The 72,089-nt window shown below is 34.6% G+C and overlaps 4 protein-coding genes and 1 non-coding gene across 8 annotated transcripts; 3 read left to right on the top strand and 2 right to left on the bottom strand.

Annotated features, from left to right (window-relative positions):
* The first annotated feature begins 20,383 nt into the window (after window positions 1–20,383).
* On the top strand, window positions 20,384–22,964 carry LOC112770329 (GDSL esterase/lipase At1g54790-like). The gene is made up of 5 exons (XM_025814701.2): window positions 20,384–20,668; window positions 21,296–21,496; window positions 21,602–21,771; window positions 21,868–22,138; window positions 22,610–22,964. Exons 1-5 carry the CDS (start codon window positions 20,431–20,433, stop codon window positions 22,855–22,857), a joined length of 1,128 nt encoding a protein of 375 aa, XP_025670486.1. The 5' UTR covers window positions 20,384–20,430; the 3' UTR covers window positions 22,858–22,964.
* A 5,649-nt stretch (window positions 22,965–28,613) lies between these two features.
* LOC112771608 (pentatricopeptide repeat-containing protein At4g21065) lies at window positions 28,614–32,319 on the top strand. Of its 4 annotated transcripts, none has more exons than XM_072223937.1 (4): window positions 28,614–30,658; window positions 31,507–31,632; window positions 31,842–31,912; window positions 32,022–32,319. In XM_072223937.1, exon 1 carries the CDS (start codon window positions 28,779–28,781, stop codon window positions 30,531–30,533), a length of 1,755 nt encoding a protein of 584 aa, XP_072080038.1. In that variant the 5' UTR covers window positions 28,614–28,778; the 3' UTR covers window positions 30,534–30,658; window positions 31,507–31,632; window positions 31,842–31,912; window positions 32,022–32,319. The 4 variants fall into 4 exon arrangements, with proteins under 4 accessions (XP_072080038.1, XP_025672180.1, XP_025672181.1 ...); XM_025816395.3 differs by adding an exon at window positions 30,905–31,038 and having other exon boundaries at window positions 28,614–30,797; window positions 31,842–32,026; XM_025816396.3 differs by having other exon boundaries at window positions 28,614–30,797; window positions 31,842–32,026.
* A 10,642-nt stretch (window positions 32,320–42,961) lies between these two features.
* Window positions 42,962–45,980, bottom strand: LOC112770330 (uncharacterized). Its single transcript, XM_025814702.1, has 5 exons — window positions 45,857–45,980; window positions 44,153–44,268; window positions 43,371–43,813; window positions 43,249–43,270; window positions 42,962–43,144 (listed from the first exon to the last, which is right to left on the bottom strand). Exons 1-5 carry the CDS (start codon window positions 45,978–45,980, stop codon window positions 42,962–42,964), a joined length of 888 nt encoding a protein of 295 aa, XP_025670487.1.
* A 10,285-nt stretch (window positions 45,981–56,265) lies between these two features.
* LOC112774020 (small nucleolar RNA R71) lies at window positions 56,266–56,374 on the bottom strand. Its single transcript, XR_003188534.1, has one exon. It is a non-coding gene; the product is annotated as a small nucleolar RNA R71 (small nucleolar RNA).
* A 7,614-nt stretch (window positions 56,375–63,988) lies between these two features.
* On the top strand, window positions 63,989–67,112 carry LOC112773037 (uncharacterized). The gene is made up of 3 exons (XM_025818078.3): window positions 63,989–64,372; window positions 65,603–66,061; window positions 66,464–67,112. Exons 1-3 carry the CDS (start codon window positions 64,243–64,245, stop codon window positions 67,003–67,005), a joined length of 1,131 nt encoding a protein of 376 aa, XP_025673863.1. The 5' UTR covers window positions 63,989–64,242; the 3' UTR covers window positions 67,006–67,112.
* The last annotated feature ends 4,977 nt before the right edge of the window (window positions 67,113–72,089 follow it).

The following is a 72,089-nucleotide window of genomic DNA, read 5'->3' on the forward strand; positions in this document are numbered from 1 at the left end:
TCCTTTCTAGCCAGGTTGTCCAAATAACCGCAAAGAACCCAATGAACCACCTCTTTCTGTCTACCTTCCTTACCGATAACTTCGTCCAGCTTTCAAAGTGATCCTTTAGTGTACCTGGAAGGCTCCATTGTCGTCCCAAGGCCAGCAGCCAAGCACACCACACCTTCCATGTGGTCTCGCACTCAAGGAACAAATGAAAAACAGTTTCCTCAGCCTTATCGCATAGCACACACCTAGTATCCTGCTGAGTAATAACCCGGAATCTACATAGTCGATCCTTAGTATTCACCCTTCCAACCAAGACAAACCAAGTAAGCAGCTCAACCCTCGGAGGTACAAGTCCTTTCCAAACAGTACGAGTGAAGCTATAGCTAGTGATTTCCTCCGGTAGGACTTCCGCCTGCAAAACCTTCCCAAAGGAAGCCGTTGAGTAAACTCCTGTTTTATCAAATTTCCATACCACGCCATCCTCTTTTTCATTGGTGGGCTTGACCGATTGTAGCAGCTCATGAACCTGGTGGACTAAATCCAACTCCCATTGGAACAGCTCTCTCCTCCACTGAAAGCTCCAAATCCACTCTATCCCATCCCAAAACCCACAATCCCCTATAACAGAACCTTGCAAGGTCGAGACCGAGAAGAGTCTAGGAAACATATCTTTCAACACCCCAGGCGGCAACCAGCTATCCTCCCAGAACCGGATTGTTCTGCCATTACCGAGCTCCATAGACAACCCGCTGATCATCTTTTCTCGCAACTGCGACTCACTAATTTGTAGCTGGCATATATCCCGCCAATGACCCCCTCTTATGGGAACTGGCTGGCCTTGCAGCATCACAGTAGGATTTATGTTGTTGCAGGAGCAAACAACTTGCTTCCATAAAGGACAGTCTTCTTTTGAGAACCTCCACCACCACTTGAACAGCAGAGCTGTATTTCGAATCACCGCATCCCCAACTCCCAAACCACCTGCTTGCTTCGGAGCCATAACTATTTCCCACTTCACAAGCGGTACTCCGTGCCTCCCATCCTCTTTACTCCACAAGAACCGTCGTTGTAGGGAAATCAGCTTTTCCGCCACTGTCTTCGGCATCTTATACAGGCTGAGGTAGTAAATAGGCAAGCTATTAAGAACCGACTTAATTAGGACCAGCTTTCCCGCTTTGTTAAGAGTCTTTGCTTTCCACAAACTGAGCTTATCTTCAACCTTGTCAATCACCGGTTTCCATGTCTTTACCAGCCTCGGATTTGCTCCCAGGGGAATACCCAAATATCTGACTGGCAGTGATGCCTCCTTGCACCCCAACAGCTGACACATCCTACGGACCCACATCCGATCACAATTAACCGGAATAAGGTTGGACTTTTCAAAATTAATGTTCAACCCAGACATCAGTTCAAAGCATCGGAGTAATCGCTGATAATTCCTTATGGTCTCTTCCTTAGGAGGACAGAAAAGAATGGTATCATCCGCAAACTGCAGGTGAGATAACTCGATGTGATCCCTCCCAAGTAGTAGTGGAGATATACGATCATTCCTCACTGCCTTGCCAATCATTCTATGGAGCACATCCACAATTAAAACAAACAGAAAATGGGACAGCGGGTCTCCTTGTCGCAAGCCCCTTTCCATTTTGAAAGGCTTCGTAGGTGACCCATTAACAAGAATCGACATAGATGCAGAGCAGACACACTCCTTTATCCACCCTCGCCATTTCTGACCGAAGCCCATCATCTGCAGTACAATATCCAGAAAGCTCCACTTAACTCTATCATAAGCCTTTTGGAAATCCAGCTTTATTATCGCGGCGCTCTTTTTCCGTGATTTCAGCCAGTGCACCGTTTCGCAAGCAATCAGTGCCCCATCATGTATTTTTCTCCCCTTTACGAATGCACTCTGCGTCTCTCCTACCAATCCCGGCATCACTTTCCGCATCCTCCGAACCAATACTTTAGAAATTACCTTATAAAGACAGCCCACCATACTAATCGGTCGGAGATCCTTAATTTCTCTGGCTCCAGTAAACTTCGGTGCCAGCGTCACCCAAGTTACATTCGCATCGCTAGGAAGCTTAGATGACTGGAAAAAATCGACCACCGCATCAGTGAACTCCTTCCCTAATTCATCCCAACACTTCTTGATGAAGTTCATGTTGTACCCATCACTACCTGGTGCCTTTGTTGACTCACAATCCCAAACAGCCGCCTTTACTTCATCAGGCATTGGCATCACCTCTAGCTCTGTTGCCTCTGCCTCATTGATTCGCTGAACAAGCCCTTCCCGGAATCTAATTACCGGAGAAGTTTCCTGGTGGTACAGCTCCTTGTAAAAGTCTCGAATAGCAACCTTAATTCTTTCTTGGTTCCTGACCATCCTCCCCTTGACCATTAAGGCATCAATCCGATTGGATCTTCGACGCGCAGAGGCTAAATTGTGAAAGTAGCGGGTATTTTTATCCATCTCTTTTGCATGGCGAGACCTTGACATCTGCTTCCAATGCAACTCCTTTCTGATATACCATTTCCTACAGAAGCTCACTAGCGCCTTTTTCCTTGCTTCAATAGTCCCATCAGCCACTCCAGTACTAACTATGTCATCTGCTTTTTTGATTTCATCCTCAAACTGCGTAATCCTTCGGTCTATGTCCCCAAATTTATCTCTATGCCACCTAGTCAGCGGAACTGTCAGAGCCTTTAGCTTGTCCAGAATATTTTCCTCTCCCAAGCTTCTCCACTCCTCCTTTACCATACTCAAGAACCCATCATGCGTAAACCATGAGTCCAAGCTCCGAAAAGGTCTTGGCCCTCCACTATACCGAGTCCCGTCCATAATAATTGGACAATGGTCAGATAACCCTCTCGGCCCCCCTCTCAGCCTTGTTCCCGGAAACTCTTCTAGCCACTCCACACTAACTAGGCTCCTATCAATGCGGCTACATGATTGCCCTCTGAACCAGGTGAACGAGCGATCAGTGACTGCTAGATCCACTAACTCCATATCCTGTATCCAAGCTTTATACTCAGTTGTCGACACCGGCAGCGAGGTAGAGCCCTTCCTTTCTTCCAGATGAGTTATCTCATTAAAATCCCCCATATAACAAAACGGAACTTGACATAACCCAGATAAAAAACTTAGCTCTTCCCACGTGACCAGCTTTTCTGCCCTATCATGCAGACCATAAACTAAGCAAAAAGCACAGGAAAAATTATTTTTCAGTAGCACACCCTCCACACATAACCACCGAGCTCCTTTATAGCAATTGGTCTTCTGGAACATTGTTTCATCCCACAACAAAAGCAGTCCACCTGAAGCACCAATCGACTCAACAAACTCCCATTTAACCGCACCATCACCCCACAGTTGCATGATATCAAACTTAGTCACAAGTTCTTTCTTCGTCTCTATTAAACCTAGCATATGCACTTTAAACTTCTTTCGAAAACTATTTACCATGCTCAGTTTACCAACTCCCGCCAACCCCCTAATATTCCAGGAACTAAATATCATTGTAAAGCATTTATACACACCTTTTTTCGATTTTTTGGACGGCTCCTTCTCGCCTTTTCCTTTTTCTTTGCCAAGTTTTTCTTCTAAGCTATTGCCTCGTTCTGTGCCTGAAGAATCGCCATAATGTCATCTTCTTCATCATACTGCACAGCTCCAGATTCCACTGCAAGCTTCCATGCTTCCCTATTTTCATCCATTTCATCTCTCCACCTTTTCTCAGACGATTCCGTCTCGGCCTCACTTCATCACAACAAGCATTGTGCAAACGCTCAAGATCTCCCCCCTTACCCCCACTCGCTGCCTCTGCTTCTACCTCCATACTCCCCTGAGAGTCACGTATAGCATCGCCCCCTGTAGAACCCTCACAACAATCCATCATATCCCCTGGCTCGTCTGACCCATTCCCCTTCCCTGTCTGTGTCAATAGTCGGTCTCCCGCACCTAGTTCATTCCCTTCCCACCGACTGCACGACAGACCAATTTGACTGCCCTCAACAGCCACTACAGATCCGAGACCCCCGTCAACTTGGTTCGTTGCCAAACCACCCTCCATCGCCGGCGGCATCCCCGTACCAGATCCCCCCGACCTGGCTCCCCGCTCCTCACCCCCCGGTGGCTCTCTTCCTACGCCCTTCCTCGCATGGGAGCTGCCCGAATCACACAATAGCAGCCCCCTCGCTCCTAGACTCGCACCACTGCCCCCAGCACAAGTCGCCGACCGGATCAGGCCCCCCTCGCCGGTAACAGGCATCGTTCCAGCCTCATCCATCGCAGTGGAATTCTGCGCCCAACATCCACCCACACTAGGCGGTGGCATCCCGGAGAGCACAGCCACCACTTCGCGGTTCCCGCCGGCCTCCATTCCCCTCTTTGCAGCCAGCACGTCCGCACCGCCCTGACTCACTATGAGCGCTGCACCGCGCCCTGAGTAATCGCACTTCCCAGCCCTACCCGACAGCAGCTCCCCATCCATGTTGCCTCCAACCCGCCCGCTCCTAGGCCCAAGGAACAGATCCGTTGCTGACCCAGATTGAGGCATAGCAGTTGGGCCTCGGCTGTTCGAGCCCAACACTTCCTCATGTTGCTTGCTTAAGTCCTTATGGGTCATGGATCTTTGGCCCAATTCAATTTGCTCCTTAGCACAATAGCCCAACATCACCTTACTTGTAATCTCACCTACAGCAACCACCTGATCCCTCTCATAGGCCCAGGACTGGGTCCTTTCTAACATGTCTTCTGCCAAATCTGCCCTTTCCCCTCTGAGAGCAAAACCCGATTCTCTTTCCGTTACTGTGTTTGAATTTAAAAAACGGTTATTCCATTCATCAAAAATCTCATGGTCAGTTACAATTCTACCCTCCTCCGATTCTTCCGGCCTATTCAGCAAGGCCACCTCCGCCTCCGTCGTCTCATACCCTCCCAGCTGCATGGACCTTGCATGCCGATCAGCCTTGCTGACAGACTTCTCACCATGCCCTTTCTCATCCTCAGTTGGCAATCCATCCGAATAGCCAAGTGCACCACTGCCCACCTCCTTAACAAATATCTCATACACATTCGACCCCACGGATAATCGGATACATTCCGAAATAGTTTCGAACCGCCCTGTATCAATCAGCATGCGTCCTGCCTGGAAAGACGTGCCCGCATCTATTCCATTATCACATACTATCACCTCACCCCACTGCCCACCAATTGCACGGAACGTATCCTCCGTCTATACGTGTAACGGAACACCATAACACTCAATCCACACTCTTCTCTTGTCATATCTATCATTCTCATTCCAACGGCACACATTATGAAATATCTGCCTCATCCCATCCCCACGCCCTTTCAGTGCCTCCTCCGCGTTCGTTACACTATCAAATATCATCAAAGCCTTGTAATTCCCCAGCTCACAGATTCGAACAACGTGAGGCCATACCTTCCGGGCCAACTCGTTCAACAATCTGAAATCAATTGAATCCGTGGCACTCCCAATCACACTCCTCTGCAGCCATTCCAAGTTATTCGTATCTGCAGAGACTTCCATCCCCTTCGGCTCCAATTTCGGCTGACCCTCCGTATTAGCATGTGTAGACGGAATCACGGTCGGAGAGGGTGGACTCCCAGCTGTATGCTCCCTCGCTTCAAGATTGACCCCCTTCTGCTGTTGTTGTAGCCGTCCCTTAGCCAAAGGCTCGCTCTGTCTTGTAACCTCATCCCTTCTGTATTTAGCCTCCCCAACGAAAATTTCCTTCCCCCTTAACGTCATGCAATTCATCTCTGCAATTGCCTTCAGTGCTCCGCCCTTCGTAGTGTATCGTATGAAGGCAAACAAGTATATCATCCCATTTCTCATCTTCCTTGCGAGATAGATGTCGTTGATCCTCCCCGTCCATGAAAAAAGGTCAAATAGTTCTCGCTTTGAGATATCACCTGGTAAGTTTTCCACAAAGATGCTGAACGAATCCCGTTCCAGACGAACGTACTCCTCTCGATTCCACACCCTTGGATCCCTTGCTTGACCGGAATTTAGCCGATACCGTCCCTGTCCAGTGTATTCCCACCCCACTCTCACTCTCTCCCGTCCGCTCATAGCTCTCTATTCTTTATTAACCTATCATATAAGAGTTATATTATTGTTACTTTATAATAATTAGTTAATTATTTGTACTCCTAATTTCTTCAAGTTGAATGTGTGTGCTGTGTCTATATATATGGCCAAGTTGATGGAATAAAATTTAGGTAAATATTGTGATGAGTATATACTTAATTAGCATAGGGTAGCTCTATAGGATAATATTGCATGCTAGCTTAATTTTATTTGAGCTAATTATGTTTGGAAATAGTTTGAATCTTTTTGGTATATTCGGGTTTTGTGTGATTAAAAAGTAACTTAGCAAGTTGCAAGAAACTGGATTTTTTTTTTTAATTTGGGGGGAGGACTTGAATTTGATGTTAAAAATAAAAAAGTATGAAAAGAGAAATGGGACTAAACTCACGCAAAGAAGACTTGAAAATAACGTGTCTTATTAGCAAAAGTTATTAGCTTTTAAAATTAATTCCAAATTGTGATCAAATCTCAAAGTTAATTATAGGAGTATTGTGACTCTTGTACAAATGGTATCCTAATTAATCTCCCAATTATATGATAATATTTTTTGTGTGCCTTTTTACAGAATACAATCAATTTTTCTATTCCTATGCTATTTTGTGATTGGACATGTATTTGGTATTTTAAGCATCATTGACTTTTTTTATCAAATTGTATCTATGTCTATATAGTCCCTAAAGATAGTGAGAGTCCAATGGAATTAGATGTTTTCAATTTCAAAGTCCCAGGTGTAGCACTTGCTATGTATAATGTTGATGAGATTTGATTCATTTTATAGTTTCTACAAGCATATACCATTATGTTTTAGTTAAATGTATAAACCCTTGTTTTTATTTTTATTGTTGTGTGTAAACATGCTTGCTTTTGATAATTTTATAGTCTATTTGAGCGTTTGCTGAATCATCAATGTCCCTCGCATTTTCAAAGAGGTGGCCACTTTATTTGAATACCAAGAATACAGTTCTCAAGAAATATAATGGTAGCAGGTGATTATTCTCATATCTCTGGTTTAATTTATAGTGTCAAGTGTCACTGTTGTATGCCAAATTTCTTAGTAATTTAGACTTAGTGACTTACTCTCTATTTTGTTGATGTTTAAACTCATTTACAGTTTGATAGTGTTACAGATTTAAAGATATATTCCAAGAGGTGTATGAACTATGAAGAGAGATGGAAGCAAAAATTTGAAGAACATTCGTATGGTTTGTTTTCATTTTGATTAACCAAATTTCTTTGATTCATTATACATAGATAATTGACACTCTAAGTGGTTTCAGGTATGAGCATAGGCTAATTTTATTGATTTAAGTTTTGTTAATTTTAATTGTTATTGTCAATGATGGCTTCCTGATTTCTCTTTTTATTCATTTATTTATTTTGTTTGTTTTGAATTGTTACTGCAGACAATGGCTTCCTATTCTGCTTTTGATGTAGTGACAACTTATTACTTATATATAATTTATGTTCATTTTTTTATTTTCTCCCTTGCTATTATCATAACCTAACTTGATGTAACATAGTTATAGACTTGTAATATTTTTTGTTATTTAAATTTGTAACATGATTTATTATTTTTTTAAGAGAAATTTGTGTATCAATATTTTAAGTTTAATGAAATATTTTATTTTGTAATAATTAATTTCAGTATATTTATATTATGCATAATAATAATAATAATAATAATAATAATTGTTGGCACAAATAATTGAAATTTTAGAAAAAAAAAATAGGAATTTCGTTGTTTCTAAAAAATTGAGTATAATATAACTAAAAAAAAGTCTTAAGATTTTAGTGGGAATAGTAGTGGCAACTAAAAGTAAATAACATTACAATTTTAGAATTATTTTTAGTGGTCATATAAATTACCGATAAAATGGATTTTGGCGGCAATAATAACGACGGCTAAAAATGAATAACATTGCAATTTTAGAATTACTTTTAGTGGCCATATAAATTGCCAAAAAAATGGCCACTAATAGTTATATACTTTTTGCAGCCATTAAAAAGGTATTTACCGGCAAATGTTATAATTGCCGTTAAAGCCTTTTAGCGGCAAAGTATAAGACGGCTAATGTCTAATTGCCGGTAAATGTATTAGTGGCTATTTTTATTGCCGCTAAAAGCAAAATAAATAGCCGCTAAAAGTAATTTTTCTTGTAGTGATTAGAGCATGTATGTATAGAATTTTTTATTTTAATAAATTAAATAAATGTAATAATTACCAAAATAAATAATTTAAAAAATATTTACCGAAATAAATACCCTCTCTTATTTCGTTTATACTATAAACGATATAATTTTGCATGTATCTCGTTTACCGTGTAAACGAGATAAGATAGGTAGACGCGACACGTGTATATCTCGTTTACAGTGAAACGAGATACATGTATTTTAAAAAAAAATTGAAAATAATAAAAAATATTAATAATATCAATAATCCAAACTTTTAGCATGCAACTAGTACATAAAAAGGTTGGTAGCTAGAAGAGATTAAAATGGATATGTTTGATCAATTAGTACTCAAAAAGAGTACAAAAATATTTTAAATTAAATTATGATCCAATTGGATTGATTTAAATTTGAAAAATAAAAAATTTGTACGTGTTCAAAGAAAGTTCCATGATGAGAATAAATACGGTAATTGTGCTCACTCCTAAAAATTGAAAGATGGAAAGTATGAAGTTGATGCACGATAAATAAAACACAAAAAGATGAGATAACCGTTTGCCAATTGTTAGGAGAGGTTGATGGGGATAGTGCTAGTGGGAGATAACGTGAGAAAATAACCGTTTCAATTATCTTTCCCACTATTCTCATCAACCTCTCCTAACAATTGGCAAACGATTATCTCATCTTTTTGTGTTTTATTTATCCTGCATCAACTTCACGCTTCCCATCTTTTTTATTTTAATCTATTCTACCAACCTTTTTATGTCCTAATTATATGCTAAAAGTTTAGATTATTGATATTATTAATATTTTTTATTAATTTTAATTTTTTAATTATTGCTAATTTTTTTTTTAAAATACATGTATCTTGTTTACAGTGTAAACGAGATATGTGTATATCTTGTTTACACTGTAAACAAAATATACACGTGTCGCGTCCACCTGTCTTATCTCGTTTATAGTGTAAACGAAATAAGAGAAGGATATTTATTTCGGTAAATATTTTTTAAATTATTTATTTTGATAATTATTATATTTATTTAATTTATAAAAATAAAAAACCATGTATGTCTAGCTAGCCATACTTACGATACTTTTATAAAACTAATGTACAATATATGTTAGGTTGGTTTGAATGTATTGTTAGAAAGGATTAATTGATAGGATATGATTTTAAGTATTAGTGAAATTAATTTGTTAAGTAAATGTTAATTTCTTTTTGTTTTTATTGAAATTAATTTGATAAGTAGATGTTTATTAATTTAATTATTAATTATTTAAGTAAATGCCTTTATTTAAATTAATTTATTAACTAGATATTTATTAATTTAGTTATTATTATTTAAGTACATATTTTTATTTAAATTAATTTATTAACTAAATATTTATTAGTTTAGTTATTAATTGTTTGAATAAATTTTTTATTTAAATTAATTTATTAAGTAGTAAATGTTTCTAGTTATTTGTTAAATTAATTTATTTATAAGTTAAATTAATTTGTTATGTAAATGTTTATTGAGAGATTTTTTTGATAGCTTTATAGCTTTATAAATTTCTTATTCAGGTTTTTATTTTTTAACAGAGGCATCGTCTGCTTCTTTCTAGGTGAGTGAGTCACACACTTGCACCACCGGATGTCATTGTCCCCCTACTTGAGGGATCGGAGACTAGCTTTGGCAACACGTTGCTACTCAAGAACTTCGTATTTGATAACTCCCTGATCACGACATTCGTGGAGTGTTGGTGTCTTAAGACCCATACTTTTCACCTGCCATGGGGTGAGTACACTATCACCTTGTAGGATGTTGCATACCACTTCGGACTACACGCATATGGAGAGCTAGTGAGTGGGTGCTTCTGTGATTTTCACACATGGTACAAGACCGAGACCTGGGAGTTGGTGGAGCAGCTACTCAGTACCAGACCTCCTACAGTTCAATAGTAGGGTGCGCAGAGGAAGGAGTATTTCTCCCTCAAACTAACATGACTTCGGGAGCGACACCAGCAGATGTCTGATGTCGCTGATCCAAACACCCTCCAACAATACACGAGGTGTTACATACTGTTGATGATTGGAGGTTACCTGATGACTGACAAGTCAAACAATCAGGTCTATCTCCTGTGGCTACACTACTTGATGACTTTCAGAGATGTCGTACTTTGTCTTGAGGAATCGCGGTGCTTACATGGACGTACCACTCTCCATGCTCTACAGCACATCGAGCCACGATAGACATTGCAGGGTGCACTCCGCTGCTAGTCTCTTGGATATACTAGAGATTTCTCCAGTGGTGTCCACCTGAGCGACAGGTTTATATGTACCCCATGTCTGCGAGGTAACTATTACTTACATTTTTCTTCTTCTTTGTTTATGTAATTCAATATGACGTTCGATAAATTGAAGCATCGTTATTCTTGTAAATGTCCACAGATTGATAATTTTGGCACAATAGAGTATGGACCAGCACAAGCAGAGAGTCCTCCGATGGCATTGGGCGTTGGATTAGTTACAATTAGATGAGGTAAGCGAGATTCTTTTATTCAGTTACAATGACATGAATTACTTAGCTTATCCTATTTTTGTACCTATTATTGATGATTATTTTACACCTTATGTTGTAGTTCTCGTGGACACTGTACGACGACCTTGCACTGCAGGACCTCTGCCCACTATGGCTGAAGGATGAAGCAGAGTGGGCGATATGGATTCTATTGTTCTCCTATTCTGCTTCAACATAGTTGAGTTTCACCATGTTGTCAAGGTGAAACACCAGTTTGATGGTGAGCAGCCAGTGCTAAGGGCCTCAGTCAATGTCGACAGGTTCCTGACCACCACAGAACGGGACGAGGACGTGTGGTGGCCTACCAAGCTTGAGCCGTGGTATGATGATTGGAGGGCTCGGTTTGAGGAGGAGGGAGCATGGACTATTCATGCAGGTATATTGGTACTGGCAGGCTTGCTGTAAGGTCCCACATCGGTTGGGGAGGGGAACGAAGCATACCTTATAAGGGTGTGGATACCTCTCCCTAGCATGACGTATTTTGCTGAGTGAGTGTGGGGGGTTTCGGCTATCATCCCTATCGTCAAAGGCAAAACCGTGAGGCCTTGTGTGCCAAAACGGACAATATCATGCTAACGGGTGGTCTGGGTTGTTACAGATGGTATCAGAGGCGGAGCCCGGATCGATGTACCAGCAAGGGCGCTGGGCTCCCTTAGGGGGGTGGATTGTATGGTCCCACATCGGTTGGGGAGGGGAACAAAGCATGCCTTATAAGGGTGTGGATACCTCTCCCTAGCATGACGCATTTTGACGAGTGAGTGTGGGGGGTTTCGGCTATCATCCCGATCGTCAAAGGCAAAACCGTGAGACCTTGTGTGCCAAAGCGGACAATATCGTGCTAGCGGGTGGTCTAGGCTGTTACACTTGCTACATTAGACACCTGTCAAGGCAGTATGTGCTTGATGATCCTAGGCTGTTGGACTTATCGGGTGACGTCCAGCCTACTGTCAGCCAGTCGAGGGACATCCTCCACCTTTCCCAGGACATGCCTGACTATCGTCGGTGTGCCAGGGAGGTTGGTAGGGCACCCGGAGGCCTACCAGAAGAGAGAGAGAGGGGTGCCAGAGAGCGCGGAGAAGCATGGAGGAGGCTGAGTATCATTGACAAGAGGAGCACGGTGATATGTCAGCCGACCAAGATGACTCACCGCCTTCACACCACCACCACTACCCCTTCTTCCACCTCTACCATCGGATTCACATTCACAGGCAAGTCAGGACGATAGGGATACTGCCTCTCCGGGTATTTTCAGTTTTCCTGCATAGACCACACCTCTTCTCTTGTCGTTCACCCTCATCCATCTCATTATGAAACCTGGTGAAAACAGGCCTACGAGTAGCCTTCCTGTGCATGGCTGGATTAGGATTCAGCCGTGTGATAAATTCACATTTTATGGTATTTATTTACTTTAATTGGATGAATTTTATTAACTTTTCCTACATTTATTCACTAAAACAGCATGGTTTTATGGATTCTTCCTAAATTGTGTCTAAGAGTGAAAACATGCTTTTTAAGTCCTTAATTTGATAATTTTAATTCATTTTAATTCCATTTGACACATTGATATGTTTGATGAAGTGATTCCAGGTTTACAAGGCAAGTATGGATTGAAAGAGTGAGGAGAAAGTATGCGAAAGTGAAGAATTTATGAAAAAATGAAGTTTGGAGTATTTTACAGCCATGCGTACGCACAAGCTTGATGCGTACGCACCATTGCAGTTTTACAACCATGCGTACACATGGTCAGCATGCGTACGCACGAATGTAATCATATGACTCACTTAAGAAAAATGTGGCTGACAATTTCTGGACCTTTTCAAACCCAATTCCAACTCATTTATGAAGTATTTGAGATCAAATTCAAGAAGAAACAAGAGGAGAGCAATTAGGTTTAGAATAGCAACATGTTTTAGGTTATATTCTAGAGAGAGAAGCTCCCTCTTCTCTCTAGAATTAGGGTAGATTTAGCTTAATTACCTCTTAGATTTAGGTTTTAATTAGTTACTTGCTTTAGTTTTCTTTGTAATTTCTTGTTACTATATCCTTACTTTCTTAGTTTTACTTGTTATTTCCTTTATTTTGTTACTTTTGATTTTATAAACTCTTGTTGATTTGGATTTTCATTTAATGCAATTTTATGCTTTCATGTTTATTGATGTTTAATTGAGTTGTTATTATTGTTATCTTGCATTTGGTAGTTGTAGATTTTATGATTATTGTCATTTTACTATGCTTTTATTTTATGCCTTCCAAGTATTTGATAAAATGCTTGGTTTGGTTTTAGAGTAGATTTTAGCACTCTTGACTTGAGATTAAGGACTTAAGTGCCTTGATGTCATTGCTGTCCAGTGTGATTAGTAATTTAGAGTTGTTAGTTGATTTTAGGATCAATTATGTCCACTTGACTTCACCCTCCGATATTAGAGAAAAACTAAGTGGAATTAACCCTTTGTAATTACCATGTTGTGGTCAATGATCTAGATAGGAAGTCTTGACTCTTAATCCTTGCCATAAGTGCCTTTTAGCATTTAATTTCTTTGTTTGATCTTTACTTTCTTGCACTTTTAATTTCTTATTTCATCACTCCAAAACCCCCAAAAATATCTCATAACCAATAATATGCACACTTTTCTACAATTCTTTTGAGAGACGACCCGAGATTTAAATATTCTCGATTTTTATTGGGTTGACTTAAGTGACAAACAAATTAAATTTTGATTGCAAGTTGTCTATTGGTTTGGATCTATATTTCTACGAAATTATTTTGTAAAAATTACGAACCAACGATTTTTCTCCATTAAGTTTTTGGCGCCGTTGTCGGGGATCTCGGTGAAAAGTATATGATTTAGGATCTCGATTTCTCTCCAACGGAATTACTCAATATCTGACTCTTCAGCTCGGACAAAGAACTTACTCACCGAGTGCACAACAGAATGAGATTATCGCACTCAAATATTATCCTAGTGTCACTATTTCTCATATGAAAATTGGGATACACACTTACAACCACATATCTACTACTACTAGACATTTTGGCTTATTTTTTGGAAGAAAAATGGAAGAGAAGAAGAAGTGAAATGTTTGTAGAGAATACAAAAGTTTGCACATCCTTTTATAGCTGCTGAAAATTTGTCGTAACATATCTCGTTTATACTGTAAACCTCATAACTCTTTACGTACATGGTTTACAATATAAACGAAATAAAAATGCACGTATCTTGTTTACAGTATAAACAAAAGATACACGTCTTCTATTTCGTGCCTTATCTCATTTACACTCGTTTATAGTGTAAACGAGATATGTGCATTCTTATTATTGTAAACGAGATAATAGATAAGATGGATTTTCGTAAATATGCTACAAATTGTATATTTTCGCAAATAAAATATTTTTTATTGGGTGAAGTATTTTTTCGTCCCTAAGGTCTTGGGTCAAAATCAAAATCATCCCTGACCTTTTTTTCGTATTAAAATCATCCTCAACGTTACAAAACGTTACAAAATTGTCCTTTTGTCTATAAATGATATTTTTTAGACAATTTTACCCTTAAACAAAAATAAAAACCCCTTCTTACCCTCGCCACTAACTTTCCTGCATCATCATTATCTGCACATCTATCTTCCTCTCCCTCTCCCTTTCCACATGGCCATCACTACTGCCACCATAACCATCACACCTTCTTTTTCTCTAAATCACTATCACCCAACTACAAACTAAATTCAACAACATCAACTAAATTCAGCAAGAAATTCAACAATTTTAGCAAATTCAGCAACAACAACAACAAAATGAATCAACAGCAACAACAACAACAACAACAACATCCACAAATAAATTAACAAAAATTTCAGATTTAACAACAATTCACCAATCATCAACTACAACTTTAGATTTAAAATCAGCAACAGCAGAAATTAAAAAAAAAATTAAAAATAAAGAAATGATGGTTATGGTTATGTTCTTCAAACATAAAAAAAATAAAAAAAGGAAGAACGAATAGAGAAGGAAAAAAGTCATGGTGCGGGAAACTACTATCATCAACCTCTGGCCTCCGCCGCCCTCAGTGTGCCGATTCTATCCTCCTTCTTCCTCCCTTTCTTTTCTTCTTCCTCTTCCTTCCAACTGCCACCCACCGTCGCCCTCCGTGGAAAGCCAGTAGCCATTGCAAGCACCGCCCACCACCTTTGATTTCTGGACAAGGATGTAATTGAACGCCTCCCCATCGAACACCTGTTCTCCTATCATAATGCTTCCCACTCCAATTCCACTTCCCCTCTCACCCATCCCGACGCCATCTCGAATCAGACGGTGATAATCGCTCTGATACAGAACTACCGCAGTGCTTCGTCGTCTCCCCCAAGGAGAATGAACCAAAAACAAAAACCTTTTTCTCAGTCCTTTCTCTCGCTTATCCAAATTTCAGAGGGAAACACAAAAACAAAAATAAAAACTTTTTGCATAATCGTGCTCCAATTCAGACCCAAATTGAGTTTCTTCAGCTGATGAATCCTGTTCCATCAAAGTTACAATCTTTTATGTGTTTTTGAACCATGGAGAGTGAAGGGAAGGAAAAGTTTGGTTTTGATAATTTGGTGAGAAAATTTGGTGGAGAGCAAGAGTCTGGAAAAAGAAAGAGAGAAATAGGCTCGGTGATGACGAAAGGGGTTGGGGGTTAGTGGAGAGGCAGAAGGGTTTTTTTATGAGCAAAATCATCCAAAAAAATTTATTTATGGACAAAAGGATAATTTTATAACGTTTTGTAACGTTGACGATGATTTTAATACGAAAAAAAAATCGAGGACGATTTTGATTTTGACCCAAAATCTTAGGGACGAAAAATCCTTTTTTATTTATTAAAAAAAATCAGTTGTGTATGTGTGGCGGATACAACTCAGCATAATTAATTAAGGTGCTATGCTGCTGCCAGCTGGTTCAAGTAGTTGATGAGTAGTTGTAACTTGGAAGTTAGTTATTTACTGCCAGCTGGTTCAAGTAGTTGATGAGTAGTTGTAACTTGGAAGTTAGTTATTTAATTTGAGTCAAGTTTTATTAATAGCGAGAGTTAGAAGTTACTTGAGTAGGTTAGCTTGAGTTAGTTGTATATAAACTCTGTTTCGTAGCTTAAGTAGTGTTTGTTTTTGAAGACAAGACACAAAGACATGGACACGAGTATACATGTTCATTGTTTAATTATTAAGACACAAAATTAAGAGAGACACGGTTATACATGAATACCCATAAAATACATGTAATTTGTGTCTTTTCAAGAAGGCAAGACACAAATAAAATTATATTTTTATACTATTTTATCCTTACCTCATTTTTCTCGTTTCTTCTCCACGCACTTTCCTCCTCCATGAATAAAGACTCTTTTCTCTCTTCTTCATCTTTCTTATTACTATATATATTGACGGAGTACAAGTTACTGAAAGTAGAGTACATTTATTTTTATAATTCATAATTTTATTTTTACATTCATCTTTACAATTCATAATTTTATTTCTCTTTTTTTTTTCTCTGCTTTCTTTAATCTTCTTGATACAAACTTTAATAATATATATCTATATAAAATTTTATTTTGTTGTTTGAATTTGCTCTAAATTATGAAAATAAAATTATAAATTAATTTTGCTGAAAATACAAATCACGTTGAAGAAAGAAGATAAAAGAATAGAGATGCGGTTAATGAATTTTTTTATATATTAAAGATAAAATAGAATTTTTAAAATAATGTGTACTTTATCTATTATAATTGTCAAACATAATACTTTTTTGACTGTGTCTTTATATATGTGTGTCTGTCTCAATATTTATATCTTTATATTTATGTCTCTTTGTGAGACATGAACCAAACGGAGCCTTAATAATTCCGTGGGACTGTATGTATAGACATATATAGAGTACTGTTTTAGTTGCTGTTTCTTTACTACAAAGGGAAGCTCTCGAAGGTGCTGATGATATAAAATATAAGCACCGAGGGAGTAGATAGAATTTATGAGCAGTTTATATTTGTTGCACAAATTTATGCTATCTATGGTGTGTCATGAATCATGATGATCAACCAGTTGGAGTAAAAATTGAGAGCATCAAGTGCTAAATCGTGATCATTTATTATTATTAAATTAAATTAATGATTATAAATTTTACAAAGCCACATCCACAATAGACACTTCCTTTTTTCTTCCTGTTACTCGATTCCTTTTCTTGTATTGATGAACTATTTGTTGCTCTAACTTGTGATGCGTTTTCTCTTTCAAATTGTTGAGTGAATCTTGCTATGTATTTTTTTTCCTTTCTTAGAATCCCAAATAAGTTACTGAATACTAATTGATGCCTGTAAGTCATTGCTTTCATATATTTGTTTTGCCATTCTTCTCTTCTTATGCAAATAAACAACAATGTAGCACAACATTTCTATTTTTTTAATTTACAATACAATGAGAATGAAGCATGCTGATATCTATGAATTTGAATCCATCCGACTACACATCATCTGAGAAACAAATCTTTGCATCCTGCCATACAAGCATCAAACCAAATTGTTAAACAAATCGAATACCAAACATATATACTATAGAAAATTTAATTTTATGAATTTAATTTTTATATATTAATAATATGAATAATTATATATAGTAGCCATTGAATTATATATGTTTTTTATATATAATCGTTCGTACAATGATTGTAAAAAAAATTACTTAACTTTTACTAACATAATAATATTTATAATTAAATACATGTAAGAAACTCCATTATTCTCAAAACTAAATTCTTAATTCTATCTACACATTAAAATATTAAAGAAAATATAATGTTGTAAAGGAAGTTCATGCAACTAAGCATTATTCATCTAAATCATTGAGGAAACAATTCTCAAGCTTAGGTCCCAAACAACTCACAAGCTGAATCCATTTTAAGAAGGAAACAACTCTCCTATGTCAAAATCCGCCCAATAATCATTGCTACTTCTTTGGCAACTGTTATGAACTCCTCTTGATCTTTGCATCTTGATCCAAACGCAGCCCTTGAAATGATTGTATATGTTGTTGAAACCATTTCTTCTGTGAAGTTGATCATGCTTTGTGATGATCCTTTATTATTCGAGCTAATAATTCTTTATAAAAGTGGAAACTCTTCTACAGTCGACCTTCACATGAAGTTATTTTTGGATGGATGACTGTTACTATTAGTTTTAAAAAAATAGGTTTATTTTATACAAATAATTTAATTAAAAAGCCAATTGATATAGCTATAATGTTAAATTTTTTACTGTATTTTATTTTAAAAATAAATTGACTAATTTAAATTGAGAAATTATAGTTAATTATTTATTATATAATTTTTTTAACCAAAATTATAATTAAAAATTATTAAAAAATAAAATTATCTAGTATATTAGATTAGTTCAATGTTAATAAGATTTTTTATTTTTATTATAAAATATAAAAAAATTTAATTCTAAAAAAAATCATGTTATTGTTTAGGATTTAATTTTTTTTATTGTGTTTTCATAAAATTTACACAAAATTCACTAATCACATCGATTAAACTTATTTATTTACGTAAAGTTTGTTTATGAACTCAACAAACTTGTTTGTTTTAATACGAATTGAATTGTATTAGTATATTTTTATTTTTTAATCAATTTAATTTTATTTAAATAATTAAAATTTTAAATTATAAAATTTGTATAAGTTTATAATTTAAAATTTAAATAGATATAATTTAAATTAATAATTTATAAAATTATATGTATTCATTTTATTGTACTCATATGATTAATTATATTTATTCAATTTAAAAAAAACGGTTCTTAATTTTTAACTAACAAATAAATATATTTATATTATTTTTAAATTAAAATTTTTTAAATAAATGTACTCTTATTATTTTAATTTTTAATTTAAATAAACATATTCGTATTATTTTAAATAAAATTTAAAATTCATATAAGTAGGTTTATTTAAAATTTAAAATTTTAATATTTTAAATAAACATACTCTTGTTATTTTAAAATTTTTTAAATTTAAATAAACGTACTCATATTATTTTAAATAAGTATATTCTTTTAATTTGAAAATAATATGAATGTATTTAAATAAAAAATTAACAACCGTTATTTTTTTTAAATCGAATAAAATATGAGTACATACAATTTTATAAATCATTAATTTAAATTATATCTATTTAAATTTTAAATTACAAACTAATACAAATTTTATAATTTAAAATTCTAATTATTTAAATGAAATTAAATTGATTAAAACATAAAAATATACTAATAAAATTTAAATCGTATTAAAACATAAACAAGTTTGTTGAGTTCATGGACAAGCTTTACGTAAATAAATAAGTTTAGTCAATGTGATAAGTAAATTTTGTGCAAACTTTATGAAAACACAACAAAAAAATTAAATCCTAAAATATAACATGATTTTTTTTAGAATTAAATTTTTTTTATATTTTATAATAGAAAAAAAATTGATTAATATTGAGTTGGTCTAATATATTAGATAATTTTATTTTTTTAATAATTTTTAATTATAATTTTGGTTAAAAAATTTATATAGTAAATAATTAACTAAAATTTCTTAATTTAAATTAGTCAATTTATTTTTAAAATAAAATACGATAAAAAATTTAACATCATAACTATATATAATTGGTTTTTTAATAAAATTATTTATATAAAATAAATCAATTTTTTTAAGCCAAAATAATAATACGTATCATTCATCTAAAAACAATTTTATGTGAAAGTAAATTGTAAACCGTTTCAAAAATACGATACGAGTAAATAAGTTCAAAAAACTTAATAGGACGAAAATTCATGTCTCAATTTAGATTCATACACAATTTTCTTTTTCTTATTGATTTGACTTTATAATTTTGTTCGTTTCAATCAGTATCCATTGTATTATCATATCAATGTCTTTGCTGTGGACAGCGTATTTTTTCCTAGGAAAATCATTTTAACACATTTTATTATTATTAATTAGTTTTACTAACATCAAGTAACTCTATACAATATATGGACTATCAATTTCAGATTTTCTGTCACCACTTATGAGCAAAATGACATACAATAACACCATTATTTTATTTAACTTAATATATATTCATAATTTTTTATATGTAATATTTATAATCATGTGTTTATATTATTTAAAATTATTTATATATTTCAATAATAATTAAAGAATACAAAATAAAAAAACAAATACATTAAAAAAAACAAATTATAATTTACTTTTTTAGTTCTCAATGTTTGTAATATTGTGTAGGTTCTTGTTGCAACTTGTAACCAACAACAGAATTAAATGACTAATTCTTCTGAATTAAATAGTTGCATGTGAAGCCTACCAATGCAACTTAATTAACTATATGTGCTGGTTACATTTGTTATATACATAATAATAGCAGCTTTACAAAAGCAAGTAGTTAAATTAATTAGCATCTATCTATTTATGGCTAATTGTGGGGTTGGTTTGTTATGTACATTACATTTTATAAATACAACCAAAAAAATCGATAGGCATATTGCATTTAAGAATTGTAGATTGTAATAATCGAGTCTCAGCTACACAAGATGATGATTTCCAAGAATAATGTTGTGGCTTTCCAAGTTTTGTTATTTCTCATCTTCTGCTTGGGTGTGGTGAATTCAGCTAAGTTTAGGTACCCATCAGTTTTTAATTTCGGTGACTCGAATTCGGATACAGGTGGACAAGCAACTTTGATGGGCATGCAATTTCCGCCAGCTCCAAAAGGAAACTTCAAAGTTTCTGGAAGATGGAGTAATGGCGGTCTCATTCTTGACTTTCTAAGTAATTAACATTTTCTTGCTATCTATTTAAAACTTACATTACTACTATTAATTACTATAATCATAATAGTTACTTGGATAAGTTATAGGCATGAAAATTGAATAATGGTAAGATTTTTTTTTTTTTTTTTTGCTTTCTTGTGTTGATGAAAATAATTTCAGTCCAAATATAATAAAAATATCATATAAATGTCAAAAAATAAAGTTAAGATACTCTTACTAAACTGTCATTATTTAAAAAAAAAATCAAATAAGAAACACACACACTGTCTCTCTCCATTAAGCACATTTATACAATTTAAAATTTTTATTGATTTCTCATTGAATTCTAACTAATTGTTTATGCCAACTTGAACCCTTTTTAAAATTGACATCGAGGAGTGCTAGGGGACCAGCAAATTTTGTGTTTTGTAACCATCAATTGGCCATCAATAATATTTTTAATGGTATGAGATTAAATCTAATGGTGAGAGATCACTCACTTCTTTTTTGATGGTTAAGTGTTGGCCACAAAATACAAAAGTTACTGATCCCTGGCCTAGACTTTTCCAACAAATTATTCTAAACTTTACTCACAGTTTCTTTTACTAATAATAGTTATTTGTTTTCCTTTCATTGTTGTTTACAGTGAAAAAGATGAGGTTGCCAACCCTCAATCCATATCTATATTCATTAGGTTTGCCAAATTTCAGTAAGGGCTGCAATTTTGCAGCAGCAGGTTCAACTATCCTTAAACCCACTGATATAAATGTTACCCCCTTGAATTTAGAGACTCAAGTGTCTCAATTCCTTCTATTCAAAGCTCGAGCTCTTCAATTAGTTTCTAAAGGTACTTATTTTGATCAACTATTTGCACAACTAATGAATTTATTATTTAATTATTTGATGCATTTATTCACATTTAATTATATTTGTCTCGATAATAATGATTTAGATAAGAAACTCAAGAAGTACTTACCAAATGAGGATGCTTTCAAAAAGGGGTTGTACATGATTGACATTGGTCAAAACGATCTTTCTCTAGCATTTAAAAGCAACAAAACATTGGATCAAGTTCTTGCTTCAATTCCAAACATCATTGGATTATTTGAAACTGCAATAACGGTTTGTCTCAAACAATATCTACTAAAAACTAATTAATTCTGCTAGAGAGACGACGAAGAATCTAAACAACGTATGAAAATGGTTTGTTTGATACAGAAACTGTATGAAAATGGTGCTAGAAGTTTTTGGATACACAACACGGGTCCACTTGGATGTTTGGCTGTGAATGTTGCCAAATTTGAAAGTGATCCTTCAAAGCTTGACGAACATGGATGCGTTATTTCATATAACGAAGCTGCTACCACATTCAACCTACAACTCCGTAATCTTTGCGACAAATTCCAGCACCAATATCCCAACGCAACCGTGACACATGTTGATATCTTTGCTATAAAATTAAACCTCATCACAAACTATTCTAAACTTGGTTAGTATCTCTTTGTTCATAGCAATATTCTATAGATTATCGAATAAATCGTATTATGTGTATACTAAAAATCAATCACTAATTAAGTAAATCTAAATATAATACATATTAAAAATATAAAATATATATTACAAAATATGTAAACAATATATATATTTATACACAATATATACTCGTAAATTTAGTGTTGATTTTTAGTATATACATAATATTTTTATAAAAAATTTAAAGGTCAATTTACTATATATTCGTCAAAATTAAAATTGAATTAATTTGATAAAATTGCCTTTAAATTAACCCATTTTTTTTTTATAAATATCAAGTTCTTTTTATGATTTAAAATTTTCATAGTCACAAATAATAATTTATTTTTTATTGACTTAAAATGCGTCAAATTCAACTGCAAATATAGGGCTTTAGTAATTAATAAAAGCTAAGGTAATTTATTTTTGTGCATATATTTATTTGCAGGGTTTAAGGAACCAATAAAGAGTTGTTGTGGAAATGGAGGAAAACTGAATGTTGAAGTTAGTTGTGGTTTAGCAAAGATGTTGAACAATGGAAGCATAATGATGGGATTGCCTTGCTCTAATATGGATGACTATGTAAGCTGGGATGGTATTCATTACACTGATGCTGCAAATAAGTATGTCGCTTCACAAATTCTTAGTGGAAAATACTTTGTGCTCCTTTCTAACCCAAAAGTCTTTCTCTTTTAAAGGACAAGTTTTCATTGTCCAATTTGTATGCTACAAACCATTATTTAATTATGTATACTAATATCTAGTGAAAGAAGCAGTTGATTAATAACCTTGAATGACAGTCACGTACACTCTTACTTATTTTTATGCTTTTAAAGATTCGTTGTCAACATGTAACAAAGTATGGGTGATAATGTTCTAGGATTGGTAAGATAATTAATAATTACATTCAAGATTCATGATACCGAGTAAACCATTCACCATCTTTTATATATATCAGTGCTGGCTGAGTTAAAATTAATAAATAAACAAATAAAATAAAATATTCTCTATTCCAAATTTTTTAGTGAGCTTCGGAGGTTAGGTTGGCTCTAAGTGTAGTTCATAAAGTTGTTTATGAGGCATATAAGGTTGATGGTATGGTGAGTATAGGTTAGACTCATGTGGAGGTGTTTGGTGATATTGTGATGTGGCTTGTGAGTAAGGTTGATCATAATGTTGAGTTTGATTGGTATTGATGTGCATCAAGAGAGGAATAGTAGCTATAAGGATATAGAGGAGGTTCTTACCAAGATGGTTGGCTAGAAGCATATGACTCCTCACTTAATTGATTCCACAATTCATAATGCATTCCATCATTGAGGTTCTCATTTTCTACAACACCATAACAACTAAACTCCAAGCCAAAATGATGAGAATTCATAGAAAAAAGAGAGCAAATACAAACAAAAGCTAATAAGAGAAACTAGAACAAACTCCTAACAACTAACAAGAGCAAGCAACTAATCAACCAAAAATAAGCTATTCACAATATTCACATATGCATAATAGCCAACAATAAGTACCATTGCAACTCCCCGGTAATGGTACCAAAAACTTGATGATGACCTAAAGTGGGTTTGGAATTTCTCTCAAAATAGAATTTCTTCATTGTAAGTATAATCCAAACCCAATAATTGACCATCAATCAAAGTTTAATTCAAAGATGTCACAATCAACACAAATTAACTGGAAATTTGAAATTCCGGATCGTTCTCCTTAGGAATTGCAATGAAATGCTCAATTATTGGCTATGAGATAAAGGAATTTGAGGGCAAGAGACAAGAAATGTAAATAGTAAGGAATTAAATAAGCATGCAATAACTAAATATCAAAAGCAATCAAACTCAAGGCAATAAAGCAAAAGAAAGAAAAATTCAAGTGCTAAGAAACCTCTTGGCAAGGAGTGAGAGTTAAAGTTACCTATCCTAGCCATTGACCACAAACATATGATAATTATGAAAAGTCAATCCTACTTAGTCAACCCTAACGTCGATGATAAATCAAATAGGCATAATTAATCTCAATCCATAAGTCTTAGTTAACTCACTAATTACTTTAGTGAAAGACTAGCGTCAATGGAAACCAAATTAACTAACTACCCTAATATATCAATCCAGAATGGATATCAATGACTCAAGGTCACCAAAGTCTTCAATTCCAAGCCAAGAGTGTGAAAAACTATACTAAAACTAACCCAAGCATTTTATCAAACACTTGGTGTGCTTGAAAAATAAAAGAATATTAAATTGCAATCAAAATAAAATCTAAAGCTACCAAGTGTAAGATAATAATAATAACTCAATTAAACATTAATAACCATTAAAATATCAAATTGTATTAATAGAAATTAAAATTAATAAGAGTTCATTAAACTAAAAAGTAGCTCAAATGAGAAATTAACAAGAGAAATTAAGAGAATTAAGACAATAAAGCATAGAAACATAAATGAAACTACACTAGAACAATAATTAAAGAGAGAAATTGAAGAGAAATTAAACTAAGAAATCCTAATTTCTAGAGAGAAGGGGGGAGCTTCTCTCTCTAGAAATATCCTATAACATGATACTAATCTAAATCTAATTGCTCCCCCTTGTTTCCTCTTGAATTAGGGTTGAAATAGCTCATAAAATGAGTTGGATTGGATTCTGGAAGCCCAAAAATCACTACCAGCATTTTGCATTAAATGAGGTCACGTGCTGGCACCTGTACGTACGCCCACTTGCTGATTTTTTCACTTGTGCATACGCACAGAAAGTTGTGCGTACGCATGACTGCATGCTTCCACCTGTGCATATGCACACATAGTTGTGCATGTGCACACTTACTGAAAAGCTTCAAACTCCATTTCTTCATGGATTCTCCACTTTTACATGCTTTTTCTTCATTTCTTCAATCTAATCTTTGCCTTACAAGGCTGAAATTACTTAACAAACACATCAAGGCATCAAATGGAATCAAAGTAAATAAAATTTAGCAATTAAGGGCCTAAAAAGCATATTTTCACTTTTAAACACAATTTAGGAAGAATTTACAAAATTATGCTATTTCATTAAATAAATGCAAGAAAAGTTGATGAAATCTACCCAATTAGAACAAATAAATACCATGAAATGTGGATTCATCAATCACCTCTGCTGCTAATGAGACTCAAGGTGACAAGAAGAAGAGATCAGTAGAGAAGGAGACAAGAAACGGGATCAATGACAAGCAACAGGGGCAGGAACTTGAAATTACAGTAGAGAAGTTAAATGGAATCTACAATTTTGTTATCAATGATGTAGCAATAAAAAAACTTAAGGCATCCTTGGTAGGACACTCTCATTGTCAAGCTATTGGAAAGAAAAATATCGCTGGCAGCCCTAACTAGAAGGTTAGAAACTATGTTAAAAAAAATGGAAGTATTGAAGTTATAGGTTGGAAATAACTTCTTCATTGTTAAATTTTTTTCTCAAGACATGGATTTCGCTCTATTTGGGGGTCCATGGAGAATTCATGACCATGATCTCACTATGAGGTTCTGGAAACCAAACTTCAACCCCCTCTAAGCTACCATTGAGGTTGTTACAGCCTGGTTCAGATTATCCGGATTAGCTATAGAGTATTACGAGGAGGAAATACTGAAACAGATTGGGAATATCTTGGGAAGAACCTTGAAGGTTTACTAAGGAATATCTGAAGTATAAATATCTTAGAAATCAGTCTGGTATAAGCGAAAATAGTAAAAATTCTTTATTGGCTACCTGAAAGAACATTGTTAGTGCCTATGAGCATCTCAAGGAAAGGCTTCATTGGAATGTTGGAGATATCCACAAATCAGTTTGGTATGATGAGTGGACTCCTTTTGGTAAGCTTTGCAATCTTGTTCCTTATGTGCATATTTCTGAATCAGATTTCATAATGGCTGACCTGTGGAAAGGGGTATCTTGAGATGTTGATAGTCTTACCACGTCTATTCCGCAAGAGATTAAGCAGTTTATTCGTGGTCTGAGATATCCTAGTTCAACTGAGTTAGAGTCACAGTGAGAGTGGTAGCCTGCAGCAACAAAAAAGTATAGTGCAAGGGAGGGTTATATATGGTTATTAAAGAAAACCTTGAATTGGAATGCCAATAACAACTGAAACTGGCTGTAGAATACTAACATTCCGGAGAAGTTCAAATTCAATATGTGGCTTGGCTTACATGATGCTCTACTGATTGAGACCTTTCGATTCAAGCGGCATTTAGCTTCTTCAGATATGTGTAAGAGATGTAACAAGGCGCATGAAATAATGGAACATTGCCTTATAGACTGTGAACGATCAAAGACAATTTGGCATATGTTGGATCCTAGTATCGACAGCTGGTACTGCTCTTGAAGAGTGGTTTTGAAAGGCCTTGGCTGACAATGAGGCGTCTTTTGGTGCAGGACTTTGGTGGATATGGAGACATAGGTGCAATAAAATATTCAATGCTGACAACCCTTGGACAGACCACAAGGTTGTTGCCTTGGTCAGAATTACCGCCAAGGACTTACAGGTTTACAAGAATTGAAACTATACCTTTAAGTCTCTCCAAAATTGCCTGTGCTGGAAACTACCGGCAGATAACAGTTTTAAAGTTAATTGTGATGCAAGCTTGTATTTGAATTCAAATGTAGCGGGATTTGAGTGTATTATTAGAGATTCTAAAGAAGGTTGGATCTTGGGCTGCTCTGGAAGCATTCCTCCCTGGTCTATTATCAGATGTGAATTATTTGCTGCTTGAAGGGAGTTGGTTTTAGCTTGAAATTGCGATTTGAGGGATATTATATGTGAAATGGATTGCCTTGACACCTAGTTAGCAGAACCGGACCGGACCGGTCGGTTCGACCAAAAAATCGGTGAACCGGACCTAGTACCGGTCCGATTTGACATTTGGATCGTGCAAGGTATGAAATCGGAACGAACCGGTCAAACCCGGAGTGAACCAGTCAAACTCGGTAAGACCGGTCAGACCGAACCGTTTAAAAGTCAAAATTATCCAAAATCAGACCGAACCGTTTAAAAGTCAAAATTATCCAAAATGTGTGATATGGGGTTCGAACCCCTATCTTTTGTAAGATAGAAACCTTCCCTTGCTACTGAACTGTGTTGATTTTCAGTAATATATGTGCAAATTATAATATATATAGATATCTTTCATCAAATAGTTTACTTTTATTTAATTTATTTTAATTTTAGTTATAAACTCACTTATTTTTTCTTTTCATAATTATATAATATATTAATATTATTTTTAATAAATACATATAGCAATTTTTTATTTTACTTATATTCAATTAATTTTAATTTTAAAGTCACTCATTTTTAAATCAATTATATTTTATTTAACTATAAATTTTATTAAACTATATATATATATATATATATATATATATATATATATATATGATAAAAAATTATTAACTATAATTTATTTTTTCTTTTTATGATTATATGATATCTATTAATATTATTTTTTCAACAAATACTTGTAGTATATAATAATAGGTAAAGACTCACATAAAATTATCTTCATATGAAATTAATAATTGAAAATCGTTAGATGATATTTAGTTAAACTTGTCAAATCATCTAACTGTTTTTAAATATCAACTTCACATGAAAATTAACTGTATATAAGTTTTTACTTATAATAATATAATAATACAATAAATATAAATTAATTAATAAAGTATTAAAATTTGAAAATGAGAATTATTTTTATAAAAACAAAATAAAAGTACTTATAATAAAGAAAAAATAATTAAATTTTACATAATTATTTAATTATACTGGGTTAACCGGTTCGACCAGTGACCCACCGGTTGAACCAGTAATCCAGTGACCCAGTAATCTCACCGGTTCGATTATGACAACTATGCCTTGACATTCTGCTCATCATGCATGATCTTACAAGTGGGTATTCATCTGATATAATAGATTTGGTTCACAAGATTCAGGAGCTTTTATTTCGACCTTGGCTTGTTTATGTTGAGTGGGTGTCCCGGGAAGCAAATATAGCTGCGAATTGGATAGTTAGATATGGTGCCAAGAGTAACTCTGATCATGTTATTTGGTTCGAATCTTGTGTTGATATCCAACAAATCATCCGTTCAGATATAAGATAGTGTTTGCTTTATTTTTTTACATGTTTACACACACAAAAAATTGATTAATTTTTTACAATTTCTTAAGATTTACTAAATAAATAGATGAATTGAATTAACTCAATTAACTAAATAAGTAGATGAAGGAATATTTGTTATTGATTTTGTTAATTTAATAATTTTTTTTTGTTTCTTGTGACTATTTTAATGAGTTTAATAGTGATATAATGATTAATGAATAATAAATTGTTAATAATTAATAAAATTAAAAGTTATATTAAATTTTAATTTATGTAGTGTTTTAAATTTAAAAAATATTTTAAAATTATATTTAAAGTATTTATTTATAATTTATTATTTTATTATAAAATAAATTTTTCTATTAAAACCACAATTAAATTGATTAAACTAATAAATTAATAAATCAATAATTAAAAGAGCGATTTTTAAAACCTTGGTCATTCCATTCGTATGAATAACGGAAAGACGAAGTGGCGTTGACTACTGAGCATGAGTGGATGCCTGGATGGTGTTGTGATGGAGCTGAGAAGCATGTCCGACGCGCTCCAATTGCACGCGCAACTCCTGAAAGGGGGCACCCAAAACGACGACGCAGCGCGCAACGTCTCCAAGCTCTTCACTTTCGCCGCCCTCTCTCCCGGCGGCAACCTCTCCTACGCTCGCCTCCTCCTCCGCTCCATCCCCCGCCCCAACTCCTATTACTACAACACCATCATCCGTGCCTATTCCCGCAGCCCCGACCCCACCCACCACTTCCACGCCCTCTCTCTCTTCCTCTCCATGATCCACTACCAACCACCCCAACCCGATAACTTCACTTACCCCTTCCTCCTTAAGTGTCTTGCCCGCTTGAAACTCACCCCACAAGGCAAACAGATCCACGCTCTCATCACTAAGACGGGTTTTGGGTCTGATCAGTATATCCAGAACACCTTGATCCATATGTATTCTGAATTCGGCGAGTTGGGGTTTGCTCGCGAGGTGTTTGATAGAATGCCTCTTAGGGATGTGGTTTCTTGGACTTCAATGATTGATGGCCTTGTCAACGCTGATCGCCACGTCGACGCCTTGGCCTTGTTTGATAGCATGCTGAAGGCTGGGATAGAGGTCAATGATGCCACGGTGATGTCTGTTTTGAGGGCCTGTGCTGAAACCGGAGCTTTAAGTGTGGGGAAGAAGGTGCACATGATTGTGAAGGAGAAGAGGATTGATTCTAAGGCGAATGTTGGCACTGCCCTTGTTGATATGTATGCTAAAAGCGGGTGCTTAGAGAGTGCACGGAACGTGTTTGACAATGTTGTGGACAAGGATGTTTTTGTTTGGACCGCCATGATCTCTGCCCTTGCTAGCCATGGAATGTGCCAGGAAGCTATTGGGATGTTTGCTGAGATGGAAACCTGTAGGATAGAACCTGATGAGAGGACAATGACAGCGGTTCTCTCGGCGTGTAGGAATTCAGGCTTGGTTAATGAAGCTTACGTGTTTTTGAATGATGTGCCAAAACGTTATGGTATAGAGCCTACAATTCAGCATTTTGGCTGTGTGGTGGACCTCCTCGCGAGAGCAGGGTGTTTGAAGGAAGCCGAGGATTTCATTAATACAATGCCTATCAAGCCTGATGCAGTTCTTTGGAGGACCATGATATGGGCCTGCAAACTTCATGGGGATACCGACAGAGCAGGGCGTCTCATGAAACACCTCAAACTACGAAAGAGAACTGCTGATGATGATAGTGGGAGTTACATACTCGCTAGCAATGTTTATGCGTCTGCTGGGAAGTGGTGTAACAAAGCAGAGGTGAGAGAGTTGATGAACAGAAGGGGATTAACTAAGCCTCCAGGGTGTAGTAGGATTGAAGTTGATGGCACTGTATGTGAATTTTCTATGGGAGATTATAATCACCCTGAAGCAGAGAAAATATATAACAAATTGGATCAGATTGTAGATGAAATTAGAAAGGAAGGGTATAATCCGAGAGTATCAGAGGTGTTGCTTGAGATGGATGATGAGGATAAAGCCATTCAGTTACTTCATCATAGTGAGAAGCTAGCTCTTGCATATGGATTAATCAGGAATAGGCAGGGTTCCGAAATCCGGATTGTGAAGAATCTAAGGTCTTGTGAGGACTGTCATGAGTTTATGAAACTAGTGTCTAAGATCTACCAAAGAGAGATCATAGTAAGGGACAGGATACGTTTCCATCATTTCAAAAATGGTGACTGCTCTTGCAAGGATTACTGGTAGCTATGGTATCTGCTTTGACCATGGAAACATTCGAATTAATGTTCAGTGACGATGTGGACATGATTGAAGATCATGAATGAAACTCATTAATCAGCAATGGCACAGTTCTGATCAGATACATGAATGTATGAAGTAAACTGATTATATTGGTCATTGATAAATAGATTGGTTGTATGAAGTTAACGGTTTGAGTAAAGGGATATGAAAGGGGGAACCACGTTTATTTTTGGAGTTAGTTGTTCACTCGATGATTTATTGTACATGGTACAGTCAAGTGATTAACTTGTTCTCCTTCCGCTGCTTAGTGCTTAATTTCTGTAAATTACATATTGTTTAGATAAGATACTGATAATATACTAATCTCTTGCCAGTTGATGTGAGGCCAGGAGGGAGGTTGGTTTGGGTACCTTTGGTTCCGATCGAACTATCTTTTCTGAAAAAATCTTTTTTGCTGCATTCCTTTTGACCTCCACTTCCGTCTCTTTATGCTGCCTCGCTTCTCTTGGTATTTGCCCAGATTTGCCCTTTTAACTCTTTTGTGTGTTGGTTTGTTCCTCTGATCATTCGGTTTTCTTGATCTTTGTTTTGGATAGCTTCTTGGTTGCATTAGGCTCTGTTATTGAGCCCTATCTTTATTGAACTTTGTTTGGCATTCCTGCTTGAACTGTGCAAATTTGGTGCTTTGTTATCTTTCATGATTGTTGCATTTTTTTGTTAGCTTTCGGTTTCATTTCTTGACGTACTGCTCTCCAAATTCTGTCTTTGCTTTTCTTTTGTATTCTCCTAATTTTTTGTATTCTTTTTTGGTTTTTTTTTGTTGCCTTTCGGTTTCAGTCGTTGATGGATAGCCCTCCAAATTCTGTCTTTGATTGTCCTTTGTTTTCTCCTAATTGTTTTTTGTTAATTTTTAAATACACGTGTTATTGACCGGTTTAGTTTTCATTCGTGAGTCTAATATGACTTCCGTTGGCAGGTTGCATCTGGTGGATGATCGGCGTTTGTCACTTTGTTAGCTGTCCAATGCGGTGTCTCTTCCTCCTTTTAATCTCATTCCTTCTTTAGTTCATTGAACTGGCATCTCCTTTAGCATGCTTGATCCGTACGTTGCCCTTTTTTTTTTTGTGGTTTTGACTACTACTTCTTTGTTTGTATATATTCTTGGCTGCATTAAGCTCTATTATTCTGTTCTAGATTCCCTGTTAATTGTTTGGTTACCTTCGATTGCCGGTTCAATTGAATTTAATCGTTTCAAGTTTCATGGTTTTTTTATTATGATATTTAGACCTCTCTTTTTACCTTCGTTTTCAGGTTTCCATGATTTTTTTTTACCGATGGGAGTAGAGTTCCTGGACTTGATGATGCTGGAGTTCATTGAACTGGTATCTCCATTAGATGCTTGATCTTTAAGTTGCTTTTATTTATTTATATTTTTGACTACTTGGTCTTTGTTTGTATACCTTATTGGCTTTATTATGCTCTATTATTCAGTTCTAGGTTCGCTGTTCTTTGTTTTGCTACCTTTGATTGCCATTCCACTTGAATTTAGTAATTTGAATTTGGAAGATTGGTGGCGGTGGTGGCGGACGAAGATCCTCAGTGATGAGGAGAAGGATGATGGTGAACACGTTAAAGAAGGAGAAAAGAAAGTTAGCCAACATAATTTTTGAAGCGATGAGAAAATGGGTGGTGGTGAATGGTGAATGGTGAATGGTGAATGATGAAATTTAGCCAAAAACATATTAATTATCCACAAAAATTCAGCAACATTTTCTTCAGGTTACCCTCACTCTTTTTTGGTAGATCCTTTTATGGTACAACAACTTTTCACAGGACAACACAAATCAATGGTATCTAACACAAGTGGCACGGTGTCACTAATTTAACAGTGGCACCACAAAATTCCAACACACAGTGATGGGACCCAGAAAATTTTAAGAGTGGGGGTAAAAATATATACACTAAAATAAATTTTATTGAACACTATTAATTATATAAAGATATAAAAATTAAAAAAAGTTAATGAATACTTTTATTTTTATAAAAAATATTTTTTTATTTCTAAAATTTGAACTTAAAATATTTTAATTAAATTATAGATAACTTGTTATCTTAACTAATTTTTTATACACATTTAATAATAAAAGACTGACTCAACTGTCACATTAACAACTAATGACACACTAGTATTTATATTTTAAAACTAGAATTATATATAAATACTAAAAAAATTAAATCTGTATATAAAAGTATGTTTATATAAAATAATATAACCTTAATTTACAATTTTTTTTTCTTTCGTTCTTTTTAAAATAATTAAGTTTGTTATATATTTTTTAATTTAATTTGATATAATGTTAGATGAAAGATTTTATTCATCTGTTTAATTATGTATTGTAATTAAAATATTTTATTTTTACTATTTTCAAAAATAAAAAATATATTCTAAATTAGTAAATTAATTAATTTATTTTAAAATTTTATATGCAACACAGGTATATATAATAGAACAAAAGATAAAAAATAAATAATAAAGATGAATAAATTGAGAATAAAATAGAATATATAAAATTATGAAGAGAAATATTAGATTAATACCTAAACTATAATTGTTTGAATTAAAATTTGTTATTGAAAATATCAAAAAGAAAAACAATGAAATTGGAAGATACATAGAGTCATAAAAAGTTATATAAAAAAATATAGAGAATTTGAAATTTACCTCTTGATGAACAGAAGATGACTACTAAACAAGGAATAGAAAAAATGTTAAAAATATAAAAATAAAAAAAGAGTTTAAGAGAATAAAAGAATAACGATATAAAAATTAAATTTAATTAGATTAAATAATAATAAAAATAATAAAAAATAAAAAAATTAATTTAAGATTTTAACCAATTGAATATAATTTATTTATAGTGAGATCATTTAAAATTTAAAATAGAGATATATTATTATATATAACTATTTTGAAAAAAAAAATGAAAAAGCAGCGGGGCAAGTGCCCCTTCATTGTCCTTACTGAGTCCATCCGTGCCTGCACACACACATATATTTGAGTCAGCTCTTGAGCCATTGAATTAAGTATATCCAATAATCTTAACTTAAGACTTAAATTCAAGTCACAAGTTTATGAACTGAGATTATCTAGTTATTAATGAGTTGAGTTCAAAATGTCTCATAAATTAACTTAACTCACTTTTAGTTTTAATTATGATGAATTATTTGTTGTATATTGAAAACAATATATTTTAAACTAAATTAGCATATTAACAAGCAATAGTAGTAAAAAGTTTATGATAATTATACTTTTAATGAAGATTTTAAGACAAATCTAAAATATAATACAATTTATTTTTTTAAGAAATAGTTATGGATATAATACTTTTAAAATAATACAAGTCTAAATGTAACGGCCTAGTTTCGGCGAAACCACGCCTTTTCTTGATCAAATGGAATTTTTTGAGAGTTCGGTAAAGCAGGCACCCCTTACTGTAGGCACTGCATCATCAAACATCTTACTAAGCACCTCTAGTGCACAAGCATTTCAAGCACTTCTACTGAATTTAAGCAGGCACGTCGACTAAGTCGCAGAAAACTGCATTTTTGAGCCACCTCGAGCTGAAATCTAAAGAATCAGGTACACAGTTAGTCTCGCTCTGACGAATCTGATTCGAATTTCGAGAGAAAAAATAATAGTATAATATTATTATTATTATATTATTATTTTATCCGTTTTGGTTAAACTAGAGATATTTGATATTGATTAGAAAAAAATTGTCAGATATCAACCTTTTTAATATTCTAAAAGATCAAGGATATAATTAAAATATCACTTTCTTTATTTTGACTAGACCCATAATTAACTTGTATTATTTTTTTCAAACAAAAAAGTAAAAACATTAACACTATTTTTCTTTTGTCTAAAATCATTCATTATATATATAGTTATTTCGAATAAATTTTAATTTAAGTCCAACAAAGACCATTATCATCTTCATCCTAATTTTTTTTTAGTATAATATAATATAATGTGATTTTTTTTGGAGTTGTATGAAGGTCCACCGCACAGACCCTATCTTTTTTTGGTAGGCGTCAGGCCAACAGATTGGCCCAGACCAAAGAAAACTGGACCCAACCCTATGGCCTGACCCGACCGAGCGATTTGGATGAGAGACCCGGAAATGCGATGAGAGAACTCTTTCATCTCCAATATGCGACTTGCCTCCTCGCCGGTTCCCATCCAACTGCTACCTGCATTTGCCTGCTTCCTCGCCTTTGCCTGGATCTTCGCCGGCGGTGATGCTGTTTTGTCCGAGGTCCATCGCCGTTTTCGGAGTCTAGTTATCACTTTCGGTTTCTCAGCGGCATCATAATTCCTCCCCTTCTGCGCCGATTCTTCTTCCTTGCTGCTGCTACCGATTTCATCTTCTCCAGGAAGCTCTGCTACGCTGCAATTTGCCGCCGCCCATGTCACAATTCATTTCCTTGTTGCCCTGTCCAAGTTGCTGGTGCTTGGAGCTCTATCGCGACCGTCACCCTTCTTCCGCTCTGGTTCGTGAAACCGGGAAGAAAGGCGCAGCAGAATCGCCACCATCTTCAGTCGTTGAAAGCTCCTCCACCTTTGACGACACTCTTATTGGATTTCACGCTAACAAGTTCGCCAGTGGGTATATCTCCACCATTATTTTGTAACAAATTCTCAAGGCCGGATTCTCCATCTTGAATGGCATATTGTTGGATCATTTCAGGAGCAAAAAGTGCTTCTGTTTTTGACTTCATATCTCCAATAATAATTTCTAATGGATTAATTTTGGCTCTTTTTCATTTCGGACGCTTTGGAGTGACCTTGGAAGACCCATCTCGCTGTCTTTGTTGTTGCCCCGTCAGAGATCGCTGCGTTGGGGAGCTTGCTTGTTATCTTCGTCGCTGACTTCGCCGGAGCTTGCTGCACAGAGGAGCTCGTTATCTGACTCCTCAGAGATTGCTGCTCAGAGGAGCTTGCTCGGCTCTTTGTCACTGACCTCGTTGGAGCTTGCTGCGCAAAGGATCCCACTCGTCGTCTTTGTTGTCGGCCTTGTCGGAGTTCGATGCGTATAGGAGATAAATGCAGATATTAGGAAGCTTAATTCATGGCCATGGAGTCTGAACTGTCTGATGTGCATCAACTGCGGCCAGTTTGGAGTCGTGACTGAGGCATTAGTTGGGGAAGTGGTTCGGGTAGTTTGGGTGTCGGGTTTGGGTTGTTGGGAATAGCCCAAGTCAAAAAAAAAAAAAAAAAGCAGTCCAAGGTCAATATTTTGTTTGTTAAAAAATCTGGTTATTTTTTAATGTAAAAGTAAAATAATCGGTTAAAATGAATCAAATTAATCAATTTTATGAATAGGGTTTGGTTCAAAAATTTGAAATTTTTTTTATGTAAAAGTAAAATAACCGATTAGAGGGACCAAAACACAAGTGAGGACACTTATTATATTTTCACGCATAATCGTTAAGAAAAATTGTTTTTGGTGTATATATGTGAGTGGTGCTCATTTTTTATTTTTTATTTTTCTTTTTCTGGAAGGTGGATTAAAACAAAATGTCGGGGCTACTGCAAGGATCAAGGAGGACCTTTCTCACCAAAGGTCGCTAGCTTGGATGTAGATGACAACCAGATCATCCAAATTTGTTGTTCCAGCTTGGTAATCAGAATGTTCGAAAGTGATGTTTGATATTGATGACTCTGGTGTAATCTCGGATGGGTTTCCTTCTACCACTAACATTGTTAGGTATGTCCTTTTCCTTGTCGAGCCAGTAAGTTTTTCCACTGCAAATCCTCCTGAAATACATTTAATTACACCTCGCGTCTGAGGTAGTTGATATTTTGCCTTCTCTTGTGCATTTATGTTTTCAGGCTGATTGACAGCTGTCCTCAGTTGTACTGGTAGTATACGGCCGTCAACATATTTGTCCAATAGGCCTTGTCTTGCTAGCCTCTCCAAAAGGGCTTTAGCAATCAAACATTCATCAGTAGTGCGGCCATATTTTTTTATGAAAAGCACAATGTTTAGATTTGTCCACGTATTTCTGGTCTTTGTAGGTCCCAGCCTTTTTTGGAGGTTTGATGATTTTAGCATTGAGTATTTCCTGGATGATGTCTTCTCTTTTGGTGTTAAACTAGGTATAGGTGTCAAACTTTGGAGTTACCTTGAAAGGCTTTTTAATATATTTGTTTTGAGGCTTGGGTTGCCATTTCTCCTCTCGGCGAGGTTGTTGTTTTTCCAAACGCCGATCCTCACGGAGTTCTTCAATCTCCATCTTCCCTGTAGCTTTTTCTCGGAATTTTGCCAGTGTCTTCGGTTTGGTTACCGCTATGATTTCCTGAAATTTTCCAAAACGAAAGCCACTTTTGAGTGCATGTAGATGGACATCTAGGCTAAGATTAGGGATCTCCATGATTGCTTTGGAAAATTGTGTCATATAATCTTTGAGGCTCTCATGTTGATCTTGCCTTTTAGTACTGAGGTAATCTGATTGTGTACGTATATTTTTGAGGCTGCAAAGTGGTTGGTGAAGGATTCTGCCAAGTCTTTGAAGCAAGAAATGGAACTTGCAGATAACTTAGAAAACCAAAGTAAAGTAGTACTATCTAGGAATGTTTGAAAAGGTCGGCAAAATAAAGGATCAGAAGCACTGTTAAAAAACATCGTAGATTGGAATTTGGTGACATGGATGTGAAGGTCTCCAAGGCCTTCGTACGGCTTCACTGTAGTCGGCAATACGAAGTTCTTTGCATATGGAACTTCATGATATCCTCCGAGAAGGGGTTATATATAGTCTTCTTCTCCTTTGGAGGTGTCACCTCCTCTGGATCCTGAGATTGCAAGTCCTTCCGGCTTGTGTTTTTGGGGTCCCCAACACTATGTTTTCCATTCCTTTCTTGATCTAGGAGCTCAGTTATTCTTCGGATCTCAGCTTGGAGTTCTGCATTTTGGGCTAACAGCTCCGATTGTGTTAATTGTGGGATTCTGTTGTCAATCATACTGGAGGTCCCTGTAAAATAAAGCGTGGAGATAATAATAAGAAATAAAGAAAGTTAAGTGGGGTTAGTCTATTCGGGCTCCACGGTGGGTGCCACTTTATTCTTTGTTGGTCAGCAGTTCAGCCGAGGTATACTCCGAACTCTACGAGCACTGGATTTCTCGGCGTAGCTGATCTTCATCTACCTCTTCTGTTTTTCCTAGCGTCGGGGATCCTGCAAGGAAAGACTCTGATGCCCAAGTCAGCGATGTTATTAAAGAATAATACTTTTCTTTAGGAAGATTTCTCTCTGTTATTTTTCTGATGGATTCATTTGATTCCTCTCTCCTTTTATAGGGGTTGGAGCTAGTTGATATGTAATCGGTTTGAACGTTGTGGTCTTGTTTGTTAGGAATGTTGGTTTTGAAATTGAAATGTTTGTTTATATGCTTGTTATCATGTGCGACTGATGCCATTAATATTGGCTTTTGGAGAATCATGATTCTATATGCTTTATCGGAGATATACTCTTTCAGTTCTGAGGTTGTAGGTATGGTCCAGTTGTCATTCTTCCAAAGTTGAAAATCAAGAAAAGGGAGCATCTTCAACAACATTTTTTCTCTTTGAAGCTGTCTTTTCTTCTCCATGCTTGCATAGAAAAAATTATTTTTTCTTTATAGTCTATTTCTTTCTATAAAGAAAAAGGCTCAGTTAATGTTTATGTGAGGAATCAAGAAAAAGTCAAGAGTAAAAAAAGTCAAGAGATATATGTTAACAAAAACAAAAATTTTGTTCTATTTTAACGATGAGTTTCGAATGTATGTACTTGATATTAGTTCATACAATTTTTCTTTTTAAGTTGGGTTAACACCGGAAAATTTGCTAACTTTAGTTTGAGTTTAGTAGTTGTCATTTTCTAAGTTTAGTAGTCTTGAACTAGTTTAAACTCTTGAATAGTAGATGAATTAAGTGATTAATTTATTGAATTGATGGCTGTAATTAATTCAAATATATTAAAACTTCTATCATATTTTATAATGAAGCCTAGATATAAATCTTATTGTACGTAGCAACTTAGTTAACATTTATGACTATGCCAATTCTCTTTTCCAGCCACCGTATTTGTATACGTATACGAAAATAAAATTAAAAAATTAAAAATCAAAGCCTCACCCTCACTCTTTATACGCGTTGAAACCTAGCTCCCTCTTTCTCCTTCCCTCACTGTCACTCTCATGCAATTCTACTTCCTCATTCCCAGTCTCAAGCGTGATTCTCCTTCCCTCTCTCTTCAGCAACACGATTCTCCTTTGCTCTCTTTCCGGTTTGACACGATTCTCCTTTGCTCTCTCTCAGCCATGGTTGCGATTCTCCTTCCTCTGTCTCAGGTGCAGTGTTCTCTGTCTCAGACGTGAACTTCTTTGACTGTATTTTCCTTGTTTGATTCTGCAAGGTAAGCTTCTACTCCTTGTGCTTTTGATTATTCATTTTGAGCTTCTTCAGCTTGATTACACAATCATGAGCAGGAACGGATGATTAATGTTTGTAGTGTTATCTTATTTTTTTCGGTTTTTGAATTCTACTTTAAAAATTTCAACTTAGCTGATAGCTCTATGTGTTCTAGTTCTCTGAAATTTTCAACACATGAGTTTACTTTCTGCATTATCTTGATTTTTTTTTGTTTTTTGTGCGTGTTATGTGAAATTTGGATATTTAGTTTGTTTTGTTTAACTTTATTGAGTAGCTTGATTTATTAAGAATCTAATAATATAGGAGGTATATTTTGGTAGAAATAATTCTGATCCTTGAGGTTGAATCATATACATGAATGAGTTCTCTGGTGATTATTCTTTTGAGTTTTTGCATGAATATGATTCTATAGATTGGTGTCTATACAAGCATTTTCAGGAGATGTGTATCCACTATCAAGCTTTAATTTGCATCTGAATCGAGATATTCATGATTGTGGAGTTAAATACTTAGCATTGCCATCGATTTTATTGCATATATTTGCATTGTGTTATCTTAGGACTTTTATTTCAAGGGTTTGGCATTTAATTTTATGATGAAACTGAAATATATACTGTCAATGTAGCTAAGTGTTCTAAGATTAGATATACAACATAGCACTTGGAAGTGTGCAGTTTGGTGATGGATTGCATAGGAATAATATGTTACATTGTAGTTATTGTAATAGGTAATGGTAATTGGTGAATTAGTAGTATCGTATATGTATACCTACCTATAAACGCTATCCATCTGTATAGTTCATTCTTTTGTGAGATTAATAATTTTTTTGAGGTTATAGGATTAACTTAAACCAGGCCTTACCAAGTGGGCCTTATACATTAACCATCTTTGAACTATGGATCACTCTTAAAATAGGAGAAAGAAAAGAAAGAACATTTTTTTTCTTTTTAATTTTCATAAGAGGAAAAAAATGAGTTGGAATTTGTTTGTGATATGAGTTACAGTATCATTTTTTTTAATTTTATTTTTAATTGATTATAATTGGATTTTTGTGATATAAGTTGGAGTCTGTTTGATTATTATATTGAATGAGTTTGATTATGCTCAGTTTTTAAAACATGATATTACAACATGTTTGATTATAGCATAGTTGATGTTACCTTTGGCATGTTTAATTATAATTGGATATTTGTAATATGATTTGAAGTCTGTTTGATTATGCTCAGGTTTTAAAATATGATATTACAACATGTTTGATTATAGCATACTTGATATTTGATTATTGAGGTAATGCCCAATTTAGTCGCTGAAATTTCCAACTCGCTTCAGATTAGTCCTCCACTTTTTAAAATGACCAAATAAGTCCTCCACTCTCAGAATCATGAATCCCCGTTGGTCCAAAAGTTAAGAGACGTTTTAACGACACTGAGGTATACAGTTAAGTGCAAAGTTGGCACTTAACTGTGGGCTGATGTGGACACACGATGAGTTCAACTCAAATTGGTGTCCCAAATTTGATTAAAACACCCAAATTGATCCATTCACACTTATAAAACCCTAACTCCCCAAATGTTCATTTTTGTTGTTTGCTTCTACTCCTCTCCTCCTCGTTGTTGTTCATCTTTGTTCTTCGTCTTCACTCTTCTCTTTCTCGTTGTTGTTCATCTTGTGAAGCTCTGAAAAGTCGCTCTTTTGGGTGAGGCATGATGGGCGGTGGTGATAGAAGTCAAGGAAGCTCAAGCAAGAACAACTCTAGTGGGAGAAACTACAATAACCGGAAAATTTGAACCAGGGGTAAGAACGGTGTATTCTGCAATTGTGGGTTACGTACGGTGATTAAGTACTCAGCGACGCCAGAGAATCCAGGAAGACGTTTTCATGGGTGTCCCAACTATGAGGTAAAATTCTCTATTTAATGGAATTTTTAAGTTGATACGGGTTTAAAATGATGATTTAGTGATTGTTAGTTTAATGTTTCTTTTTGCATTATTGTAGTTTGGAGTTCACTGTAATTTCTTTCGTTGGGCTGATGGATATGAAGAACAAGGTGTGGTTCAGGTTACACAAGAAATTTTTAATGAACTCAATTGGAGAATAGGATCTTTAAAGAGTAGTATTAGCACATTGAAGATGCTGATGTTGCTGTTGTTGTGTATTGTAATAACTATTGGGTTTGGTTTTGGTATTTGGTTGTTTTGGTTTTTAGCTAAAAAATAGCATAGTGTGAGTGTGTCCATGATCATTATGTAATGATTTATGATTATAAATGAATGAAGTTAGGTTTCTCTCAACTTTGTATCTCATTAACCTGGATTAACCTGAATGAAAGATAATATAATGACAAAATAAAGCTAATAAATACAAATCTTTAGCTAAATCAACTTGTAATATATCATTATAATTATAATAACCATGACAATGGTGTTGTCTTAACAAAAGCACATAATAGTGTCAATTATGCAATAGCATAGTGCAAAATACAAAATATAAACTAAGCCAAAAGTTTATAGTTAGGGCCATACCACTATGAACAAACACTAACAAAATACAAGTTCATACTTAATCCATCACAACGCAAATTAAAACCAAGAACATCAAATTGTTCTGACTATCATAAAGTAACAAATAAAGTCTTCATGACATCATCAAGCTTTCTTTCTTGGTGCCTTAAATCCAGGTGTTGGAACAAACTTCAACAAAGCTTCCATCTTTTCAGATGTTCCTGCACTTGCTCCTTCCATTGTCTCTCTTGAAACCACATCAGCAACACCAATATTTGACTTTGGAGAACTGGTTGCATCAATAGATGGCCTGACAATTGGAAGTTTGTTTCGCCTAGTTATCTTCCGCTTGGGCAACTGTCGATCATAACAATAGGAATCAACCACAATACTAGTATTTACAATATTAATAGTAATAATTGATCATAATACTCAATAAAATTGTTCAAATTGTGGCTTGTAAATAATTTTAGTAACATAAATTACCTTAGCAGCACCTTGAGCAACAACACCTTGAACAACAATACCTTGAGCAGCAGCATCTTCTACAACAGTACCTTGTTGGGCACTAGCTTCATCACCAACTTGAGCATTTTGTGGGGTTTCTTCACCAGCTTCATCATCAGCTTGTTCTGCAGCTGTTGCTGCCTCCTCTGCCTTTAGCTTTTTTGCAACTTTGCACCCCCTTGTAGTGTAACCAACATTGCCACAAGTTTCACAAGTGAACTTGCCATTTTGCCTCTTTAATTTTGTGGACTTTCTCTCTTGACTGCCTCCAACAGGGGCCTCATGTGCATCCTTCTTTCTTGCATAGAGCTTTGGTCTCCCACGTGGTTTTGGTCTTGCCGGGGATAAGTAGTGAGAGTACTCAGACTTGTTCCATATCTCTTCTCCTCTTACCGGGTTGATATGAAACTCATATGTCTTATTGTAAGATCCCATTGTCAACTATGCATGAACATAGTTCTCAGGCCGACCATTCATACATGCAATAGCCACGATGGCATGACGACAAGGTAATCCTAAAAGAAAGATAATTAAGTGAATATGTTGCAGTATTTAGAAAAATAAATCCAAAAAATCTACATGTCTATTACCTGATAGCTGCCATGACTTGCAACTCCATGTGTGAGTTCCTAAATCAACTACCACATTGTGAGGCTCCCCATGAACTTCAAACATGACTTCCACAGCATCACCAGACCACATAGCTGTTTGGTATCTACTGAAATATCTCTTCTTTGCAAGTCTACTTTGTTGTATGGGTGGTAAATGTCCAATATGATTGGCTAGCTTGAGTTTGTTTCTGGCCATGCTTGTCATGGCAATCCTCCTAACTTCCTCCAATAGTGTAAGTATTGGCTTTGATCTATATGGCTTGGTGGCTGAGTTGAAGACTTCACACATGTTGTTGCATATATTGTCGTTCTTTGGGGTGTCTTTGTAGTGTGCTCTGGTCTAGGATTGTCTAGGAATCTTGTCCAGATACTCCCATGCCTTCACATTAATAGTCTTGAGGGTTTGCATGCTTTTGTTAAACTCTGGAACTGTCTGTGCTCTAACACATGCCCACAACAATGATTTCATGTGCTTGTCCTTCCATCGCTTTTGGAAGTTATGCCACAAGTGCGGAATGAGTCCCTGCAATTCACAAGTGGCAATGGTAACAGTTCAGAATGGCCATGAGAATGGTACCAGTTCAGAATTCACAAGTGCCTAATGCTCAAAATATATCATGACTATACATTCATTAAATCCAAATAGTCCCTAACAGAACCATCATTAAATCTAAATAGTCCAATATATCATATATCGTGCTTCTATATAGTACATTATACGTAACTTTTGCATGTCACTCATGAAACACCAGTTATGCTCCTGATAGGAACCAATGTTTTCATGTAAAAGTTCCAAGAACCACTTCCAAGTTGTTGTGTTCTCAACAGGAACAATAGCCCATGCTATGGGGTAGATGTAATTGTTTGCATCTTGTTCCACGACACACATTAGCCATCCTCCATAGAAAGTTTTCAAAAACGCTGCATCCAAACCAATCGAGGGTCTACATCCATGCACAAACCCTTGCTTGCAACCATGAAGACACACATAAAAATTCTGAAAGATAGGGTCTCCCTTAGGTTGTGCATTTACACCTAGTTTCACAGTAGATCCTGGATTTGACCTCAACAACTCCTCTGTATAATCGCTAAACTTGGCATACAGGGATGCTTTATCACCTCTCACAATCTTCCTAGCATCTCCTAAAGATCTTGTAATGTTGGTCCTAGACAATTGAACTCTAGTTTTTCTCTTGAAATAGTCAAATACCTCACAATGCCTAAAAGTAGGTTGCTTCCTTACCTTTTTTATTAGGATTTCAGTAACCCACTTCTTAGTTGCACACCTATTTTTTATTATTCTCTCACAAGTATGGTCATCATTAAATTTCTTAATATGCCAGCATGCATGCCTTTTGTTATAAGAACAATAGACTAACCAAGGACACTCTTCATTTTTACAAACAACTCTAGCTCTAGTAGTGTCATTCTTTGAATATCTTACTCCTCTTCCCTCTTATAAAGTATAGTTTGTAACAGCTTTCTTGAAAGCTTCCCTAGTTGTAAATTCCATCCCTAATTCCAACCTGACCTGGCCAAACTTGGCAACATCATTGAAAATTGGATTCACAACTGGGTCTACCTTGTCATTAGAATTTGGTGGAGTCCTCAACTCATCTGACTTCCAAGAGTCACCCGAAAATGAACCTGCTTATCAAATTACACTAAACTAAATAAATAACTCTAAACAATAGGCTTTAGCAAACTATATATTACATTAAACTAAACTACATAAATACAATAAATAAGTCCAAACAAATATGATTTAGCAAAAGAACATAAAGTACACTAAACTAAAAAAAAATGACTCCAAACAAATATGTTTTAGCAAACCAAAGATTACATTAAACTAAAGTACATAAATACAATAAATAACTTCAAAAAAATATGATTTAGCAAAAGAACATGGAATACACTAAACTAAAAAAATAAAATGACTCCAAACAAATATGCTTTAGCAAACCAAAGATTACATTAAACTAAACTACATAAATACAATAAATAAATCTAAACAAATATGATTTAGTAAAAGAACATGGAGTACACTAAACTAAAAAAATAAAATGACTCCAAATAAATATGGTTCAGCAAACCAAAGATTACATTAAACTAAATTACATAAATATAATAAATAAATCCAAAAAAATAATTTAGCAAAAGAACATGGAGTACAATAAATTAAATAAATAAAATGATTCCAAACAAATATGTTTTAATCAACCAAAGATTACATTAAACTAAACTACATAAATACAATAAATAAGTCCAAAAAAATATGATTTAGCAAAAAAACATAGAGTACACTAAACTAAATAAATAAAATGACTCCAAACAAGTATGCTTTAAACAACCAAAGATTACATTAAACTAAACTAAATAAATACAATAAATAAGTTCAAAAAAATATGATTTAGCAAAAGAACATGGAGTACAATAAACTAATAAATAAAATGACTCCAAACAAATATGATTTAATAAACTATAGATTATATTAAATTAAACTAAATAAAATACAATAAATAAATCTAAACAAATATGATTTAGTAAAATAACATAAAGTACAACTAAATAAATTATTAAGACTCTTTTTATCTGATTCATATCCTCCATCCTTCTCAAAGTTCGAGTCATCAGGGGGATTAACTCTTCTTCTTGTACAACTTTTTCTTTTTTCTTGTTTAAAGTACTGGCAGCTTGCTTTTATTAGATGTTTCTATCTCAGATTCAGTGCTAGATTCTAAAAATTGCAGATGTGGCATGTAAAGGTTATCTTCTACAGATTCATATGAATCGAATGATTCACCATCAACCCCAATGATTGGCGTTCGAGGTGTCTTCTTGCTAGTAGATTTTGTCACAGGTTTTCTAGGTGACTTTGTTGAAGTGTTAAATTTGAAGCCACCAAATTTTTTTGTTAGTTTGGTGGTGGAATTTCTCTGAATAGTTTGTGTAGTTTTTGTGTTTGTTTTTCTCTGAGTTAGGAGAGTGGGTGTAATCGGATTTGGTTGAGACAACGGCTTAGTGCTGATGAATATTTTTTTAAGAGCAATAGGATTCGGTTGTGATAAGGGCATGCTAATAGTGGGTTGTGGTGTGGGCTGTGGTGTGGACTTGGGTGTGGGCTGCGGTGTGGGTTGGGGTGTTGGAGTCTCTTGCTCAATAGGGGCACACAATTGGCTTAGAGTTATGTTAGTTTCCTTAACACAATCATGTTGCTCTAAGTCATTCTTGTCACCTTCTCCACCAACACATCCATCATCATCAGACAGTTCCATATAATCTATAAACTCAGGGACAGAGGGACCATGTTCAAAATATATATGGATGACATTACCATTTTGGCGGCAGAGGCTAACCATATCCCTTAGATCCTGGTCCAGGTTTAACCTCCTCAAACCGTACTCTAAACCATCTTTAGGGTCCAAGTATTAGCAAGTATCAGCTTTATCATAGCCCAACTCCTTAGAGTAACTAGTTATGGCAAAAACGTCCAGGTAATCTGCATCAACTCTAAGCCATTCATCTGTGTGACTTGATGTGTATACAAATCTGCCATCAGAAACTTGGGTCTCGAACCTCCTTCCATGGTGAAAAATAAGCCTCAGCCAATCACTCATCTGAAAAAACACAACAACATATACCAGAGTTCACCATTACATTAATTTCTAATTTTCAAAAAAATGTTAAACAATCACATACTAACAAACCATTAACTAACAAACCGTTAACTATGCACTATCACGTATATTTAACTTTGCAAGCAAGAATATTACCATAAGAAATTAGCACTATGGCTAAAACAGAAACCCTAAATCCTAGAACGCAACCACAAAAAAAATGAATAACATAGAGTACATTCAAAAAAGTTAAATGCAAGTAATATAATCACAACATATCATGTTACTCACCCAACTAACATCACAACAGTAAAAAAAATAAAAATAAAAAAAACCTAAATCCTTACTGTTCACAGTAGAAAATATTTGAGGCGGATGATGTTGACAGAGATGAAGAGTTTTACTGATCAAATGAGGGGACAACGGACAAGCGCCGGTGAGCCACGACGACGCTGACTTGAGGAAGACGAAGAGGTGATAAGGGTAATGAGAATGTATTGCAATTTTAGGTGGGAAGGTAAAAGGGGGACCATTTGGGAGCTTTTTAATTGGGAGAATAGATTATGGGGGCAAACTAAACGACGTCGTTTAGTTAAGTGCCAACTTGGCACTTAACTGTACACCTCAGTGCCGTTAAAATGTCTCTTAACTTTTGGACCAACGGGGATTCACGATTCTAAGAGTAGAGGACTTATTTGGTCATTTTAAAAAGTGGAGGACTAATCTGAAGCGAGTTGGGAATTTTAGGGACCAAATTGGGCATTACTTCTTTGATTATTGCATGAGTTTTAACTTTTTTTACTTTTTGAATTTGATTGGATTTTAGTTGTTTAATTTTCTAGTTTTGAAAAATGTGAAAGAAGACTGCACCAAAAAAAATAGTAATAGAACTAGAAAACACAGACACTAAAAAAAAGAAAGGAAAAAACGTATCTAAAGAAACTTCGAAGGAGACTGAGTGGAGAAATGTATTTTGTCTTTAGTTTTTTATTTTTTATTTGGCATTGATATTTTGATTATCTTGTTTCCTATGTTGACAAAGTTCATTTTTATTAATGTAGTGTTATGTTGACATGAGATGCGCACCAAACTTGTTAGTGAGACTTTCTTCCATCTATTTGAATGATGCACAATGCAACGAGGTCCGAGCATGGGTTTTGGATCCCTCTTGGGTATTCTCAAGGGGAATTTAAACCTTGATTTGATTTTGGCCCTTGTAAACGCCTATAATCCCTCCAAGTTTCATCTTCTCACTCCAATAGAAAAAGTAAATGTTACTTAGGAATCAGTTAAAACTGTCTTGGGATTGCGTTCATACGGTAATAAGTAAAATTTCTTTAATATCCTTTGGTTTTATTAGTTAGAATTGACTGTAAAAGTTGATTTTTAATATCACTTAATTAGTATAGGAGTATAACTATATATTAAATCTGAATCTTACATTACTGATGACTTGGTTACTGAACTTTTTAATTATTGAAGTTATTAATCTTAAAAATATCGTGCTATGATGAGTTTGATTATCATGTTGAATGAGTTTGATTATACTCAGATTTTAAAACATGTTATTACAGTATGTTGACTATAATCAAATGTAATATCTCATGCTTCTTTGTGATAATTTGGAAGGAACTTGATTCTCTTCTCGATTTTTGCTTCTTGAGTTTATTTTTCTGGACTTTTGAATTTGATTATTCTAACGTGTTTGATTATACCCGTAGCAATGTTTAATTATAATTTGGTTATGAATTTGATTTATAGTTTAGTTTAATTTGTTGTGAAAGTAGTCATTGTTAGTGTCTCATTGCACTTGAGCACCACATGCTTGTGAAAAGGCTTAAACGAAAATATGCCTTACTTCAATTTTCAAGACTGTGGGGGCAAAGGAGCATGAAAATTTAATCACTTATCACAAATAATCTTAAAACCAAGTAAAAAAAAAACTACATTTAATACCACTTACTTGGTTTATAATTTTCTTTATGGTTTATTTGGAGCTAGTTTCTTTTAATGGTTATAATCTCTAATTTTCTATGTGTTTGATTAACATGAGTTTGAAATTTTATTTAAGTCTTGGTATTTGATCATGGTTGGATTTTTAGATAGGTATCCAGTGATTATGTTCCTTTGAATATTTTTTCATCATTTGTTTGAATTTTGTGAGTTGTATTCAGGTATAAAGGAATTATTTTATGAGTGCTGAAATGATAAATTTAGAGGTTGTGAATCAATACTGTTGTTGCGTTAAAGTACCATAAATCATTGAATAAGTATGCTTTTCCAAAATCAATTTAAAGAAAATTGAAGGATATGTTGATATTATTGAAAAAGAATCACAGAAGAATTGTTGAATATTTAAATAAACCAATGTAAAACTCTATCGAATATTTTATGACATCATGTTAATCTTTATTCAATTAACAATATTTTCTCTTTGTTGCTTGCAGGTGTGTGATACTTTGATCAAGTTCTTTTCCATGAGGAAGCTCATGTATAATGTTGAACAGCCAGACTCTTTACAATTTGACATTGTTTAAAAGTTCTATGCTGTTTCATAGTTGTACAATAGAACTAGTATTTGGATCGGGTAAATGCGTGTGTTATGAGATTTGCTTAAGATATTGATTAGCTTAATGATCTTTGTATTAATTTAGGATTGTGGTTGCCAGTGTCTGTCCAGAAGGCTAGAGAGCTTAAAAGTCAATATTGTGAAAGCATATTTATTTCTACTTTGTAACTTGTAATTTCATCATCTCATTAGAAATATAAGTGATGGACCCCCCCAAAGCTTGTCATTTGTAGGTTGCAATTAGAATTATCAACTATGAGATGATTTTCAATTTTTGTTCAATGATAATGATTAGTATATTGGTCTTATCAATAAGAGTATCTTATGAGAACAAAAGTGCATGTTTATGTGTTTTTTTTTTGTTATGATAACGTGAGATTTGAGAAAGAGATGCTAAACATTAGTAGAAGTTACATGTTATTTTCTATCTGATTTATTAGTGTTATTTTTTCACACACACACACACACACACACACACACACACACACACACACACACATATATATATATATATATAAACTTAAATTTTGATTTAGATTCTAAAATTTGATTATTACTTTTGATGTATTTGATTATATCCAGATTTTTAAAGTTTGATTTTAAGTGTGTTTGATTATAACATGAGTTTGAACTTTGATATGTATTTTTCAAGTTTGATTATTACTTTGGACATGTTTGATTATAATCTAATTATAACGTGAATTTAAAATTTGATTTGCATCCTTAAATTTGATTATTACTTTGGCCGTGTTTGATTATAACCAGGTTTTGTAAAATAACTTGGAGCTAGTTTGATTATCTGATTATAGCATCAAAATAAACAAGAAAAATTTTCATATTTAAAAGTTCGTTAGATATATTCATTTTTAGTGGTTTTGATAGAAAGCTAATTTATCTTATAATAATATTTTTGTAATATCGTGTTATGTGCTGAGTTTGATTATCATGTCGAATGAGTTTGATTATACTCAGGTTTTAAAATAGGTTATTTCAGCATGTTTGATTATATACTATGAATGAAGAACTTGCTATTTCTATTTTTCATGAATGAACTAATAATAACTCAGAATCTCAAATAACTCATAACGTTAAGCACCAACCACATGTAAAATCAAAATTAAAACTATTACAAAGGAAAAAAATATAAGAGTTCCATTGCAACATGTAACAAATCTATTACAAAAGGAATAAAACTATTGTTCTTCCAAATGGTGGCTTTGTTGCATTGAGTTCAATAAGAATACAAAACCATATGGTCGGTTAGAGTTAACGCTCAACTCCGAAGGTAAGTACACATGTGGCTAAAGAAAAACAATCAATAAAGTGATATTAAAGCATTTTAATAATAATAATAAAATTAATCAAACACCTCTTACTTCAAATTGAATAGCCGCAACTTGAAAAAAAAATCAACAACAAAAGCAAAGGAAAAAAAAAGAAATCAACAGGTTAACATATTTTTTAAGCAACGTACAAGAAGAAACTGAATGTGGTCAGGTCAACACAAATGCAACATAATGAGATTTTTCAGAATCGCATGAGCCAGTAGCAACAACATAGTGGTCTGTCCACTTCGGATATACCCCTGAACTTCACCATAAAAGCCTTAATAAATAGTAATACCTGAGCAATGTTGGCTTTGTTGCATTGAGTTCAACAAGGATACAAAGCCATATGGTTGGTTAGAGCTAATGCTCAACTCCGAAGTTATTTTCACAAGTGGCTAAAAAAAAAAATAGCAATCAATAAAATGATAATAAAGCATTTTAGCAATAATAATAAAACTAATCAAACCCCTCTTACTTCCAATCGAATAGCCACTGCTTGAAAAAAAAATCAACAACAAACACAAAGGAAGAAAAGAAATCAACATGTTGACATATTTTATTAGCAACGTACAAGAAGAAACTGAAGGTGGTTAGGTCAACACAAATGCAACATAACATGAGATTTTCAGAATCGCATGAGCCAGTAGCAACAACATAGTGGTCTATCCACATTTGGATTCAAGTATACCCCTAAACTTCACCATGAAAGCATTAATAAATAGTAATACCTGAGCAATGTACTTTGCAGAGATCAATTCAACTATGAAAAATGATGCATGCCACCCTTACTTTAAACCAAATATTTTTAAAAGGCCATTAGCGACATCTTCAACAAAGTCTCTCTGGAAGAAGAAAAACAAAGTCTTTTCATAAAATGACCCTTAAATTTTGAAAAAGTACAGGTAACATTCTTATTAAGCTTATATTAAGATATGGGTCAGAACAGCATTGTTGAGTGGACACATAATCACCAAAGCACAAGAAATAAAAATATCATATGGGTTTATATGATGGAATTTTTTTCCCTTTGTTTTTGTGGTGGTAAGGGAGGAATTATTCACATTGCTAACAATGACAAGGCTAAGACAATATAAACTTGTACACCCTAATGACCTAACCTTATATTAAGGTGTTAGGCAACACAAATACAATACCTTTTTCAATATTCTGGTTTGAGTTTACCCCATGGGTTTCTTCCACTTCCATAGCTATGAAGATTTAGTGCAACTATTATTCTTACATTGAAAGGAACTAATGTAACCTTATCATGCAAAATGAACAAATAAAAAACAACAAAGAGAGATTGCTACTTCAAATAATTTAGAATTCTATGAATTGAAATGGGAATTCAGAACTTCGATGAAGAAAAATGTAGTGTAGCAACAACTAAAATGTGGTGAAATACAATGATGTCTTCAAAATATTTTGGAAGCACTAACAAAAATTATACTACATGTATGAATATGAAGAAATGCACCTTGAAAGGATTGGAACTTACTCCCACTCTGAGCAATTGACCTTTTTGATATACTTGGAATAACCTAAAATATGGATAATCAAAAACTTAAAATCAAATCAAGAATAAAAAATAGATAATAAAAAAATTAAAATCAAACCAGGAATAAAAAATTAACATACGAAGCAAATAAAACACAAACTTCATCATTCGAGCTTGTGAATTCCGTTGAATCAATAAGCAGCAACCTTTCTTAAAATATAATCAGAATCCTAAGATAATAAGAACCATAATTAAACGACGTTGAGAAGAGTTTTTGTTAAGTGTGCGATCGAAGCAGAGGAGAGGGAAGTGCGGAGTGAGGTGCATGCAGTGGAACTCCTTTGCCGAGAAGAGAAGAAATCACAATCAAATAAGAAGGGAGCAGTGACGCAGTGAAGAAGCTCTTAGAGTGGCTAAAATCGCGATCGAAGAAGAGAACCCCTTTTGTATTATCTTTGTATCCGTGTATACGTTTATTTTCATATCCGTATCTCTCTACTATATCTCTATGGAGTGGCTGAAATTGGTGGCTGAAAATGATGTACAAATAACATTTTTCAATCTATTTTATTATACTTATAGTAAAAATGGATAAAATTCTTAAACCACCTTGATTTAAACTATTTTCAAAACCATCACAATGTAATATATAAGAAATTATATTATATTATGTTTTAAGTGTGTGATATTTCTTATTTTATTGATTTAATAAACTTTTAGATTTGACTACTTTAATGATTAACAAATCCCAAAATAATTCCAATACAAAACTTTCTTTTATTGTTACGAAAACAAAAGATAAAAAGCTTGTTGCATATATATATATCGGCTCTGCTAGGTAGACCATAGAAAATCTGAACAATGTGAACAACGGATTAGAAATTTGGTCCAATAAAATTAAAAAATACTCCACCCAAATTACCCAACCAATTATATCTAACTAAACTCATTTAATCATCCGCATACCTAGTAAATTGAACATCTAACATATTTTAGTTATATCTAACTAAACTCATTCCAATCAAATAACCATCCACATAAGAATTAAAATAACCATCCGCATACCTGCTAAAATGACCATTTGGCTAAGAATTAAAATAACAATTTCTCTAGGTAGACAACGAAAACTATGAACAACGTGAACAATGGGCTGCACTCCCGACCCACAGAAGGTGAAAAAAAAAAAACACAATCCATCACAAATTATACTCCGAAAACCCTACTTTTACCTTTTACACTTTAATCATCAACCTTCTAACCCTTTTACTGCCGCATACCCCCTTCCCAAACCCTCATTGCGCCATCCGTCCCCCCCTCACCAGCTAGCCTTAACGCTGTCGAGCTTCTTCTCCATCAAGCCATCGGTTTAGAATGAAAATAACCATCTACATACCTAGTAAAACAAACATTTAGCAAATTTCATTGTATCTACTTAATCCAATCCAAATTAAATAAATATCTACCTTAGAATGAAAATAACCATCCACGTACCTAGTAAAATAAACATCCACATCCGAAAAAGGGGAAGGAGAGGAGGAAGAGGAGAACCACGGGGCAGAGGGAGGACGATGATGAGACAGCAGCATCACCACCCAAGGATCACAAGGCAGCAGTAGTGACGTCCAGTGGAACGCGAGACAATTGCAGTGGCATGTAGGGAACGCGCGCGATGGCATCACTCGCGTGGTAACAGCCGACAACGACAACCTGGATGACGGGATGAACGGAGTGATGGCTCTATTGATGATTCACTCTCCAGCGGATTTTACCGGGAGACAAACCGGCATGATGCAGTGGCACCACAGCAACGCCGCCAGGGAAGAGTGACGCGAAAACAGCGGCAGCAGCGTGAGAAAGTAGCAGCGGCACAAGACAACTTCAACAATTGGCAAGGGGGCTCTGCAGGAGGGGGGAGGTGATGCGTGAGCATCTTTCCTATCTTTTCCTAGTGAATTTGCATTCAATTTGTTGAGTTTAATCAAGAATTAATTATCTTTTAACCACTATGGATGCTACTTTGAGTCGTGTGCAATTCTGTTTATTTTAGGTAGCATTCGGTTGGATTTGATGGAGTTTTCGTAGAAAAAGAGAAGGCGAATGATGTTGGCAACCATGACCTCTCTACACTCAAACCTAAATAACTCGAGCTATAGAGGTCCAATGGACATGTTCCTAGTGGCTTTAGAAAGCTAACTTCCAGAACTTTCCAACAATGTATAATAGTCCATACTTCTTTTCCAAACATACTGCCAAGGCTGCGCCTAACTTGAGAAATCTCAAGTTAGGCGCAAGACATCAACAAGCACGCACAAGGAGTAGGTTGCATTTCAAGTTAGGCGCATCCTATCTTCAAGTAAGGCACAAAACTCAACATTCTACGCCACTCCTCACTGCAACCTTTGAGTTAGGCGCAGCCCATTCTCAAATTAGGCGTGAGTTATTAATGAATCACATGTTGCCCACCCCTATGCACAAACCATGCGAGATCTTCTATTTATTCTGACTAAACTTTAATTTTTATTTAAAAATAGGAAAAGATATTATTTAGTTTTAGAAATTATATTTTACATTAATTATGATTAGATATAAAAGGGAAAAGAATTAGCCTTTCGGGCTCTTCTCGGCTCTTCTACCTCATTCCGTAATTTATAGTTTACATGAATCCTAGTTTTTCTCTCTGAACCATGAGCAACTAAACCTCCACTGTTAAGGATAGGAGCTCTGTCTATTGTATGAATTGATACTATTATTTTTCTATTTTAATTCATGTACTAATTTATATTTCAAGAATTGTTTTCATTCTTTACCTTATGAATTTGGGTAGAACGGAAGTATGACCCTTTTTCTAATTGAGTTCTTGTATAACTTGGAAAAGTTCTTTACTTGAACAACAGCTTGAAAACATATTCTCCTAAATTTCTAATTATCTGGACTTAACGGGATACGTGACATATAATCCTCTTATATTTGGGTAATTAGGATTTTTGTGGCATATAAACTATAATTAAACTTCACTCTCTAATACGAATTAAGTGACCAAGGAATTGGCGGTTGATGAATTTTAGAGGAGACTAAAAAGGTCTAAGCCATTAGGGTTTAGTCACATATAGTTTGTCATGAATTAAATCTTACATGATTAAAATAATTAGTAAGAAAAGTCAATCTGAAAAATAGATAACTCTAAAACCTTAACTGTTTCTCTATATATTATTCACAACTTGTTTACTGTTTGCTTTCTAATATTCTAAATTTACTGTTAATACTTTTGAACATTCAAACACTCTTTTCTGTTTGTCTAACTAAGTAAATCACTTAACCGTTGTTGCTTAATCCATCAATCCTCGTGAGATCGACCCTCACTCACCTGAGGTATTACTTGGTACGACCCGGTGCACTTGTCAGTTAGTTTGTGGGTTGTAAATTCCGCACCAAGTTTTTGACGCCATTACCGGGGATTGACTGTAATTAACAACTTTTAGTTGTTTGATTGCTTAAATTAGATAATTTTTACTTTAGTTAAAATTTTTTTTAGCATTATTCATTTTCAATTTTTAATTGTTCTTTTTCTTTATTTCTTTATTTCTTTCTTTATTCTCGTTCACCCCCAACCCCGTTTTCTTTTTATTTTCTTTTTTAATTTTTTTTATTTCACTTTCCTATTGTTTCTTTCATTATTTTTTTTATTTTATTAATTTTATTTGATCCATTTTTTTTATTTCTTTTCAAACTTTCTTTCGTTCTTTTTTATTTACTTTATTTTATTTCATTTTCATTTTCTTTCTTTATATATTCATTTTTGTTATTTTTATTTTTCTATTTTATTAGTCTTATTTAAATTTTAGGTTTAACTCTTGAATTTTTGCTCAATTATTTTTTTTATTTCCTGAAATTATATTTGGTGTCGCCTAGTAAATTTATTTTAATTTACCTATTTATATTTTTTATAAAAAAATAAAAAATTAAAAATATTTCGAAGGTTTTAATTTTTTTATTTAGTTGCTTTATTTTATTTCTTTTACACAGGTTACCTCACTGGAAATTTTTTACACTCTGACGTAGAGAATCCCATCTTTTCTTGTCTTTTGTCTATTTATGAGCAGGAACAGGGACAAGGAACCTCTAAACGCCTTTGATCCTAAACTTGAAAGGACTTTGAGGTGGCGTTTGCAACACGCAAGACTTTACAAGGCTGCAGAGTCCACTATGGATCATAATAATGCTGCTAATGCCAATATGAAAAATCCGAATGGGAATGAGCAACCTAGAAGAGTGCTTGGCTCTTACACTGCTCCTAATGCAGACCTTTATGAAAAAAGTATTGTGGTGCCTCCTATAGCTGCAAATAACTTTGAACTGAAGCCACAGCTAGTTACTCTTGTGCAACAGAATTGTCAATATCATGGACTCCCTCAGAAAGATCCAAATCATTTTATTTCTGATTTTCTGCAGATTTGTGACACTGTAAAGACTAATGGAGTGATTCCTGAGGTATACAAACTCATGCTCTTCCCATTTGCTGTGAAGGATAGAGCAAAACTGTGGTTAGATTCTCAACCCAAGGAGAGTCTGGATACTTGGGACAAGGTTGTCATTGGATTTTTGACTAAATTTTTCTCACCTCAAAAGCTTACTAAGCTAAGGGTGGAGGTTCAGACTTTCAGATAGAAGGATGGTGAGACCCTTTATGAAGCTTGGGAGAGATTCAAGCTACTGACTAGGAAATGCCCTCCAGACATATTTTCTAGATGGACTCAGCTGGATATTTTTTATGAGGGCTTATGTGAAATGTCCAAGATGTGCTTAGATAATTCTGCAGGTGGTTCTTTGCACATGAAGAAGATACCAGAGGAGACTATTGAGCTTATTGAGTTGGTTGCTAACAACCAATACTTATATTCTTCAACAGAAATCCTTTGCACTCTGAGACCTTTCAGAAGAGAGGCGTGTTGGAAGTGGAAGCTGTTAATGCTCTTCTTACTCAGAACAAGCTTATGTCTCAGCAAATAAATTTACTTACTCAACAGTTGAGTGGAATGCAAGTTTCAGCTGTCAACACTCAGAATGCACCTCAAGAGGTCCCTTATGACATGACAGGTAATTTTATGCCAAATGAGAATTATAATTATGCTCAATCTTCTATTGAACATGTCAATTACATGGGGAATGCTCCTAGAAACCCCAATAATAATTCCTATTCTAAGACCTACAATCAGGAGGTGAAGAAATCACCCAAATTTTAGGTGGAGAGAGCAACCTCAGAGGCCACAAAATTTTAATTATAATTCTCAGGGTGGTTTCCAACAGAATAATTTTAATAACCACCAGTTTCAGTCATCTCAGCAAGCAACATCTCAGCCCCAGCAGAACAATGATTTGGAAACAATATTAGCAAGTTTTAGACAGGAAACTAGAGCATCAATTAAGAACTTGGAGATTTAGATGGGTCAATTAGCCACAAAAGTTAATGAAATTGATCAGAGAATGACTAATAGCCTTCTTGGTAACACAATTCCAAATCCAAGAGAGGAGTGCAAGGCTATCACCTTGATAAGTGGACAAGTGGCACGTATGGAAGCACAAGTTAATGAGGAGCCAGTTGAAAAAGAAGCTCCAGAGGAGAAGAAGGAAGACGTAGAGCACGTCCCTCCAAAGTGTGCGGACAACCCATTCCTAGACTCTCTTGACATTTATCCTACATTGCCAAAGGCTCCTGAGTACAAGCCTAAAATGCCATATCCTCACAGACTTCAAAAGGAGACCAAGGACAAGCAGTTTTCAAAGTTCTTGGAAGTCTTTAGAAAGTTGCAAATCAATATTCCTTTTGCTGAGGTTTTGGAGCAAATGCCTCTCTATGTCAAATTCATGAAGGAGTTGTTGTCAAAGAAGAAGCCTTTAAAGGGAGATGAGATAGTGGTCCTAACTAAGGAATGTAGTGCCATAATTCAGAATAACTTGCCAAGGAAGATGTCGGACCCAGGGAGCTTTCAAATCCCATATACCATTGGGAGCACCACCTTTGAGAAAGTATTATGTGATTTGGGAGCAAGTATCAATTTAATGCCCTTGTCTGTGATGAAGAAGTTGCAAATCCAAGAGTCACAACCCACAAGGATAGCATTACAGATGACAAACAAATCTATAAAGCCTGCATATGGATTGGTGGAGAATGTCTTGGTCAAAGTGGGTAAGTTCTTCCTCCCAGCAGATTTTGTGATTCTTGACACGGGAAAGGATGAGAATGCCTTTATAATCCTAGGAAGACCATTCCTAACCACTGGGAGAGCTCTAATTGATGTGGAAGAAGGTGAATTAGTGCTTAGAGTGCATAATGAGCAACTGGTTTTTAATGTCTTCAAAGATATACATTCAGCAGGTGAAGAAGAGAGGTGCATGCAGACTGAGCTTATTGATCCAAACCTTCAAGAACCCCCTGATGACGGACAGCAGAATCTGCAGCTCAAACCTCCTTTGGTGACAATCAATAAAATTTCTCCTGATATCAAACCTAAGTTTGGTGTCAGGAATGCATCATTCACCAAGGAGGAGGTTCCCAAAAAGAAGAAAATACCCAGGGGATGGAGAAACAAGAAGATCCCCACTGAAGGTTTCTCCCCAGGAATGAAGGTGGTGTTGACTAGCAATCCAGTGAGGACTTATACAGTAAACAGAATCCTCTCTCTGGAGCATATTGAGCTACTTTATGGAGACACAGGAAAGAAGTTCAAGGTGAGGGATGAAGAACTGAGCCCCTATGATCCTCCTCCTTAGAGGAGCTGACCGTCAAGCTAGTGACGGTAAAGAAGCGCTTGTCGGGAGGCAACCCGATGCTTTCATATCCTTAGTTTAATTTCCGTTTCTTTGATTTTATTATTTATTTGAATTTCATTGAGTTTCTACTGTTTTTTCTTTGTTTTACGTGTATTTTGATCATGCAGAAAAAAAAACAAAACAGAAACAGGCTCCTAAATACAGAATTTTGAACACTCGGGAGGATATTGATTCAGATTTAGGTGATGCCTAACTTGAAAATTTCAAATCAAGCGCCACATACTACACGCAGAGAAGAATTTTGCACTGGAGGGTCTGCGCCTAATTTGAAAATTTTCAAGTTAGACGCCGCATATTACGCACAAGGGAACAATTCTCTTTGAAGGGTCTGCGCCTAACTTGAGAATTTTCAAATTAGACGCAAGCTGTGAAGACACACCTCAAGTTAGGCGCAACCGAATTCAAGTTAGGCGCAGCAGGTGTTTGAACACTCGGGAGGCTTCAAGTAAGGCGCAGCGAAAGAAAGTGTGCCTCACGTTAGGCGCATCACAACTTGGAGTTAGGCGCAGCCTAACTACCCCAGCCCCTTTCCCTTTTCACCCCACCTTATTACCCTCAATACTTCCAACCACAATTAGCCTATTCCTGCACCAAATCTTATTTAATTCCGTCCCACCCCTCAACTCAATCACCAGATCCTTTCCTTTTTTCCATGCTCCATCCATACCCCTCCACCCCTACTCTCTCTCTCTCTCTCTCTCTCTCTCTCTATATATATATATATATATATATATATATATATATAAATTAAAAATAAAAATAAAGAAAAAAACATAGATATATATTTTAATTATTTTAATCTCTCTTGTTCTTTTATCTTTTTATTCTTCTTTTGTAATAATATTTATTTTTTTCTTCTATATGTATTTTTATGTTCCTCCCTGTTTTCAGATTTTTTTTGCTTGAGGACAAGCAATCTTTTAAGTTTGGTGTTGTCGCTTCGCTTTTGGCTTTTCTGTTTATTTTAATAGCACCAAAGGGAGGCAAAAACGGAGGAGAACAACCTGAAGAATGAGACGGCCACTAGGATAACTGAGGTGGTTGAGTTCCTTTCATTCTATATTTCCTTCCGTTCTTATTATGTTATATTCCTGTTTTCTGCTGTTTTACTTGAATGTCTGCATGATCCTTTGTTATTTCAATTCCTAGGTTCTAGTTTATTTTGCTATTTTTATTCTGTTATTTGTTTTTAATTCTGAAAAGTGCCTCATGTATTGCTCACTGAGCTTGAATCCAAAAGAAAAAGAAGTGATGTATTGTATGAGAAATTGAGTTTATATTAAAGATTAGTCTTATTTACTTAAATGTGGTGGTGTTATCTGTGATTTTGAATGCATGATATGAATAGTGCATATTTGAATTTGAATAAAAGGATGTTGATGCATGAGGAACAAAAATTTAGAGAACTATTACAAATTCTCTGAATTAAACAAAAGCTTAATCCTTGAAGCAAAAGAAACAGCAAAAAGAAAAGCAAGGTCCAAGGATCTGAGTATCAATGGCTAGAAAGGTCAAATATGATTAAAAGCTCAAAGAGTTATTTTCCTAGCCATATGCTTGTGGTGTAATTGTGTCAAGTAATCATTGAGACAGAGCACTAAGAGTCGACATCAAGTGCATTTAACAGAGTATGCCAAAGGTTTTGAGCACCACTGTATGGGAGTAGCTGAAAGAAAAATCAGAACTTAAAGAGAGTTCCCCAATTAAGTGCTTGTGGTGTTTTTGTGTCAAGTGAAACTTGGGATAAAACATTTAAAGTCACGGGTAGGCTCAAGGTGCAAAGCACCAAAGAAAAGAGAATTAAAGAGAATTTGTTGCATTCAAAGATTAAACTGAAGAATAAAGGATTAGAGAATTCATAATATTATCCGGATTCTAATTCCGAATGACAGTGACATCCTTCTGATTCAAAGGAGAGTGAGATGCTAAAACTATTCAAGATTGTATTGTAAACCCCACTTCAAGAACAGACATGAGCTTAATTAAACTCTCACTCTCATGCAAATTCACATCCTAAGCCTATGTTAGTTTTGGTTGCTTGAGGACAAGTGGTAGCACAAATTGCGAATCACACTTTTCACAACTCGTACCACTAACCAGCAAGTGCACTAGGTCGTCCAAGTAATACCTTACGTGAGTAAGGGTCGAATCCCACAGAGATTGTTGGTTTGAAGCAATCTATGGTTATCTTGTAAATCTTAGTCAGGAAGTCAATTATGTTTATCAGTTGAATTATGAATAACCAGTAGAGCATAAATTAAAAGTTACTTGTTGTGTAGTAATGGAGAATATGTTGGAGTTTTGGAGATGCTTTGTCTTTTGAATCTCTGCTTTCCTCTGTCTTCTGATTCACGCACGCACGTCCTCCTATGGCAAGCTGTGTGTTGGTGGATCACCGTTGTCAATGGCTACCTTCCATCCTTCCAGTGAAAACTACGCTCACGCGCTCTGTCACAGCACGGCTAATCACCGGTTGGTTCTCGATCCGGTTGGAATAGGATTTACTATCCTTTTGCATCTGTCACTAACGCCCAGCCTTCAGGAGTTTGAAGCTCGTCACAGTCATTCAATCCTTGAATCCTACTCGGAATGCCACAGACAAGGCTTAGACTTTCCGGATTCTCATGAATGCCGCCATCAGTTCTAGCTTATACCACGGAGATTCTGATTAAAGAATCTAAGAGACACTCATTCAATCGGATATAGAACGGAGGTGGTTGTCAGGCACACGTTCGTGGGTTGAGGAAGGTGATGAATGTCACAGATCATCACCTTCATCACAGTTAAGCGCGAATGAACATCTTAGATAGGAACAAGCGTGTTTGAATGGAAAACAGAAATACTTGCATTAATTCATTGAGACACAGCAGAGCTCCTCACCCCCAACAATGGGGTTTAGAGACTCATGCCGTCAGAGAATACAAAGTTTAGATCTGAAATGTCATGAGATACAAAATAAGTCTCTAAAAGTTGTTTAAATACTAAACTAGTAGCCTAGGGTTACAAAATATGAGTGGACTATGATGGATGATGCAGAGATCCACTTCTGGGGCCCACTTGGTGTGCTGGGGCCCACTTGGTGTGTGCTGGGGCTGAGACTTTAAGCAATCCACGTGCAGAGGCCATTTGTGGAGTTGAACGCCAGTTTTTGTGCCAGTTTGGGCGTTCAACTCCAGTTTTTGATCCTTTTCTGGCGCTGGACGCCAGAATTGGGCAGAAGGCTGGCGTTGAACGCCAGTTTACGTCGTCAATTCTTGTACAAAGTATGGAATATTATATATTGCTGGAAAGCCCTGGATGTCTACTTTCCAACGCAATTGGAAGCATGCCATTTCGAGTTCTGTAGCTCCAGAAAATCCACTTTGAGTGCAGGGAGGTCAGAATCCAATAGCATCAGCAGTCCTTTTTCAGCCTGAATCAGATTTTTGCTCAGCTCCTTCAATTTCAGCCAGAAAAATACCTGAAATTACAGAAAAACACACAACTCATAGTAAAGTCCAGAAATATGAATTTTTCCTAAAAACTACTAGAAATAGACTAAAAACTAACTAAAACATACTCAAAACTATATGAAATTATCCCCAAAAAGCGTATAAAATATCCGCTCATCAACAAGCAACAATTCAAGTTTGGTGTTGTGATGCGTGAGCATCTTTCCTATCTTTTCCTAGTGAATTTGCATTCAATTTGTTGAGTTTAATCAAGAATTAATTATCTTTTAACCACTATGGATGCTACTTTGAGTCGTGTACAATTCTGTTTATTTTAGGTAGCATTCGACTGGATTTGATGGAGTTTTTGCAGAAAAGAGAAGGCGAATGATGTTGTCAACCATGACCTCTCTGTGCTCAAACCTAAATAACTCGAGCTATAGAGGTCTAATGGACATGTTCCTAGTGGCGTTGGAAAGATAACTTCTAGAGCTTTCCAACGATGTATAATAGTTCATACTTCTTCTCCAACCATACTGCCAAGGCTGTGCCTAACTTGAGAAATCTCAAATTAGGCGCAAGATATCAACAAGCACGCACAAGGAGTAGGTTGCATTTCAAGTTAGGCGCAACCTATCTTCAAGTAAGGCACAACACTCAACATTCCACGCCACTCCTCACTGCAACCTTTGAGTTAGGCGCAGCCCATTCTCAAGTTAGGCGTGAGTTATTAATGAATCACATGTTGCCCACGCCTATGCACAAACCATGCGAGATCTTCTATTTATTCTGACTAAACTTTAATTTTTATTTTAAAATAGGAAAAGATATTATTTAGTTTTAGAAATTATATTTTACATTAATTAGGATTAGATATAAAAGGGAAAAGAATTAGCCCTTCGGGCTCTTCTCGGCTCTTCTACCTCATTCCGCAATTTACAGTTTACATGAATCCTAGTTTTTCTCTCTGAACCACGAGCAACTAAACCTCCACTGTTAAGGATAGGAGCTCTGTCTATTGTATGGATTGATACTATTATTTTTCTATTTTAATTCATGTACTAATTTATATTTCAAGAATTGTTTTCATTCTTTACCTTATGAATTTGGGTAGAACGGAAGTATGACCCTTTTTCTAATTGAGTTCTTGTATAACTTGGAAAAGCTCTTTACTTGAACAACAGCTTGAAAACATATTCTCCTAAATTTCTAATTATCTGGACTTAACGAGATACGTGACATATAATCCTCTTATATTTGGGTAATTAGGATTTTTGTGGCATATAAACTATAATTAAACTTCACTCTCTAATACGAATTAAGTGACCAAGGAATTGGCGGTTGATGAATTTTAGAGGAGACTAAAAAGGTCTAAGCCATTAGGGTTTAGTCACATATAGTTTGTCATGAATTAAATCTTACATGATTAAAATAATTAGTAAGAAAAGTCAATCTGAAAAATAGATAACTCTAAAGGCTTAACTGTTTCTCTATATATTATTCACAACTTGTTTACTGCTTGCTTTCTAATATTCTAAATTTACTGTTAATGCTTTTGAACACTCAAACACTCTTTTCTGTTTGTCTAACTAAGTAAATCACTTAACCGTTGTTGCTTAATCCATCAATCCTCGTGAGATCGACCCTCACTCACTTGAGGTATTACTTGATACGACCCGGTACACTTGTCAGTTAGTTTGTGAGTTGTAAATTCCGCACCAGGAGGCGCATCGGGCTGAGAGGCAGAGGGGGAGGAGTGTCGGACTGAACGGTAGTGTGAGTGGTGGAAGAGGAGGACAGTTGGGATGGAATATAGACATACTGTGACGGTATGTTGGAAGGAAGTTACGTTGCTTAATCCTAATAATTCAAATTTAAAAATTAATTATTCTAATTAAGTGAAAATATGATTTTATAATTAATTTAAAATTAATTAAGTTTTTAGGTTGTTGTCTACGTTGTTTAGTTTTTGTATTCTCTCCTATGCTTTCTGTACTTAATAATAGCTATTGCAAGTGTGTGGGCAAAACAAAGAACAATTTACTTTTCGGACAAACAAGCTATACTTAATATGTAATTGTATGTTGCTCTGCAAAGGAAGCTAAGTGGCCGGGGAAAACCCAACCCATAGCAAAAATAAACCATAGCGTACAAGAACGAATAGTCTCTATGACAAGAAACCCATTTAACCCTAAAAATCTCCGGAGCTTCAATTGGTTCATATATATATATATATACACAGGTACAACGAAACAAAATATTCAACTAGTCCAATTCGAAAGGCTTTATTAAATCACAATAATTTTGTAAATTAGAAAACAAAATATATACTGCATATATAGCTAGAGCTATGGCTATGAGGCCAAGAACACCAACTTTCCGTACACACCAATCTGTTCGTCGTATCTATGAGACTTTGCAGCCCAAATCAGAAACGAAAGAAACACCGGAAGCTTTCCTTCTCCATGTTTATCTTCCAGGTCCGTGTATATATATATATATATATAACCAATACTAGACATACATAAAATATCAGTCATTAAATTAATTATTAATATAAAATATATAATAAATATTTGGCTTGATCTTCAAACTTTTTTTAAATATTTTGGTTCTTAACAAATTTTTATATTCCAAAAATTTTTAAAAATTACTTTTGTAAGACAGATTGATCTCTATATTATTTTAAAGAAAGATTAATTTATCTTAAAATATATTTTTTGATACTTAATTATTTTATAATAAAACTTATTAAAAATTTATTTGTCTAACATATATATTAAAAATTTAATTGAAAACAATAGAAAAACCAATTTATCTGACAAAAATAATTTTTAAAAATTTTTAGAGAATAAAAATTAATTAGAGACCCAAGCATTCAATCTAAAATTCTTTAGGATTTAATTTAGGTATTTATTTTAAAATATACATTAAAATACAATATACTAATTAAAAATAACCTAAGTTATTTTAACTTTTAATCTAACCTAAATTTTGTTAATCTAATTAAGTAATCATGATGTAACTTTTTTTAAGTTATTATAAAAATTATTAAAAAAAGTTTAATTTTCAAATTTTTTTAAATTATATATTTGTTAATAAATTTCAATCACAAAATAAAAAATCTCAAAAGACAAAAAAATATATTCAAAAGCTAAGGCACAAAAAATTTAAAATTTTCAAATTTTTTTCTTTCTTGCTTTCTTAAATTTTTTTAAAAAAATCTTCATTGTTCTAAGAGAGAATTATTATGAAAGTATTTTGAGAATTTTAAATTTTATGTGTCTTTGATGTTTTGTATTTGTTCTTTTATAGATTTTTTTATTTAGTGGTTGGAATTAATTAATAGATATGTGATTTAAAAAAAATTATAAAATAAAACTTTTCTAGTAATTTTTATAATTTGTAAAAAGGTTATATCATAGTTCTTTAATTAGGTTAATAAAATTTAAGTTAGATTAAGAATTTAACCATAATAAGTCACTCTATTTTATCCAATAATAATAAGATATATCACAAAAAAATAATTTATCCTTTATTTTAGAGATAGTTGAATAGAATTTATCATTAAACAACGTATAAATATATAGATACATAATAATTAATTTATTGTGTACCCATAACATTTTTGTTAAACAATTACCAGCAACACAAGAAAAATTACATGTAACAAGATTATTATCTTTATTCTGACGCTCTTGCATGCTCAGGTTATACAAAAGAACGCATTAAAATTACATTCGTGGGGTCTTCAAGAAAGGTGAAGGTTTCAGGAGAAAGACCAATTCAAGGCAATAAATGGAGCAGATTTGAGCAGACATATCCTGTTCCTGAGAATTGTAACCCAGAGGCACTTGAAGCCAAGTTTGAAGTTGGCACTCTCGTTCTTACGATGCCAAAGAACTTATCGGTTCCACAAGAGGCGCTTAACACACCACAAGGAAAAACAAGGCCCACTCCTAATAAAGCTGAAGATGCAAAATTGGAAGAACCATTAATGGGAAACAAGAAGCCACAGAAGGGTACTGAGGAAGCCACGTCATCATCATCCTCCTATAGACCTATTGAGAGCCCAAAGCTTGAAAATGAGAGTAGGTTAAAAGCGTTGTTCCCTCCATCAGAAGCCAATAGGGTTCAAGACCAAATTATTAAAAGACCGCCACTATCAGGTAATAAGCTTAGACCCCCTTTTATTTTTTTTCTAGTAAAAAAAAGTTTAAGACAAAATATTTATTAATTCTTTTTAAATTTAATAAAAGTCTTTACTATTCATCCGATTTTATGCTAGTATTGTGCACGAAAAAATTCAGAATATATAACAAAATTATATGTTTTTAGTAATAAAAATAAAAAGTATATTGCTTAACTGTAAAAAATACATATAACACATTTCTTATATAATTTTCATTATTTATTAAATTTAACCCATACTAAAACAAAAATTAAGTCTAGTCACTATAATGATTTGGACATGCTCGCTTTTTCCATTTATCTTACAGTCTTATAAAATCTCTTGATGGCTGGGTTTGAGTCAAAACCAAACCTAACAATTAGAATTGAATCCCAAACAGATGAGAAGCCTTCAAAGCGTCAAAAGGAGGACGAGGCAAAGGCGACACTAACAGCGGTTGCAAGAGATTCATCGCCGGCCGAAAAGCGTGAAGATGAAGCTAGGCTCAAGACAAGACTAGCAGCTGTGAGAAAGCAATTAGAGGAAAAAGAAGAAGATGAAAGGCTCCAAAAGAAGGAAAAAGAGGTTAACGAAGAATATGGGAAGACTTCTGAGCCAAGAAAGGTAATTTCGAATGATGATGATGTGGGAAAGGGTGTGTTAAAAGAGAAAGAAATCAGGATGAGAAAAGTGTCACCAAAGTTAGGTACTGGTGAAGTGTCTGCTCAAACGGCGGCTTCAGATAAGAGCAAACAGGATATGATTGATACTGTTGGGAATGGAATCAGAGAACTTGTTGCTTCTGCTTCTCTTGTTGTCACAAGAATCAAAGAAGGGAAATGGAATGAGGAAGAGAAAGATTTAGTGGTAAATATGGCTGCTGCTGTTGCGGTTATTGCTGGATTGGGAGCTTATGTGTCTTATAGGTTTGTCTCATCCTAGACAACCTAAATTTAGTTCTACTTAACAGAAATTGTATATTATGTAATAATATCACTTGTGTTTATTATCACGGCCTATAAAAAAAAATAGTCCTCTTATACCTTCAAGCTTTTTTAGTTTTTAGCAAATAAGTTCAAACAAGTTAATTTTAATAATCCAACAAAATTCACTTACATAACACATAACACACACGTAAAATTACGATATTCCTTCTCCAATGTTTGTATCTCGCGTTCCTCCCCATCCTCCTCCTTCTTCTCATTTTTCTTTGCGTTCCTTCTCTTTTTTCTTCTCGTTCCTTCTTTTTTTTTCTTTGTGTGTTTTATTTTCTTTGTCATTCTTTTTGTTACTGCTGTTGTTGTTGTATTTTTTTCCTCCTCCTATTTCTATTGATTTTGCAACATTATGTATTTTTTTCTTTGTTTAATTTTTCCTCCAAAGAAAAAATTATGAGAAAATAAAATAAGAAGCAGACGATGAGGAGGAGGAAGAGAAAGAATTTTGAATTATGCAAAATTTATCAGTATAAATACACCGAAAATTCTTAACAATATACATAAATGTCTTAGTTTTACACCGAAATTTGCTACAAATATACAAAAATATTTTCTTTAATGTTGTATTTTTTTCTTTTTTTTTTCTTATTTCTTTCTTTCTTTTAGTTGAATGAATGTAGGTTCATCCTCTTTAAAATAATTTTGTAGCATTATATGTTTCTTCTTCTTCTTTGTTTAATTTTTTTTGTTTTTATTCTTGTTAAGAGAGTAAAACAAGAAGAAATTTTAGAAGGTAAAACAAGAAGAAAAAGATGAATAAAAAAAAGATAATGATGATAATGATGATGATGATGATGAATCACAAATCCTAGTGGGTAAGGTAAGAAATCACTAAATCCTTGTGGTTAGTTAAATTTGATAAACCCTAGAGTTTAATTTTGGTACAATGCATGAATCTAGATTGAATGTATGTTTATTAGAGTTAAGTTGGTGATTTGGAGTGCTTGATATGGATCTTGTGTGGCTGAACTTAAAAGCTTGTGAGGATCGGAAGAGGTCAGTTTTGGTGGTTTTGAGCTTGAAGAAAAATCGGCTAAGGTATGGTTTAAGTTTTTGGTGTGGAATTTAAAGTCCACAAACTAACTGACAAGTGCACTGTGTCGTATCAAGTAATATCTTAGGTGAGTGAGGGTCAATCCCACGAGGATTGATGGACCAAACAACAATGGTTGATTGATTCACTTAGTTAGATAAGCAAAAAATGGTGTTTGAGGTCATAATTGCATAAAACAGTAATTCAGAGAATTAAGAAAGTAAGCAATAAGCGGGTTGTGAAATATATGAGAAAACTGTTGAGGTTTAGAGTTGTTTATCTTTCGGATTTCTATTTCTTACCAACTATTTTAATCATGCAAGATTCAATTCATGGCAAACTATATGTGACTAAACCCTAATTTCTTAGCAATTTATTAGTCTCTTCTAACCTAGTTAATCGCTAATTCCTTGGTCACTTAATTTCAATTAAAGGTTTAAGTCCAATTCTAGTTTATGTACCACAAAAATCCTAATTACCCAAATATAAGAGGATTATATGTCACGTATCCCATTAATTCCAGATAATTAGTGATTTAGGAGAAATTATTTTCAAGCTATTGTTCAAGTAAATTGCTTTTCCAAGGTTCACAAGAATTCAAATAGAATAAGGGTTATTCTTCCGATCTACCCAAATCCGTAAGATGAAGAACGAAAATAAATTCTTAAAATTGAAATCAATATATACATGAATTAAAATAGAAGAGTAATAGTATTAATCCATAGAATAAACAGAGCTCCTAACCTTAACAATGGAGGTTTAATTGCTCATGGTTCAAAGAGAAAATTAGGATTCAGAAAAATTGTAAACTGTAGAATGAGGTGCGAAAAAGAGAAGCGAGCTGAATCATTTCCCTTTTATATCTAATCCTAATTCATGTAAAATATATTTTCTAAAACTAAATAATATCTTTTTTTATTGTAAAATAAAATAAAGCTTAATCAAAATTAATTAAGAGATCTCGTGCTGGCTCGTTGAGGCGTGGGGACCACTTCAAGTTGCTGAACCTGGCCCAGCTTGGGCCAAGTTTGGCGCCACTCCACCCGTGTAATTATTGTGGCTTTCCTTGCTCTTGGCACCAAACTTGGAGAATCCCAAGTTTGGCGCCACCATGCTAGAAATGAAGATGGACGCCTTGTGATGATCATGGCGCCAAACTTGGTGGCGTTTGGCGTCATGATTCCAGAACAAAAGTATAAACTATTATATATCGTTGGAAAGCTCTGGAAGTTATCTTTTCAATCCCACTGAGATTGCATCAATTGGACCTTCATAGCTCAAGTTATCCTTGTTGGAGTGCGAGGAGATCAGGGTTGACAGCATCATCCACTTTCTTCCTTTTCTCCTACAGAAATTCTGTCAAATCCGTCCGAATGCTACCTGAAATAAACCAAATTTCACACAAATCAAAGTAGAATTAATAGTGGCTTAAAATACTTAAATCATGATTAAACTTAACAAATTCAAATGCAAATTAACTAGAAAAAGATAAGAAAGATGCTCACGCATCAGTTTTATTTAAATACCATGTAATGTGACATGAAATCCTATGTTAGGTGCCCCTAGGAGTAAGATTGAATTGTATGATTGGATGGAATTAAACTGTTGAAATGGATGAAGTGTTAAATTTGACTTTGATTTGGTGATTAGTTGTTATGAGTTGTGGGAACGTGGTATGAGTCTGTTGATAGAAATTGATGAATTGAGATGTGAGTACTTATATGAGAATATGGTATGAATTGATGACTAAAAATTTGAATTTTTAAATTATTGAGTTGATTGAATTAGTGAACTTTGGGTCGGAGGCCATGAAAGGTAAGATTGGTAATAAGTGTGATGGAGTGAAATAATGAGAACTTGATATGGATCTTGATTGAGTTGGAAATCATTAAATTGATTGTTGATGAAAAGTGAATTTGATGATTTTGTAAATGGAAATTGTTGAATGAATTGATAAATTGAAAACTTAATAGTTAGGTGTTGAAGGGTTGAGGAGTATTTGATAATGTATATGAATGATTAGGACTGAAGTTTAGTATGGTTGGTTTGGTTTGAATTGAGAGTTTTGAAAACAAGAGGATTTTGGTAAAAGCCTATTTTTAACTAACTTAAGGGTCATAATTTAGTTTTCGGACCCTTAAATTTTGTGAAACTGGTTTCAAACGAAAGTTGGGTCTGTAAAGTTTACGACATTTGAAGAACGGAAGAAAATGATTTTTAGCAAAAAAGTTATGCGCGTTTGAAGTTTTGTGTAAAAACTGCATTTTCTAGACTTATCAGCATTTTGGAAAAACTCGCATTTGTGCGTACGCGGGAATGTCATGCATACGCGAGTCTATGGCTTTTCCCATTACTCTCGCGTATGCGGAGGGCATGCGTACGCGAAAATGACAATTTTTGAAATCTCGCGTACACGGAGGTGGCTCACGTGCGCGACATGTGAAAATTTTACATCTTGCGTACGCAAGGGGTGGCAAGTGTTAAATGAGACCGAAAGTGAATTGTAGAGCTATAGTTAGATTGGGACTTGGATACCTTAGAGAGCTTTACCAAATTTGTGGTTTATTTGAATCTTAAGTTTAAATCTGAGTGTCGAAGTTCTAGGATTGCCTCTGCCTTTTTTTCGGAACCTTTTATATTAACTATGTGGGCACCTTTACCATGCTGAGAACCCCCGTTCTCATTCCATACACCTATTATTGTTTTTCTATGCAGGACGCGAGCACTGTACCGAGCATTCTGAAGACTCTCAAAAGCGAAGAATTATCTTGGGACTCGGTGTTTGTATTCTGTTTATGTTTATATGTGTAATAGATTCTCCCCCTTGATGTATTTTGTATTTTGTCCACCCCTAGAGGTTGACTTAGAGAAATAGGAAATGTTTCTCTTTTGGTTTATTCTTGAGTTATATATATATATATATATATATATATATATTCTAGTCGACCTTTACTTCGTAGGTCGAGTCTAGGTCTTGATTATATAACTTTCTTTTGGAACTCTACTTTTATATATCTATCTCTTGGTTTTCTGTATAAGCTTTCTATCCTTCTATTTCTCGTGAGCGTTGTACCTTTGATTTTGTTTTCTTCGTGCCCCTTTTCTTTCAAGGATGCTGATATATTATCTTTGTTATATATACATATATATTTTTACTTTTAGGGGTTGTAGTGCCTCGCCACCTCTGTTTTACATCCTAAGTGTAAAGCTCTGTCTGGTAGAGTGTTACATTATGGTATCAGAGCAGTTCGTTTCCGTAGAGCCTGGGAATTGAACTGACTATACTTCTGAGCATACTCTGGCTATGTGTACATGCTATTTAGGATGTTTGCTTGATATATATAGTATAAATGTTCATGAGCATGCTTCTGAAGATTCGAAGCACTAGACTTGAGATATTAAGACTGATCACCTTAATACCGAATGTTCGGTGTGGACAAGATCCAAAGAGCATCTCATGGATGCAAACGAGGTGAATGGATGCGAGCGAGGTGTTATGGAAATAAGGAGGAGCTGTTCTTGCTTACTTTTCGTAAAGCGATCAAAATATTCGAGGGAGAAAATTTTTATTAGAGGGGTAGAATGTAAACCCGTGGTGATTAATAAATAATTAACCAATAAATTAATTTTTATTTAAAAAAATTAAGAAATTAAATTTGATAATTTAAAAATGTAGAAATAATTAACATGAATTTTAATACTAATTTTAAAAATTTTAATCTAAAATTGGGTCAACGAACTGAGCCGGTTAGGCTGAGCCTAAAACGAGCCCAAAGGCCCAATATATATATACCAAGAATCAACCTTCTTCCCCAAATTATGACCATTCACACTGCTGAGAAGAGAGGTTAAGTTAAATACCCTAACCCTCACCCCAAAAAATTCAATCATCCGTAACTTTCAATCTGGAGCTCTGATTGACGAGTCGTCAGCGGCCACACGTTCATCTCAGAATTATCTACAAGACTTACCCAACAATTTGGTAAGAAATTTGA

Source organism: Arachis hypogaea, chromosome 18 (genome assembly GCF_003086295.3).
Source record: "Arachis hypogaea cultivar Tifrunner chromosome 18, arahy.Tifrunner.gnm2.J5K5, whole genome shotgun sequence".
Taxonomy (NCBI): domain Eukaryota; kingdom Viridiplantae; phylum Streptophyta; class Magnoliopsida; order Fabales; family Fabaceae; genus Arachis; species Arachis hypogaea.

Coding starts and splice junctions, on each gene's coding strand:
- LOC112773037 (XM_025818078.3), top strand. CDS start 64,243: ATGGCTATGAGGCCAAGAACACCAACTTTCCGTACACACCAATCTGTT. Junction 64,373..65,602: donor TCTCCATGTTTATCTTCCAG/GTCCGTGTATAT, acceptor TTGCATGCTCAG/GTTATACAAAAGAACGCATT. Junction 66,062..66,463: donor TAAAAGACCGCCACTATCAG/GTAATAAGCTTA, acceptor AATCCCAAACAG/ATGAGAAGCCTTCAAAGCGT.
- LOC112771608 (XM_072223937.1), top strand. CDS start 28,779: ATGAGTGGATGCCTGGATGGTGTTGTGATGGAGCTGAGAAGCATGTCC.
- LOC112770329 (XM_025814701.2), top strand. CDS start 20,431: ATGATGATTTCCAAGAATAATGTTGTGGCTTTCCAAGTTTTGTTATTT. Junction 21,497..21,601: donor TCTTCAATTAGTTTCTAAAG/GTACTTATTTTG, acceptor ATAATGATTTAG/ATAAGAAACTCAAGAAGTAC. Junction 22,139..22,609: donor CACAAACTATTCTAAACTTG/GTTAGTATCTCT, acceptor ATTTATTTGCAG/GGTTTAAGGAACCAATAAAG.
- LOC112770330 (XM_025814702.1), bottom strand. CDS start 45,980: ATGGTTAGCCTCTGCCGCCAAAATGGTAATGTCATCCATATATATTTT. Junction 44,269..45,856: donor TGGATGTGTTGGTGGAGAAG/GTGACAAGAATG, acceptor TTTGATAAGCAG/GTTCATTTTCGGGTGACTCT. Junction 43,814..44,152: donor ATGTTGCCAAGTTTGGCCAG/GTCAGGTTGGAA, acceptor GACTATTTCAAG/AGAAAAACTAGAGTTCAATT.